The sequence below is a fragment of the Tetrao urogallus genome (genome assembly GCF_951394365.1).
Source record: "Tetrao urogallus genome assembly, chromosome: 4".
NCBI classification, from domain to species: domain Eukaryota; kingdom Metazoa; phylum Chordata; class Aves; order Galliformes; family Phasianidae; genus Tetrao; species Tetrao urogallus.
In genome coordinates, this window is record NC_136817.1 from 103 (window position 1) to 72,191 (window position 72,089).

At 45.0% G+C, this 72,089-nt stretch overlaps 2 pseudogenes across 2 annotated transcripts; both read right to left on the bottom strand.

The window, feature by feature from the left end:
- Nucleotides 1–8,917: 8,917 nt before the first annotated feature.
- Nucleotides 8,918–9,758, bottom strand: LOC306945797 (osteoclast-associated immunoglobulin-like receptor; annotated as a pseudogene). Its single transcript has 4 exons — nt 9,737–9,758; nt 9,628–9,663; nt 9,231–9,509; nt 8,918–9,149 (listed from the first exon to the last, which is right to left on the bottom strand). The product of its transcript is annotated as an osteoclast-associated immunoglobulin-like receptor (transcript).
- Nucleotides 9,759–10,737: 979 nt separating this feature from the next.
- Nucleotides 10,738–45,738, bottom strand: LOC306945798 (osteoclast-associated immunoglobulin-like receptor; annotated as a pseudogene). Its single transcript has 5 exons — nt 45,717–45,738; nt 45,608–45,643; nt 45,211–45,489; nt 44,898–45,129; nt 10,738–10,954 (listed from the first exon to the last, which is right to left on the bottom strand). The product of its transcript is annotated as an osteoclast-associated immunoglobulin-like receptor (transcript).
- Nucleotides 45,739–72,089: the final 26,351 nt, after the last annotated feature.

Consider the following 72,089-nt stretch of genomic DNA (forward strand, 5'->3'; position numbering starts at 1 on the left):
GTCACTTTCAAAAAATAAAGGAAGCAACCCAGATCTCTGCTGGGTTGAAGGATGATGTTTTGTTGCAGCGTGGAAAGTTGCAAGTTCTGAGAAAACAATGACCGTTGAAAGGGGTCCGTTCATGGTGCAGGAAATCTGATTTCTGGAGCTGTGTGTGCATGTGTGTGCTCACTTCACAACTGCTTCCAGATAATGGGGCTACCAACTCAGGCAGGAACGGTAGGGCTGTCATCCTTAGTCTAAAGTTCAGATCTTCTTTCTGCCTTGTTACAGTTCATTTGAGGTGTTTGTAGCAATGCTCGTGGCGTTCTCTGTTTGGCTGCAACTCTGACTAAATGGAATAGAATGGTGAAGGAAAAGACAGAAGCTGGTATTCTCTGGGCAAATTTGCGTGCCAAATCCACCTTTAGCAGAAGAAAGATGTGGTTTTTCAGAACTCAGGAGAGCTGTACCCGCAAACACTACAGGCATATTTGATGAGCTTGCATTCCCCTTCTGTTGAATCAAAAACCTGGGCTAAGAAGGAATGTTCCATGTAGGGAGAAGAAGATGATAGAACGCGTTCCTTTCAAGGCTGGCGTGGGAAATGTCAGGTCTTTCTGAAGGCACCATTCAGCCACGGGCCTTTTTTGCCAAAAAAGTCACAAGACAGGCAGCGCTGCAGAACTGAGTATTCTCCATGGATTTACTCATCGCCTGAAACAGACTGTGGCAATTGTCTTTATGATCATCAGCATATAGTTAAAAGGGAGCAGCTGACAAAGGTTAGGGCATACCAGTGAGTCTTTCCATTTTGAAAGATTTTCATGTAGTCCTTGCTCATCTCTAAGTACTGAAGATTCATCAGAGTCACAGATTCCATCTGTCTTTCATCATCACCATGGAATATTATTCCAAAAGCTGTTGAGCTATTGCAAATGACCTTATCTGAGCCATGCTCTTTTTTCTGTTTTAACTTGAAATGCTTGTTATGTATTCATTTCATGTATCTCTTATTTGTGCCTTGCCTCAAGCTGGAAGTCACTCTAAGAAAGCCATCTAAAAAATTCCCTATTTAGTATGTGTGTACATCTCAGTGTGAATTGTAGTGTATGCTATCTTTGGTTCATGCTGTACTCCGTAATGTGGCAGTATGGCTGTACTCTTTCCAAAGCAGCATGCCTTTTCAGGAAGCAGTTCACCTCCAGCTGAAGTTGTTCCTGTGTTATTGAACTGTAAGGGGGATAAGAAATGCCACGTGGAAGAAGCAGCTGTGCTGGCTGCTTCTCCTCTGTTGTCTGGGGGAACATCTGATAAGGTGCCCATCTTGTACCTATCTGTGGCTCCAGTGGAATGTGTGGCAAGGCAGAAGCAAAAGACTTGAACGTGGCAGCTGGGAAAAAAAGCCTACAAAATAAGGCAGTTACACACAGATTGAGATAAAAGTGACAGATGTGAATGATGAAGAAGTCCGTGTAATATCTGACCTTCTTCCTCAGAGCAGAGATTCACTGTCAGACAGGCCGCTTCAGACATTGATCTCATCACACGGCTGAAGCAATGACAGCGTTTGCTTACTGCTTAAAGGGAGACCTCCAGGGTAAATGCACAAACACGTGTACAAGAAGAGTTAGCAGTTGTCACTCTTCCCAAACGCACTGTGATATGGGATGTGTTCAAGGTAGCAGACTTGCTGGAGGGGCAGATTTACTTGCAGCTTTATAGGAGACCTGAGATATCAGTGCAGAACTTTACGATAAAACACCGTTAGTAAAATCTATTGAAGAGGTGAATCCTCCTAGTTTCTGATTTCCTTGAAGTTTGTGACTCCCTAATCATGAAACTAAAATTGGTATTATTGAAAATCATATGTTTGGTTATTTTGATCCAGCTGGACTTTAGTTTTAATATTTGCCTTCCTGCCTATCGGGGAACTTGAGTAATTTTAAGCTGCTATGATATTGTGCAGCTCCTCCCTGTGACAGAGTGGTGTAGGCTGTTATCAGCTTGGCTGAGGGAGCCGGGATTGTTCGATCTGCTGAAGAGGAGGCTCAGGGGAGACCTTACAGCTCTCTCTAACTACCTGAAGGGAAGTTGCAGTGAGCTGGACTCGGCCTCTTCTCCCATGTAAGCAGTGAGACGACCAGAGGAAATGGCCTCAAGCTGCACCAGGGGAGATTCACGTTGGACGTTAGGAAATACTGCTGCTCGGAAAGAGTGGTCAGGCACTGGAATGGGCTTCCCAGGAGGTGCTGGAGTCACCGACCCTGGAGGCATCCAAGGAATGTTTCAAGGATTTTGTGTTGAGGGACGTGGTTTAGGGAGAACTGTTGGTGATGATCTTGCAGGTCTTTTCCAACCTCGGTGATTCTCTGAGAGCAGGAGAAACAGTTATTGCCTATACTTTTTTCTATTCTACGTCACTTTGTATTTGGGCTGCTGCTTGGGATCTGCTCAGGAACACCGATTATCTTAGATACTTTTGATCTGTAAAGATGAAAATGAGAATGAAGATGGGGTGGATTTTAATATCAGCTGTTGGGTGAATACCAAGGATGTAAAAGGGGATTTGAAATATTTGATGGATTGAGATAAAAAAGACCTAGTGGAGATTGTAGTGATTGAATTGTCTTTCCTTCTTCATGTATCAAATTGGAAAGTGCTCTTCAAGATCAGGCGAAGGTGACAAATTTCAATTCAATCATATCTCTACAGATTTTTTTCTGTTCTCATAAAAACGTGATTGATTGGAAAAGGTGCTTTTATTTAAGTGTTAGCAGCAGAGGGAGCAGTATCTCTCTGAGTTTGCTCTTCTTTTGAGTTGTTACTAGTTTCTGGAAGGGGTGAGCTAATTTTTCTTCGTTACCTGCTGCTATGGTTCTTGTAGGTTATGTATGGTTACCTGTTAGGTGTGGCCGTATGGTCTTGTATGGTTACCTGCTATGGCGCTTATATCCCATTAGAGAGTACTGTCATTACATTCTTTTGCCATGTGACTTTGTTTAAAATATTTTCTTCAGGTGGCAGCCTTTTCTCAGTTCTGTTGCTTTATTTGTCAGTGCTGCTCTGCCAACCTTGCTGTGACTCTGGGCTGGGCCTGGCCACTCATCAGGGTCGAGCTGCTGCCATGATAGATACAGCTGTAGGGGGTGCAAGTTGAGTTGGGATACACGTAGCACGTGGGTTACAGGTTGTGTATGCCTGAGTATCTAATTCACACTAAAATGTCTTGGCTGTATGCATGTGGTGGCTGGAATCCCTTTGCATTGTAGAAGCAAAGTTCAGAGCCAGAAAGTAAGGGAACGCAACATTATGAAAAAAAGAAGAAATGATCTATGGAAAATTAATTGTTATAGATGTTCTTTGATCCTGGAAAACCATAAAAATAGTCTTGGGGGGGGGGGGGGGGGGGGTAGAAAAAAAAGCAGGTAACTGTCAAAATGTTAGCTAAATACACTAAACACTAATACGCCTGTATATACGCATGCATATATACAGGTATGTAATATACGTGTAGTGGAATACTGTTGAGAAGGTACATCCCCTGTTGTCACACCACCAGCATCGGCCTCTGATCTTGTGGACGAATATAATCAAATAGGAGACGTTACTGTTGAAGCAGACCTCATACATACACATGGAATCAGCTGTACGATTTTCACTTCAAAGGCATAATTTGCTTAGGCAGTCAACACCATCAATAAGAACATCTGTTGTATAATGCCCCAAGATCTACCTGACTTCCTAATAATCGAGGTGCTGAGACTGTACCTTGTCAACTTAATCAATGTATATTGATTTTCTATTGCTTTTGCCACAGTGTATTTGGTGTGTTGATTTTATGGCCACCAGACACTCACTCAGCCTCTCTCTCACTCCCCCTGCACAGAAAGCCAGAGAGAGAGGGGAAAGCCCATGGGAATATTACCTCAGAAGTCAAACAAATTTAACTTCGGGAAAATAAATTTCATTTATTCATCCCATGCCCTGCTCAGCAGGTCTTCCTCACCCCTCCGTTTCTGACTCCTTCATCTGTCGCAGAGTAGCTCCTCTCCGCTCTCCCTTCCTCCTCACACCTCTCCCTGATCCAGCATACGCTCTTCAGGAGCTGCAGGGTGAGCGTTGCTGGGGGCACATAGCACCTTCTCCATGACCTTCTTCCAAGGTGTTCCCACTCTTTTCTGGGATCTTTCTTCTGAGCTCCACTCCCTCTGAGCTGCCTGCCCTTTGGCTAATGGGTCCTGTGGGGCAGTAGGAGGGAGTAGCAGTGGGCTGGAACTAGTTGTGTCTAGCACCCCAGTTTCACACCACACATCAGCATTATGGCAGGCCTTTCCACAACTGGACACCTGCACTCAGTGCAATACTCTTGTGATCAGAAAAGTCCAAAGAATGTTTCAGAAAGGTGAGTTGGGATTGTGTAAGTGTCTTTCAATCCATGCTTAAAGCAAAAACCCACATGTGCCGACCAACTGAATGTAACTGAGAAACTGATCCAAACGCTGGCCACGAGCAATGGCTACTTTAAACAAAACGCTCTCAGGCTACTGTCTGCAAACACCCTAGAAGCAGGAATCTGTTGACTGACAGGCAAAAAGTAATTGCAATCACCAAAACCCCTGGAGCTCTCATTCTCCTCTCCCTTGTCCTAGTTTGCTTCATGACTGTATCTGCTTTGGCTCAGTCTACTCTCTGAGTGCAGAACAATCATCTGTGCTGAAGTCTGAACCCTGAGCTCTGCCTAAATGGGAATCCTAAGAAAACCTTCACTCGATATTTAAGAGAAAAGCAACGTCAGGAACAGAAGTACTTGATCTTTCCTTAACACTTACCATCGATGCTGTTCTCCAGGCATTTAAAGCCTTCAGCTCCTGCAGCCTGTTTCTCCATTGTTGCACATACTCATGGACAGCCTTCATCTCAACGTGGGAAAACACAAACGTGCTTTTGTTAAGCATGGCTTTTGTTTTTTTCTTATTTGCGTCCCTTCCCCTCCCTTCTCCCCCCTTTGCCTTCTTTAAAAGGGGGAACAAGAGTGATCTGAGCTACTGCAAGGAAATTTCAGACTGGACAATTCAGGTTTTGCCCCACTTTATGAGCAGAAACTCCTGCTTTGGGTAATACGTTTTGTACCTGCATCATTGGTGAGGCCTGTGCCACGCAGTTACCAGAAAGGGGCAGGGAGAATCATAGACCTGTTTGAATCAGAAGGGACCTTTAAAGCCATCTGACCCAACTCCCCTGCAGTGAACAGGGTCACCTATGGCCACATCAGATTGCTCAGTTATGGCAAAGCCTTCAGGCCAGCAGCTCCTGCTGTTTTCTACTCCCTGCACAGAAAAGTGAACGTATGAGGGCATTGGTATTCACTGAGTCAAGAGCGGCCGCCTGAAGAACAGGAACCACTGCTACCCTGAGCGTGTCCACAGAAAGCTCACTTGTTCTGAATACTTACATAGTATCCTGTGCTCTCCATTGCATTGCAGTCATAATACGCCAGGTGCAGCTCCTCAGGGGAGATCTCTGGAAAGCTTGCAGGGAGGCAAACAATCAGCATGCTCCAAAGGGAATACAACAAAAATACAAAATTGCCCTCTGGACTTACTGCCAATGCGACCGCTTTCCTGAAAAAATGAAAATGTAAACAAATGGCAAAGCCGACTGCGTTCCAAATGCCTGCAGGAGCCGAGTGCTGGGCATTTGCATTTCTGCTTCCTTAATTTTCCTGAGAGGAGCTTGCTCCACAAACAGCACTCAGCTGATCTCCAAATGTCATCTCCTCAGGAGGCTTTGGGTAACAGAACTGCACCCACTGCGCTGCTGCTGCTGCTGCTGCTGCTGCTGCTGCCGTGGGCTGTAACTGTCCTTTGCTGGGTTTTTCCTTGTCACCTGGACTTGAAGCACTGAAGATGACTCATTAGTCCTTAATAAAATACAGCCATTACCAAAATCAACATGTAGAAGAACATTAACAGATAATTATCACCCAGCTACTCCTCTGGAACTTGGTTTAGTTTCTCACTTCAGAGAAATCACAAGTACAGATTCATCAGTTTTACAAGTACTTAAAATATCAAAGTGATAATGAGCACTGGAAGTGAATTGCAGAGAGTCAATTAGCTTCTAATTCAGCTTCTAATTACTGGAGGTGGGCTTGGCAGCCAAAGAGCCAATCCAGTTCCTAGCCATACTAGAAAACTTGCACTTAGCCAGCTGGGCCTTGCCTGGAACTTGCCTCTCATTTACTCCTAAGACACAGAAACATCGTGTTGAATGCTGAACTTGAGTAGAGTTTATTCCAGCTATCCCCAGAAATCTCTTCTTTTTATGCTTTTGTTTGCTTTTTATGTTTAGAAAAGAAAAAGAAAAAAAAAAGAAAAAAAAGCCTGAGGAAAAGGGAGAGGCTTTTTTTTTTTTTTTTTCAGAATCTTTCCTGCAGTAAAGACTTGGGAGAAGTTGCAGCTGTGCTGCACAGTTCTCTGATCAATGGAAAGAAGATGCCTGCATGTTTTATGTTCCTGATTTCCTAGAACTTCTCAAAAATGTAATTAACATACGGTAATGAAACACTGCTTGGTAACTGGGTGTCTGTGCTCTACATTCGCGTTCCTGTGGCTCCTGACAAGTGTCTGTCAAAATGAGGAAGGAAGAAGAGCATCTTGTACAGATGCTGTTTATGATTTAATATTTACTACTGCCACAGGCACATTGAAATCTGCTGGAGAATGCAAAAGCAGCTGCATTCCACTATTTCAGAAGCAGATTGTTTATCAGACACCTGGTTTGAAGCCCAGTAACTCTGCAAATCATCTGCGTGTGTCTTGGAAAACAGGGAATGAGATAGATGACACCAAGCTTTTCTCTGCAGGTTAGAGCAACTGTGAGGTTTAACAAAACTGCTCCCTTTGTATTCACAGAGTAAATGAGAATCAATTCACCAAGAGCAAAAATGAGCTCAGGGAGTAAGGACAGCAATATTAATATTTATTCAGTGCATCCTGTGGAGCTGTGTTGACTTTTCTGGACTGGGAGCAAATCAGAAAATCCATTGCATCGTTGCATTAGATGCCTGGAGCAGAAGCAATCATTTTCCATCCCAGTGCTGCCCAGAAGACTGATTCAGTAAGTGGAAAGCTGCAGGAGACTTCCTTAGAGTAACTCCCCCAGGCTGAGACATGAGTCAGGACAAGGCATGCAGTGATGTCACTGCCTGCATTGCCTCATGGCAGCACGTGGCAGCCACCTTTGGTACCCATTGCCATCCCTGGCCATTTAATGCCGCCTTGTGAAAACCAAAATTCTCCTTGGAACTCGTACATCCAAGGTGAGACATAGTGCCCTAGATCGTAATAAATCACTCGGGCACTGATGTGATACAATTCCAGTCCATGGAATTTAATCTCACCTCCAGGGACGGGGCGTGCACAGCCTCTCTGGAAGAAAGTGGCTTATTATTCCACATTTATGCACACTTAGTAGATAAGATGAAATACTTCAGAAGTACCAAAATTGTAACTTTTGTATTATAGGCTATTCTGTTTTGCCAAGAGGCCCTCAGCAAAAGAACAACTTAAGGGGCCTCTGACAGGAGGTCAAACTGCCCCTCCTTTATATTAGGAGGAATGCAAGTGATGCTCCCCTACATTTTTCCTCCCAACTTACCTCTATCCCAGGACAGCAGGTGTCCAGGAATTGTGGCCTAGTGCAGAATGAGCAAATGTGAGAATTAGCAATATACGCTTAGCTAGCAACCGTTCATCTTTAGCCAGTAGCTGTATGTTTAGTGGAATGTTGGGAAATTGGTGAGCCTGCAGTACTCAGCCAGTGGGGAACCAGGGCAGGGAGAGAGAAGCGTTGCCTGATAGGGCATAAAAGACACGAAGGCTGTTCTGATAGTTCTGATGGCTGTAACCCCTTTCCCACAATGTAATCTGCCAGTTAGTGGTGGTTTTTAGAGGTAGTAGCTCAGATACGATCAGTAAGGAACTTCATTTTCACATTGGCAGACTTTTTAGGAGCTCCTATCTCCTTAGTTCACTTGACAACTGGTGTCTTTAAAGAACTGGAAACGGCACTTATGTACTATCCTGTTGCAGGGACTTCAGAAGCTTGCTTCCAGTGACAAACCTAACTGCAGCTTTTCCACATTTGATTATGCATTGGGCATCTTTGCCAAGCCTTGTAGGGGTATGAAAGAACAACAAAGGAATTCCATGAATTGTTATGGGCTGTGGATATATCCACTTCTGCTTACTAATTGAAATATTAAAAATAAAAAAATAAAAAAATGCGATGCTTTGTGGAAAGCAGCATCTTCTCTTGCAATCTTATCTGTCTTAGGAAAAAACACCCTTGTTTCTCAGCTTTGGTGCTGTCTCGTTCTTGATATGCTTTGTGAATTCACATGACAGTTTTCTAACGACAGCTCTCTCCCACGATCACTGCAGCGACCATCTCCTGCATGCAACACAGGAATCTTCCTGAATTTCATTTCTGTCTGTGCAGATTTCCAGAAGAGTGCAATGGAACCAGCAACAGGTTTTGCAAGAATGGGACTCATTTATTTCGTTGATCCATAGTCCAATAGTATTATTGTGTAAATAAATACGAAGCTTGCATTTTGCCAAGGTTTGAACTTTGAATGGACTTTGGCCTGTTTCAAGAAAGAATGTTGCTGAGCCTTCTCAGCATCACCAATCATCCGGCTTGCCTGGGTGGCATTAGCTGAAGAGTCATTGTCTTGGGCTGAAGATAACGTGTCCTCAGTATATATGAGTAAGAAAGCTTCTTTGTAACGTATGACTAAAACATAAAATGAGAAAGCGTAACACTAGCGGGAATGTGGACCTTGCTTTTGAGAAACAATGCATCAGTGTCTGATTCCAGAGAAGCAGTTGCAATTTTGAAGGAGTTCTCCAGGTGTCTGTGAGAGGTGTACATGTGGTAGGAGCACCTATAGGTGCCGGTGTCAGCTGGAGTCAGCCCAAAGAGGGTGAAGGTGGCCGTGCCCCCACCATCAGGGTCCTGCTGCTGGACAGGGGCCGAGTGCCCATCCTTGTGCAGGAAGGTGGCCCCTTGGTACATGTTCCTGCATCGGATGGTGATGTTGGTCCCCATCCCCACACGTCTCTTGTGGCTCATGGAAATGCCAGGTGGGGGGAAGCAGTGATCTGCATGATGGGAGAGAAAATGGATGGGACTTGGGCCTGTGAGGACAGCTCAGGGCCTCCCTCTGACCCCAGTGCACTCACCTGTAACTACCAGCTCCACAGGGTCACTCATCTCTGATGTCTCTGCTGGCTCAGACAGCCGGTACTGGCAACGATACGTCCCTGTGTGCACCCACGTTGTGATAGCAAAGCAGAACACGGCCATGTCCTGAACATTGCACTTCTTCATGCAGGGGGTGAAACCTCCTTCCTGGCAGAGCCGGACCCAGGCAGATGGCCGGGGCAGGTGACACCGCAGGGTGACATTGTCCCCCACTTCTAACCCCTGGCTAGGGTGCAGCAACAGGGAGGGTCAGGGCACTGGGACAGGGGACAGCAGTCAGCCTTGTTCCCTGCACACCCTCCTGTGCCCCTCTGATGGCCCACTGACCACGCTCCCCTCCCTCTGGCCCCATTCTTCCCCCGTCCTCATATTCACTTTGCTTTGCCCTGCTCACTGCCACCAGCCACCAACCTGCAAGGGACATGGTCCTGGTCCCACACAGGGCCACCAACCCCCGTGGCACCACGTCCCCATTGTCACTCACCCAGGAGGAGGGCCAGCGCCATTGGTGCCTTGGGACAGGAGCAGCTTGGGACAGCGAGACTGCAGTGGGGACAGGGAGTGTCTGCAGATCCCTCTTCTAGATCCACAGATACAGGAGCTGGCAATAGAACATAGATGTAGAGCTCGTAAAGAAGAGCGTATTGTTTGCGGGCTTTTTGATGCTGCTCTGATAGCAAGGCAGAAAGATAAAAGGAGGGAGGAACTGTGTCACTAGGGGAGGTGATTAAGAGTTTGCAATCTGAGCTATAATTCAAGGGAAAGCGGTGGTGGCAGGCAGAGAGAGCTCAGCACACTTTGCAGAGCCATCTGCATGATGCTTCTGTGAGAGGGCGTCAGATTCAGACAGCAGCTGCTGACTTGGAGGGGTGGATGTGGTGAAGGAGTGCGGCAGCCCAGGGAGGGAATGAGAGGGAGTTGTGAGGAATCAGCATCAAGAGATGAGGGTAAATCTGCCCCTCGCCTTCTCCATCTCGTTACATCTGAACATCAACACGAGGCTGAAGAACCCTTCCCCTTCCCCATCCTCTTCCCTCTCCCTTTTCCCTTACGCTTCCTCTTTGCTTTTTCCAGCACTGTGGGGATGCTTTGCATCAGTGCATTTCTCAAATGCCCTCGTGCCCTGCTGCACTGCCTCACGACCTCCGGAGATTGCACCTGCATCAAACATAGGAGGGAATAACTGTGAGTGCGATGGGGACATCAATCACAGCTCCCCACCACTGCCACCACCGCCACCACCAGGTTCCTGTCCAACTCCTCCCTGCCACCTGCGGGTTCTGGCTGTTTATGTGTCCCCATTCTCCACCACTACATCCACAGGGATGGGATGTGGAGACACTGACACGAAGGATTGACGGACGGCAGGACAAACAAATGGGTGCTGACACCTACCTGAGTGCAGGTGTGGGCATCACCTCCAGCATCATGCTGACCCCAAGGGGGGAGGACTGTAGGCAGCAACCCCTGATGTGGTAGGAGCACCTATAGGTGCCAGCACCTGCTGGGGTCACCAAAGAGGATGCAGGTGGCTGTGCCCCCACCACTGGGTTCTTGGTGCTGCACGGGGGTTGAAGACCCATCCTTGTGCAGGAGGAAGGCGGCCCCATAGTTCTTGTTCCAGCAGTGGATGGCAGCATTGGTCGCCATTTCCACATGTTCCTCAGGGCTGAGGGAAATGCCTGGTGGGGGTACCCGTGATCTGAGTGCAGAGAGGAGACAGCAGTGTGACATGGCCTTGGGGAGAACAGCACAAGGACACTCATTTTCCCAGTGCCCTCACTTGTTACCACCAGCTCCTCGGGTCACTGTCTCCGATGTCGCTGGTGGCTCCAACACCCAGCACTGGCACTGATACTTCTCTGCATCTTCCTTCTCTACACAAACCAAGGGGAAATCAACCGTGTACTGCACCCTGCCTGAGACTTCTTTGGATCTCAAATGCCCGTTCTGGCACACAGATCTCTGGAGGTCCCTTCCAACCCCTACAATTCTGTGATTCTGTGATTCTGTGATTTGAGGTGTTTGTAGCAATGGTCGTGGCGTTCTCTGTTTGGCTGCAACTCTGACTAAATGGAATAGAATGGTGAAGGAAAAGACAGAAGCTGGTATTCTCTGGGCAAATTTGCGTGCCAAATCCACCTTTAGCAGAAGAAAGATGTGGTTTTTCAGAACTCAGGAGAGCTGTACCCGCACATACTACAGGCATATATTTGATGAGCTTGCATTCCCCTTCTGTTGAATCAAAAACCTGGGCTAAGAAGGAATGTTCCATGTAGGGAGAAGAAGATGATAGAACGTGTTCCTTTCAAGGCTCGCGTGGGAAATGTCAGGTATAGTGCTGAAGGCACCATTCAGCCACGGGCCTTTTTTGCCAAAAAAGTAACAAGACAGGCAGCGCTGCAGAACTGAGTATTCTCCATGGATTTACTCATCGCCTGAACTAGACTGTGGCAATTGTCTTTGTGATCATCAGCATATAGTTAAAAGGGAGCAGCTGACAAAGGTTAGGGCATACCAGTGAGTCTTTCCATTTTGAAAGATTTTCATGTAGTCCTTGCTCATCTCTAAGTACTGAAGATTCATCAGAGTCACGGATTCCATCTGTCTTTCATCATCACCATGGAATATTATTCCAAAAGCTGTTAAGCTATTGCAGCTGACCTTATCTGAGCCATGCTCTTTTTTCTGTTTTAACTTGAAATGCTTGTTATGTATTCATTTCATGTATCTCTTATTTTTGCCTTGCCTCAAGCTGGAAGTCACTCTAAGAAAGCCATCTAAAAAATTCCCTATTTAGTATGTGTGTACATCTCAGTGTGAATTGTAGTGTATGCTATCTTTGGTTCATGCTGTACTCCGTAATGTGGCAGTATGGCTGTACTCTTTCCAAAGCAGCATGCCTTTTCAGAAAGCAGTTCACCTCCAGCTGAAATTGTTCCTGTGTTATTGAACTGTAAGGGGGATAAGAAATGCCACGTGGAAGAAGCAGCTGTGCTGGCGGCTTCTCCTCTGTTGTCTGGGGGAACATCTGATAAGGTGCCCATCTTGTACCTGTCTGTGGCTCCAGTGTGTGGCAATGTGTGGCAATGTGGCAATGTGTGGCAAGGCAGAAGCGAAAGACTTGAACGTGGCAGCTGGGAAAAAGCCTACAAAATAAGGCAGTTACGCACAGATTGAGATAAAAGTGACAGATGTGAATGATGAAGAAGTCCGTGTAATATCTGACCTTCTTCCTCAGAGCAGAGATTCACTGTCAGACAGGCCGCTTCAGACATTGATCTCATCACACAACTGAAGCAATGACAGCGTTTGCTTACTGCTTAAAGGGAGACCTCCAGGGTAAATGCACAAACAGGTGTACAAGAAGAGTTAGCAGTTGTCACTCTTCCCAAACGCACTGTGATATGGGATGTGTTCAAGGTAGCAGACCTTCTGGAGGGGCAGATTTACTTGCAGCTTTATAGGAGACCTGAGATATCAGTGCAGAACTTCATGATAAAACACCGTTAGTAAAATCTATTGAAGAGGTGAATCCTCCTAGTTTCTGATTTCCATGAAGTTTGTGACTCCCTAATCATGAAACTAAAATTGGTATTATTGAAAATCATATGTTTGGTTATTTTGATCCAGCTGGACTTTAGTTTTAATATTTGCCTTCCTGCCTATCGGGGAACTTGAGTAATTTTAACCTGCTATGATACTGTGCAGCTCCTCCCTTTGACAGAGTGGTGTAGGCTGTTATCAGCTTGGCTGAGGGAGCTGGGATTGTTCGATCTGCTGAAGAGGAGGCTCAGGGGAGACCTTACAGCTCTCTCTAACTACCTGGAGGGAAGTTGCAGTGAGCTGGACTCGGCCTCTTCTCCCATGTAACCAGTGAGACGACCAGAGGAAATGGCCTCAAGCTGCACCAGGGGAGATTCACGTTGGACGTTAGGAAATACTGCTGCTCGGAAAGAGTGGTCAGGCACTGGAATGGGCTTCCCAGGAGGTGCTGGAGTCACCGACCCTGGAGGCATTCAAGGAATGTTTCAAGGATTTGGTGTTGAGGGACGTGGTTTAGGGAGAACTGTTGGTGATGATCTTGCAGGTCTTTTCCAACCTCGGTGATTCTCTGAGAGCAGGAGAAACAGTTATTGCCTATACTTTTTTCTATTCTACGTCACTTTGTATTTGGGCTGCTGCTTGGGATCTGCTCAGGAACACCGATTATCTTAGATACTTTTGATCTGTAAAGATGAAAATGAGAATGAAGATGGGGTGGATTTTAATATCAGCTATTGGGTGAATACCAAGGATGTAAAAAGGGATTTAAAATATTTGATGGATTGAGATAAAAAAGACCTAGTGGAGATTGTAGTGATTGAACTGTCTTTCCTTCTTCATGTATCAAATTGGAAAGTGCTCTTCAATATCAGGCAAAGGTGACAAATTTCAATTCAATCATATCTCTACAGATTTTTTTTCTGTTCTCATAAAAACGTTGTACAGAAGACTGCAATATTGAAGAGGAAGAGTGAGATTCAATTTCCAGCCACCTACTTTCCTGAACATAGGTGTCCTTACGTTGGTGTCCACATGGGAGCTAGGAACTTGACTCAGGTCCCCACATAAAGGCACCTGATGAAAGTTGAGGTGCTGCAGGGTGCTCCTTGCTTCCTGCTGCTGGTACCGACAAGTCCGGGTGTCTCTGGAGCTGCCTGTCCCATTCAGCAGTCCTGTATGTCCTGAACTGCTGCACAGTTCTGTGCCCTTTTAAGGCCGTGCTGTTGGATAAGGTGATGAGAGCACTTGACCAGTATAGGACAATACAGGAACACAGGATTCAGCCTTGTCTTGAGACTTTGGAGAGAAGAAATAAAAGTCAGCTTCAAATAGGCCCAGAACTGGGAAAGGGTCTTCCACCCCAGGCAGATCCTGCTGATGAACTACACAGCGCAGAGTTGTCCCACGCTCATAGTGAGGAAACATCAAGAGGAGCAAAGCTGAAAGCTTATTAAAATTCCACATGTACAAAGCTAAGTATGACTGAATTGTTGTATCTAGTATTTTCTGTTCTCACCTCAGGACCAACTGCAAGTAGAGTTCAGTATTTCACTGCTAACTGTAAGGTCAGAACCTTGAGAAACAGATGAGGACTCAACAAATCAATCAACAGAATTATGCTCTCCTTTTAATATAGCTGTCCCTCCTTGATGATAGCAGAGAAGGGACAGTTTGCATTAGTGTTTAATCAGTCGGTTCCCTGACTTGGTCTGGAAATGTCAGTTCTTAGTCCCCCTTGCCTTGAAAAATGAAGATACTGGAATTTGGTGTAACTCCTTTGTGTGAGAGGTACAGTCCTCCTCCCAGTATTTGCCTCATGGAAGGGCTTGCTCATAACCCATAGTGTAGTGCTCATAACCTCACGTAGCGCAGTGAGTCTTGACAGAAGACTCAGTGGTAAACTCGGAAGTTTTCTCTGTTTATTTTCTTCAACCTTAAACACATTAATTTTTAGTCATTTTATTTAAACCTTGGTTTCGAGAAAATGTTACCAGTAAAACCTGGTCAGGAAAAAAGCATGATGAAATTATTCACTCTGCTGAAAGTTTTCAAATTATCAAAGTGAATGAAATCCCATCTATTTGAAGTTTCATTAGAAATACCCAAGCATTTCCCTTCCTACCCCGATATACCTTAACCCAGAGGTGGCAATTAAGTATTTGTTGTCCTACAAAAGGAGGTTGAGTATGAACTGAGAAATCGGTCAATTTCTAATGGCATTTCTGTACGCCTTGTGGTGAAAGTGGTGAAGACAGATGAAAGGCAAGTAGGTTGGTATACTAAATGATCATTCTTCATACTGAATAGCAATTTCATGCACTTTGAATCCAAGAATTAGAGCCTCTTGTTTTGTAACTTGATCACAGCACAGTAACTCCTAAGCTAATTTCTTCAAGGCTCATCTGTAGTCTTAGCTGATTAGCCTCCCGCAGTGAAATGTTTGGGATGGAAGACAGCAGCAAGTAGAGATCGCTGATTTATTTGATTGCAGCCATTATGGCTACCCTAGGAGGACTTGGGAGCAAATCCTGTTTTCCATGTACTCAAGCTAGAGTGAACCTTTGCTCCAACTGTACCAAATGTAACTATGTGAAATGCTTGTTAGTGTCTCAGTAGTAAGGGTGAGCGCTCTATTCAGAGTCACTGCAGTCAAAGACTTGCAGGTAGTTTTCAGAGTTCAAGACAAGTGGCTCTGTGGGCATGCTGCCCAGCCACGGTCCCTCATGCATCCCTACTGGTGGACTGCCAGAGTGCCCTGTGCTTCCCTTTCAGCCTCTGCACCTTTGTTTCCTTCTCAGGGAATCGGGGTAAGAGATGAAAGGCAGAGATAACACGCAGAGTGCTTTGCCCACCTGTATTTTCTGGAGAAGTGCCTTCAGATGTCTTGGCACAAGTTTTCCCTAATGACTTCGGGCTTACAAAATAGGGCTTCATAGTCCTGGATATTGCAAGCATTAGATCCATATGGGTTGAACTCCCTAAGAAAGTCACATAAGCAGAAGCACACACGAAAATAGAACTTATTTTAGTTCAAACTCTGGTACATAAATACAGGAAGGTTTTATGGTTGTTAGGATCTTATGCTTTCATGACACTACAAAACGTCATAGGAAATCAGCAAAATCGTAGCAGTTTTCATTAACAGATTCTTACTAAAAAAAAAAAAAAAAAAAAAAAAAGGGAGGGGGGTGGGGACTTTAAAGTAGGATAGAACAGAACACTACAAAAGGAAACTTGTGAAGGTACATCAGCTTTGTGAGAACCTGTAATAAACAATGTGGATTGCTCATATCTGAGTCCATACAAGGACCCAGTCGGACCGAGAGTGCTGGAAGGAAGCTCGTGCTGCACAGAAGCTGCAAGGAAGTTCAGGCTGCAAAAAGTGCTGCGCTGAAAGAAGCAACCCCGTGCGGAGTCCTGCTTTTCTCTGGATAAGGAACAGCTCCAAGGTGGATGGAATGTACTCAGGGGTCTCCTGAGGGGTTTTTGCAGGGTAGATACAGAATTTGTTAAAATTAGGACTAGTTTGGCTCATTGCCTTTTTGTGGGTTTCGATTTGTGTTTCACACTTGTTGCAGTGTATAGAAAAATGATACAGGATGCTATGAACCGTGCCTTCTTTGTTAATAAGGAAGGGGGAGATGTGGGGGAAGATGTAACTGTGAGCAAGTCAGCCAAGAGTCTATCAGACTCCTTGATAGAGCCTATCACCGTGAAACCTTGGGAGTCTGGAGTGTAAGACTGAGAGCAAATGGGCTCTGTTTGTGTCTAAGGGCAAACAGGAGGTTGTGTCTGTATGCACTGTTAACCTTATCACACTTAAGAAACCTTTCATCCTTTATCACTATTGTTTGGGAGAAGCTGGGCCAATTAACTGAGGAGGGGGACAGCACTTTCCTGCTTATAAGTGAATGGTACATGAGATGTGTGTTGAACACCATAAAGCAGAACTATTCGGAGAACGATTCTGATGCGACAAGAAACCGTGCGAGCTCTCTAACTCGGCTGAGCGCCGACAATTGGCGCCCGAACAGGGACCCCAAGCCGGGCCCGACTTGAAGACTGACCGCTCCGGAGCACGCTGAGAAAAGCGTGGCAGGTGCCGAGAAAAACACGGAGCACGCTGAGAGAAGCGTGGCACACGCTGAGAGAAGCGTGGCACACGCTGAGAGAAGCGTGGCACACGCTGAGAAAGGGCGCAGAACACGCTGAGAAGCACGGCAGACGCGGAGAGAAGTGCCACAACCTGAGGATTCATCGCCCCGACAGCTCGGAGTGCCTTTCTCCGGACCGTTGCCGTGGGGATTCATGTGAGCTCCGAACAAAAGAACGTCCGAGTTACTTTGCAGATTGTTCTGAAAAAATGGGAAAAGACGGTGCCCGCTGCCGTTTTACAGCAGGTGCTGCTCTGGGCTGCCAAGAGTGACCCCTCGATCGCAAATCAGACCATTTACGACCCCGAAGGAGGGGACCGGGTCGGGGTGAAGCTATGGGACGCTGCTGCTGCGGGTGGTAAGACAGCGTTCGGGGAGCTGCAGACTCGGAGAAAGCTCTTTGAAGCGCTAAAGAGTCACTGAAGATCCGACTGCAGTCCGACAGCGCCAGTCTGCCTGAGGGCGAGGGAGAGGCTGGTTGCTCTGCAGATCAGCCCACGATACCATCGGCTGCCCGGCCGCCGCCGTCGGGTGGGATTTTCACTGCCGGAATCAGGTGAACGGGAATGCTCATTTCCCACTGATGACATGGGGGAGAGGAAGAATCTTGGGGATATCCTGTGACTGGTTATTGTCACTGTCTTTGTGATTGGTAAATGCTTATGGCAATGAAAGTGTAAATGTAAATGGCAGATGGAAATGTAATGGTTAATGGTATACGGAGGTGGAATTGTTAACAGTGCACAGAAGTGTGAATGTTAGTGCTGTATGGAAGTGCAAACATCAGTGCTGCATGGAAGTGGAATTAGGAACGGTACATGGAAGCGTAACTGAGGGTACAAATAGTGGAACTGTGAAAAACAAAACAACGAAGACAAAAATCAGCACAAAGTTTAAAGAAGAGCAGCGGGTTAAAATATTCAAGTCTGTGATCTGCTCCAGCCAAAGCAGATCAGTGCCGGCAAGAGAACGCATCCCCACACTGCTCCTCCCCCCGCTGGTAACCAGAACGCAAACGAGGCGTTAATGGCGAGTGGGGACGAAAACAAAAGACTGGAAGCGAGAAGAGCCTTGATCTGCAGAGATGTAGGAAACTCGGTATCCCAGTGTCAGCACGGGAAGCCTGAGGAGGGAGGAGCTGAGAGAAGGGCTCTAGGACCCAGAGATCTCCGCAGGAAGAGCTGGGAGGGGGGGCTGGCAGGGCCCAGGAGGGTTCTGCCCTCACTGAACAGAAGAGCAGCTTGTGCCAAAAGCGGCGCTGCGTCTGGTAACAGATGCGATAGCAGTGAAGGGTGGAGAAAATGAAGCTGAGGAAGGAATGACAGCAAGGTGTGGAATTCGTAGCAAACGCTGAAGCAAAATGTGGTGTTCTTACTGCAGTAAGTGATGAGTTTGTAACCAGACGGGAAACCACTGGCAAAAGTGAGGAGGTTTGCTTTGCTAAACGTTTGCAATCTAGTATAGGAAAACAGGTAGGCATACACAGATTGTTGTACGTGCCAAATTAATCCAAACCTTGACTAGGCATGATTTACTAAAACAACAGTGCCACAGCCCATATACAAAGGTCTGGGCTCTCAGCTGCAGAGGGCAGCAGTAACCTTCCCACTGAAATGTGGCAGGTCTCCCAGTAAAGAAATACTCATGGCTGGACTGTGCATGCGTATTATAAGTGCAGTGCAACGGAGAGCACAGGATACTATGTAAGTATTCAGAACAAGTGAGCTTTCTGTGGACACGCTCAGGGTAGCAGTGGTTCCTGTTCTTCAGGCGGCCGCTCTTGACTCAGTGAATACCAATGCCCTCGTACGTTCACTTTTCTGTGCAGGGAGTAGAAAACAGCAGGAGCTGCTGGCCTGAAGGCTTTGCCATAACTGAGCAACCTGATGTGGCCATAGGTGACCCTGTTCACTGCAGGGGAGTTGGGTCAGATGGCTTTAAAGGTCCCTTCTGACTCAAGCAGGTCTATGATTCTCCCTGCCCCTTTCTCGTAACTGCGTGGCACAGGCCTCACCAATGATGCAGGTACAAAACGTATTACCCAAAGCAGGAGTTTCTGCTCATAAAGTGGGGCAAAACCTGAATTGTCCAGTCTGAAATTTCCTTGCAGTAGCTCAGATCACTCTTGTTCGAGTGTCTCGTACTGATTCAAGGTATTCCTAAAGAACAAAGTTCATTAGAGAATGAGAAACCACCATCCTTACATGAAGGCAAGAGGTTCTCCAGAACACCTTGCTACATAATCCAGTTCCCCAGGTGAGACATGAGCTATTATGAAGTAGCTATTGCTTCTGCAGAAGTTATTAGTGTAATGTGAACAGGTGCAGAAATCACTTGAAGAAAGCGACATCTTACTTGAAAATTCTTAGTTCCAGCTTGTTAGACAGAGGCGAGCAGGTGGGAGGAGGTTGGTGGGGAAGTGCTTTGATGGGAGAAATATTCAGAGCTCGCTCCTCTTGCAGTGAAACCCAGCTCTGATCAGATGCAGGTCTTCTGAACTTGGCCACAGACTCTAGCTTCTTACAACCCTTGTTATTGCACAGGTGCTGTTTGGATGCACAGCTGTAGTCTCCAGCACCTTGCTGGAGCCTGTTTTTCTCTGTGCTTTACAGGCAAGGCCATTTGTGGGCTAAAGACTATTAAGCAGGAAAAGTTTTGTTTATGGAAAGGCTTAAATTCTTTATAAAGGAATCCCAGCCTATACTGAAAATGTGGTGTGGCTCCACTAAGTTTCCCTCTCCAAAGGAGCTGAAAACTTCCAAATACATCCGTGAAAACTACATTCCAACAAAGGCAAGTGTCTTTCAATCCACGCTTAAAGCAAAAACCCACGTGTGCCGACCAACTGAATGTAACTGAGAAACTGATCCAAACGCTGGCCACGAGCAATGGCTACTTTAAACAAAACACTCTCAGGCTACTGTCTGCAAACACCCTAGAAGCAGGAATCTGTTGACTGACAGGCAAAAAGTAATTGCAATCACCAAAACCCCTGGAGCTCTCATTCTCCTCTCCCTTGTCCTAGTTTGCTTCATGACTCTATCTGTATCTGCTTTGGCTCAGTCTACTCTCTGAGTGCAGAACAATCATCTGTGCTGAAGTCTGAACCCTGAGCTCTGCCTAAATGGGAATCCTAAGAAAACCTTCACTCGATATTTAAGAGAAAAGCAACGTCAGGAACAGAAGTACTTGATCTTTCCTTAACACTTACCATCGATGCTGTTCTCCAGGCATTTAAGGCCTTCAGCTCCTGCAGCCTGTTTCTCCATTGTTGCACATACTGATGGGAGCGTTTATCTAAACGTGGGAAAACACAAACGTGCTTTTGTTAAGCATGGCTTTTGTTTTTTTCTTATTTGCGTCCCTTTCCCCCCCTTCCCCCCCCTTTGCCTTCTTTAAAAGGGGGAACAAGAGTGATCTGAGCTACTGCAAGGAAATTTCAGACTGGACAATTCCGGTTTTGCCCCACTTTATGAGCAGAAACTCCTGCTTTGGGTAATACGTTTTGTACCTGCATCATTGGTGAGGCCTGTGCCACGCAGTTACGAGAAAGGGGCAGGGAGAATCATAGACCTGCTTGAGTCAGAAGGGACCTTTAAAGCCATCTGACCCAACTCCCCTGCAGTGAACAGGGTCACCTATGGCCACATCAGGTTGCTCAGTTATGGCAAAGCCTTCAGGCCAGCAGCTCCTGCTGTTTTCTACTCCCTGCACAGAAAAGTGAACGTACGAGGGCATTGGTATTCACTGAGTCAAGAGCGGCCGCCTGAAGAACAGGAACCACTGCTACCCCGAGCGTGTCCACAGAAAGCTCACTTGTTCTGAATACTTACATAGTATCCTGTGCTCTCCATTGCACTGCAGTTATAATACGCCAGGTGCAGCTCCTCAGGGGAGATCTCTGGAAAGCTTGCAGGGAGGCAAACAATCAGCATGCTCCAAAGGGAATACAACAAAAATACAAAATTGCCCTCTGGACTTACACAAGAAACTGCCAATGCGACCGCTTTCCTGAAAAAATGAAAATGTAAACAAATGGCAAAGCCGACTGCGTTCCAAATGCCTGCAGGAGCCGAGTGCTGGGCATTTGCATTTCTGCTTCCTTAATTTTCCTGAGAGGAGCTTGCTCCACAAACAGCACTCAGCTGATCTCCAAATGTCATCTCCTCAGGAGGCTTTGGGTAACAGAACTGCACCCACTGCGCTGCTGCTGCTGCTGCTGCTGCTGCTGCTGCCGTGGGCTGTAACTGTCCTTTGCTGGGTTTTTCCTTGTCACCTGGACTTGAAGCACTGAAGATGACTCATTAGTCCTTAATAAAATACAGCCATTACCAAAATCAACATGTAGAAGAACATTAACAGATAATTATCACCCAGCTACTCCTCTGGAACTTGGTTTAGTTTCTCACTTCAGAGAAATCACAAGTACAGATTCATCAGTTTTACAAGTACTTTAAATATCAAAGTGATAATGAGCACTGGAAGTGAATTGCAGAGAGTCAATTAGCTTCTAATTCAGCTTCTAATTACTGGAGGTGGGCTTGGCAGCCAAAGAGCCAATCCAGTTCCTAGCTATACTAGAAAACTTGCACTTAGCCAGCTGGGCCTTGCCTGGAACTTGCCTCTCATTTACTCCTAAGACACAGAAACATCGTGTTGAATGCTGAACTTGAGTAGAGTTTATTCCAGCTATCCCCAGAAATCTCTTCTTTTTATGCTTTTATTTGCTTTTTATGTTTAGAAAAGAAAAAGAAAAAAAAAGAAAAAAAATCCTGAGGAAAAGGGAGAGGCTTTTTTTTTTTTTTCAGAATCTTTCCTGCAGTAAAGACTTGGGAGAAGTTGCAGCTGTGCTGCACAGTTCTCTGATCAATGGAAAGAAGATGCCTGCATGTTTTATGTTCCTGATTTCCTAGAACTTCTCAAAAATGTAATTAACATACGGTAATGAAACACTGCTTGGTAACTGGGTGTCTGTGCTCTACATTCGCGTTCCTGTGGCTCCTGACAAGTGTCTGTCAAAATGAGGAAGGAAGAAGAGCATCTTGTACAGATGCTGTTTATGATTTAATATTTACTACTGCCACAGGCACATTGAAATCTGCTGGAGAATGCAAAAGCAGCTGCATTCCACTATTTCAGAAGCAGATTGTTTATCAGACACCTGGTTTGAAGCCCAGTAACTCTGCAAATCATCTGCGTGTGTCTTGGAAAACAGGGAATGAGATAGATGACACCAAGCTTTTCTCTGCAGGTTAGAGCAACTGTGAGGTTTAACAAAACTGCTCCCTTTGTATTCACAGAGTAAATGAGAATCAATTCACCAAGAGCAAAAATGAGCTCAGGGAGTAAGGACAGCAATATTAATATTTATTCAGTGCATCCTGTGGAGCTGTGTTGACTTTTCTGGACTGGGAGCAAATCAGAAAATCCATTGCATCGTTGCATTAGATGCCTGGAGCAGAAGCAATCATTTTCCATCCCAGTGCTGCCCAGAAGACTGATTCAGTAAGTGGAAAGCTGCAGGAGACTTCCTTAGAGTAACTCCCCCAGGCTGAGACATGAGTCAGGACAAGGCATGCAGTGATGTCACTGCCTGCATTGCCTCATGGCAGCACGTGGCAGCCACCTTTGGTACCCATTGCCATCCCTGGCCATTTAATGCCGCCTTGTGAAAACCAAAATTCTCCTTGGAACTCGTACATCCAAGGTGAGACATAGTGCCCTAGATCGTAATAAATCACTCGGGCACTGATGTGATACAATTCCAGTTTTACTGTGCTATCAGTTCTTGCCTAGGATAAAGCATGGCAAGGTGGCTTTTTTCCTATCACACAGGACAAGCTGCAACCCTGAGAATTTGGCAATGAAGAGGAGCTGTCTGTGTCTCATCGGTGTATCAGTCACTGCAACACTCTCAAGTCAGAGAAAGCATTTTCAATTTCTGCTTAGTGGAGCCACACCACATTTTCAGTATAGGCTGGGATTCCTTTATAAAGAATTTAAGCCTTTCCATAAACAAAACTTTTCCTGCTTAATAGTCTTTCGCCCACAAATGGCCTTGCCTGTAAAGCACAGAGAAAAACAGGCTCCAGCAAGGTGCTGGAGACTACAGCTGTGCATCCAAACAGCACCTGTGCAATAACAAGGGTTGTAAGAAGCTAGAGTCTGTGGCCAAGTTCAGAAGACCTGCATCTGATCAGAGCTGGGTTTCACTGCAAGAGGAGCGAGCTCTGAATATTTCTCCCATCAAAGCACTTCCCCACCAACCTCCTCCCACCTGCTCGCCTCTGTCTAACAAGCTGGAACTAAGAATTTTCAAGTAAGATGTCGCTTTCTTCAAGTGATTTCTGCACCTGTTCACATTACACTAATAACTTCTGCAGAAGCAATAGCTACTTCATAATAGCTCATGTCTCACCTGGGGAACTGGATTATGTAGCAAGGTGTTCTGGAGAACCTCTTGCCTTCATGTAAGGATGGTGGTTTCTCATTCTCTAATGAACTTTGTTCTTTAGGAATACCTTGAATCAGTACGAGACACTCGAACAAGAGTGATCTGAGCTACTGCAAGGAAATTTCAGACTGGACAATTCCGGTTTTGCCCCACTTTATGAGCAGAAACTCCTGCTTTGGGTAATACGTTTTGTACCTGCATCATTGGTGAGGCTTGTGCCACGCAGTTACCAGAAAGGGGCAGGGAGAATCATAGACCTGCTTGAGTCAGAAGGGACCTTTAAAGCCATCTGACCCAACTCCCCTGCAGTGAACAGGGTCACCTATGGCCACATCAGGTTGCTCAGTTATGACAAAGCCTTCAGGCCAGCAGCTCCTGCTGTTTTCTACTCCCTGCACAGAAAAGTGAACGTACGAGGGCATTGGTATTCACTGAGTCAAGAGCGGCCGCCTGAAGAACAGGAACCACTGCTACCCTGAGCGTGTCCACAGAAAGCTCACTTGTTCTGAATACTTACATAGTATCCTGTGCTCTCCGTTGCACTGCACTTATAATACGCATGCACAGTCCAGCCATGAGTATTTCTTTACTGGGAGACCTGCCACATTTCAGTGGGAAGGTTACTGCTGCCCTCTGCAGCTGAGAGCCCAGACCTTTGTATATGGGCTGTGGCACTGTTGTTTTAGTAAATCATGCCTAGTCAAGGTTTGGATTAATTTGGCACGTACAACAATCTGTGTATGCCTACCTGTTTTCCTATACTAGATTGCAAACGTTTAACAAAGCAAACCTCCTCACTTTTGCCAGTGGTTTCCCGTCTGGTTACAAACTCATCACTTACTGCAGTAAGAACACCACATTTTGCTTCAGCGTTTGCTACGAATTCCACACCTTGCTGTCATTCCTTCCTCAGCTTCATTTTCTCCACCCTTCACTGCTATCGCATCTGTTACCAGACGCAGCACCGCTTTTGGCACAAGCTGCTCTTCTGTTCAGTGAGGGCAGAACCCTCCTGGGCCCTGCCAGCCCCCCCTCCCAGCTCTTCCTGCGGAGATCTCTGGGTCCTAGAGCCCTTCTCTCAGCTCCTCCCTCCTCAGGCTTCCCGTGCTGACACTGGGATACCGAGTTTCCTACATCTCTGCAGATCAAGGCTCTTCTCGCTTCCAGTCTTTTGTTTTCGTCCCCACTCGCCATTAACGCCTCGTTTGCGTTCTGGTTACCAGCGGGGGGAGGAGCAGTGTGGGGATGCGTTCTCTTGCCGGCACTGATCTGCTTTGGCTGGAGCAGATCACAGACTTGAATATTTTAACCCGCTGCTCTTCTTTAAACTTTGTGCTGATTTTTGTCTTCGTTGTTTTGTTTTTCACAGTTCCACTATTTGTACCCTCAGTTACGCTTCCATGTACCGTTCCTAATTCCACTTCCATGCAGCACTGATGTTTGCACTTCCATACAGCACTAACATTCACACTTCTGTGCACTGTTAACAATTCCACCTCCGTATACCATTAACCATTACATTTCCATCTGCCATTTACATTTACACTTTCATTGCCATAAGCATTTACCAATCACAAAGACAGTGACAATAACCAGGACAGGATATCCCCAAGATTCTTCCTCTCCCCCATGTCATCAGTGGGAAATGAGCATTCCCGTTCACCTGATTCCGGCAGTGAAAATCCCACCCGACGGCGGCGGCCGGGCAGCCGATGGTATCGTGGGCTGATCTGCAGAGCAACCAGCCTCTCCCTCGCCCTCAGGCAGACTGGCGCTGTCGGACTGCAGTCGGATCTTCAGTGACTCTTTAGCGCTTCAAAGAGCTTTCTCCGAGTCTGCAGCTCCCCGAACGCTGTCTTACCACCCGCAGCAGCAGCGTCCCATAGCTTCACCCCGACCCGGTCCCCTCCTTCGGGGTCGTAAATGGTCTGATTTGCGATCGAGGGGTCACTCTTGGCAGCCCAGAGCAGCACCTGCTGTAAAACGGCAGCGGGCACCGTCTTTTCCCATTTTTTCAGAACAATCTGCAAAGTAACTCGGACGTTCTTTTGTTCGGAGCTCACATGAATCCCCACGGCAACGGTCCGGAGAAAGGCACTCCGAGCTGTCGGGGCGATGAATCCTCAGGTTGTGGCACTTCTCTCCGCGTCTGCCGTGCTTCTCAGCGTGTTCTGCGCCCTTTCTCAGCGTGTGCCACGCTTCTCTCAGCGTGTGCCACGCTTCTCTCAGCGTGCTCCGTGTTTTTCTCGGCACCTGCCACGCTTTTCTCAGCGTGCTCCGGAGCGGTCAGTCTTCAAGTCGGGCCCGGCTTGGGGTCCCTGTTCGGGCGCCAATTGTCGGCGCTCAGCCGAGTTAGAGAGCTCGCACGGTTTCTTGTCGCATCAGAATCGTTCTCCGAATAGTTCTGCTTTATGGTGTTCAACACACATCTCATGTACCATTCACTTATAAGCAGGAAAGTGCTGTCCCCCTCCTCAGTTAATTGGCCCAGCTTCTCCCAAACAATAGTGATAAAGGATGAAAGGTTTCTTAAGTGTGATAAGGTTAACAGTGCATACAGACACAACCTCCTGTTTGCCCTTAGACACAAACAGAGCCCATTTGCTCTCAGTCTTACACTCCAGACTCCCAAGGTTTCACGGTGATAGGCTCTATCAAGGAGTCTGATAGACTCTTGGCTGACTTGCTCACAGTTACATCTTCCCCCACATCTCCCCCTTCCTTATTAACAAAGAAGGCACGGTTCATAGCATCCTGTATCATTTTTCTATACACTGCAACAAGTGTGAAACACAAATCGAAACCCACAAAAAGGCAATGAGCCAAACTAGTCCTAATTTTAACAAATTCTGTATCTACCCTGCAAAAACCCCTCAGGAGACCCCTGAGTACATTCCATCCACCTTGGAGCTGTTCCTTATCCAGAGAAAAGCAGGACTCCGCACGGGGTTGCTTCTTTCAGCGCAGCACTTTTTGCAGCCTGAACTTCCTTGCAGCTTCTGTGCAGCACAAGCTTCCTTCCAGCACTCTCGGTCCGACTGGGTCCTTGTATGGACTCAGATATGAGCAATCCACATTGTTTATTACAGGTTCTCACAAAGCTGATGTACCTTCACAAGTTTCCTTTTGTAGTGTTCTGTTCTATCCTACTTTAAAGTCCCCACCCCCCTCCCTTTTTTTTTTTTTTTTTTTTTTTTTTTAGTAAGAATCTGTTAATGAAAACTGCTACGATTTTGCTGATTTCCTATGACGTTTTGTAGTGTCATGAAAGCATAAGATCCTAACAACCATAAAACCTTCCTGTATTTATGTACCAGAGTTTGAACTAAAATAAGTTCTATTTTCGTGTGTGCTTCTGCTTATGTGACTTTCTTAGGGAGTTCAACCCATATGGATCTAATGCTTGCAATATCCAGGACTATGAAGCCCTATTTTGTAAGCCCGAAGTCATTAGGGAAAACTTGTGCCAAGACATCTGAAGGCACTTCTCCAGAAAATACAGGTGGGCAAAGCACTCTGCGTGTTATCTCTGCCTTTCATCTCTTACCCCGATTCCCTGAGAAGGAAACAAAGGTGCAGAGGCTGAAAGGGAAGCACAGGGCACTCTGGCAGTCCACCAGTAGGGATGCATGAGGGACCGTGGCTGGGCAGCATGCCCACAGAGCCACTTGTCTTGAACTCTGAAAACTACCTGCAAGTCTTTGACTGCAGTGACTCTGAATAGAGCGCTCACCCTTACTACTGAGACACTAACAAGCATTTCACATAGTTACATTTGGTACAGTTGGAGCAAAGGTTCACTCTAGCTTGAGTACATGGAAAACAGGATTTGCTCCCAAGTCCTCCTAGGGTAGCCATAATGGCTGCAATCAAATAAATCAGCGATCTCTACTTGCTGCTGTCTTCCATCCCAAACATTTCACTGTGGGAGGCTAATCAGCTAAGACTACAGATGAGCCTTGAAGAAATTAGCTTAGGAGTTACTGTGCTGTGATCAAGTTACAAAACAAGAGGCTCTAATTCTTGGATTCAAAGTGCATGAAATTGCTATTCAGTATGAAGAATGATCATTTAGTATACCAACCTACTTGCCTTTCATCTGTCTTCACCACTTTCACCACAAGGCGTACAGAAATGCCATTAGAAATTGACCGATTTCTCAGTTCATACTCAACCTCCTTTTGTAGGACAACAAATACTTAATTGCCACCTCTGGGTTAAGGTATATCGGGGTAGGAAGGGAAATGCTTGGGTATTTCTAATGAAACTTCAAATAGATGGGATTTCATTCACTTTGATAATTTGAAAACTTTCAGCAGAGTGAATAATTTCATCATGCTTTTTTCCTGACCAGGTTTTACTGGTAACATTTTCTCGAAACCAAGGTTTAAATAAAATGACTAAAAATTAATGTGTTTAAGGTTGAAGAAAATAAACAGAGAAAACTTCCGAGTTTACCACTGAGTCTTCTGTCAAGACTCACTGCGCTACGTGAGGTTATGAGCACTACACTCTGGGTTATGAGCAAGCCCTTCCATGAGGCAAATACCGGGAGGAGGACTGTACCTCTCACACAAAGGAGTTACACCAAATTCCAGTATCTTCATTTTTCAAGGCAAGGGGGACTAAGAACTGACATTTCCAGACCAAGTCAGGGAACCGACTGATTAAACACTAATGCAAACTGTCCCTTCTCTGCTATCATCAAGGAGGGACAGCTATATTAAAAGGAGAGCATAATTCTGTTGATTGATTTGTTGAGTCCTCATCTGTTTCTCAAGGTTCTGACCTTACAGTTAGCAGTGAAATACTGAACTCAACTTGCAGTTGGTCCTGAGGTGAGAACAGAAAATACTAGATACAACAATTCAGTCATACTTAGCTTTGTACATGTGGAATTTTAATAAGCTTTCAGCTTTGCTCCTCTTGATGTTTCCTCACTATGAGCGTGAGACAACTCTGCGCTGTGCAGTTCATCAGCAGGATCTGCCTGGGGTGGAAGACCCTTTCCCAGTTCTGGGCCTATTTGAAGCTGACTTTTATTTCTTCTCTCCAAAGTCTCAAGACAAGGCTGAATCCTGTGTTCCTGTATTGTCCTATACTGGTCAAGTGCTCTCATCACCTTATCCAACAGCACGGCCTTAAAAGGGCACAGAACTGTGCAGCAGTTCAGGACATACAGGACTGCTGAATGGGACAGGCAGCTCCAGAGACACCCGGACTTGTCGGTACCAGCAGCAGGAAGCAAGGAGCACCCTGCAGCACCTCAACTTTCATCAGGTGCCTTTATGTGGGGACCTGAGTCAAGTTCCTAGCTCCCATGTGGACACCAACGTAAGGACACCTATGTTCAGGAAAGTAGGTGGCTGGAAATTGAATCTCACTCTTCCTCTTCAATATTGCAGTCTTCTGTACAACGTTTTTATGAGAACAGAAAAAAAATCTGTAGAGATATGATTGAATTGAAATTTGTCACCTTTGCCTGATATTGAAGAGCACTTTCCAATTTGATACATGAAGAAGGAAAGACAGTTCAATCCCTACAATCTCCACTAGGTCTTTTTTATCTCAATCCATCAAATATTTCAAATCCCCTTTTACATCCTTGGTATTCACCCAATAGCTGATATTAAAATCCACCCCATCTTCATTCTCATTTTCATCTTTACAGATCAAAAGTATCTAAGATAATCGGTGTTCCTGAGCAGATCCCAAGCAGCAGCCCAAATACAAAGTGACGTAGAATAGAAAAAAGTATAGGCAATAACTGTTTCTCCTGCTATCAGAGAATCACCGAGGTTGGAAAAGACCTGCAAGATCATCACCAACAGTTCTCCCTAAACCACGTCCCTCAACACCAAATCCTTGAAACATTCCTTGAATGCCTCCAGGGTCGGTGACTCCAGCACCTCCTGGGAAGCCCATTCCAGTGCCTGACCACTCTTTCCGAGCAGCAGTATTTCCTAACGTCCAACGTGAATCTCCCCTGGTGCAGCTTGAGGCCATTTCCTCTGGTCGTCTCACTGCTTACATGGGAGAAGAGGCCGAGTCCAGCTCACTGCAACTTCCCTCCAGGTAGTTAGAGAGAGCTGTAAGGTCTCCCCTGAGCCTCCTCTTCAGCAGATCGAACAATCCCAGCTCCCTCAGCCAAGCTGATAACAGCCTACACCACTCTGTCAAAGGGAGGAGCTGCACAGTATCATAGCAGGTTAAAATTACTCAAGTTCCCCGATAGGCAGGAAGGCAAATATTAAAACTAAAGTCCAGCTGGATCAAAATAACCAAACATATGATTTTCAATAATACCAATTTTAGTTTCATGATTAGGGAGTCACAAACTTCAAGGAAATCAGAAACTAGGAGGATTCACCTCTTCAATAGATTTTACTAACGGTGTTTTATCGTAAAGTTCTGCACTGATATCTCAGGTCTCCTATAAAGCTGCAAGTAAATCTGCCCCTCCAGCAAGTCTGCTACCTTGAACACATCCCATATCACAGTGCGTTTGGGAAGAGTGACAACTGCTAACTCTTCTTGTACACCTGTTTGTGCATTTACCCTGGAGGCCTCTCTTTAAGCAGTAAGCAAACGCTGTCATTGCTTCAGTTGTGTGATGAGATCAATGTCTGAAGCGGCCTGTCTGACAGTGAATCTCTGCTCTGAGGAAGAAGGTCAGATATTACACGGACTTCTTCATCATTCACATCTGTCACTTTTATCTCAATCTGTGCGTAACTGCCTTATTTTGTAGGCTTTTTTTCCCAGCTGCCAAGTTCAAGTCTTTCGCTTCTGCCTTGCCACACATTCCACTGGAGCCACAGATAGGTACAAGATGGGCACCTTATCAGATGTTCCCCCAGACAACAGAGGAGAAGCAGCCAGCACAGCTGCTTCTTCCACGTGGCATTTCTTATCCCCCTTACAGTTCAATAACACAGGAACAACTTCAGCTGGAGGTGAAGTGCTTTCTGAAAAGGCATGCTGCTTTGGAAAGAGTACAGCCATACTGCCACATTACGGAGTACAGCATGAACCAAAGATAGCATACACTACAATTCACACTGAGATGTACACACATACTAAATAGGGAATTTTTTAGATGGCTTTCTTAGAGTGACTTCCAGCTTGAGGCAAGGCACAAATAAGAGATACATGAAATGAATACATAACAAGCATTTCAAGTTAAAACAGAAAAAAGAGCATGGCTCAGATAAGGTCATTTGCAATAGCTTAACAGCTTTTGGAATAATATTCCATGGTGATGATGAAAGACAGATGGAATCCGTGACTCTGATAAATCTTCAGTACTTAGAGATGAGCAAGGACTACATGAAAATCTTTCAAAATGGAAAGACTCACTGGTATGCCCTAACCTTTGTCAGCTGCTCCCTTTTAACTATATGCTGATGATCACAAAGACAATTGCCACAGTCTGTTTCAGGCGATGAGTAAATCCATGGAGAATACTCAGTTCTGCAGCGCTGCCTGTCTTGTGACTTTTTTGGCAAAAAAGGCCCGTGGCTGAATGGTGCCTTCAGCACTATACCTGACATTTCCCATGCGAGCCTTGAAAGGAACACGTTCTATCATCTTCTTCTCCCTACATGGAACATTCCTTCTTAGCCCAGGTTTTTGATTCAACAGAAGGGGAATGCAAGCTCATCAAATATGCCTGTAGTGTTTGCGGGTACAGCTCTCCTGAGTTCTGAAAAACCACATCTTTCTTCTGCTAAAGGTGGATTTGGCACGCAAATTTGCCCAGAGAATACCAGCTTCTGTCTTTTCCTTCACCATTCTATTCCATTTAGTCAGAGTTGCAGCCAAACAGAGAACGCCACGAGCATTGCTACAAACACCTCAAATGAACTGTAACAAGGCAGAAAGAAGATCTGAACTTTAGACTAAGGATGACAGCCCTACCGTTCCTGCCTGAGTTGGTAGCCCCATTATCTGGAAGCAGTTGTGAAGTGAGAACACACATGCACACACAGCTCCAGAAATCAGATTTCCTGCACCATGAACGGACCCCTTTCAACGGTCATTGTTTTCTCAGAACTTGCAACTTTCCACGCTGCAACAAAACATCATCCTTCAACCCAGCAGAGATCTGGGTTGCTTCCTTTATTTTTTGAAAGTGACAGTTGTTATGAGATAAGCAGAGGCCAAGGGGAGAAATTGGATATAGTGCTCATTTTCTGCTGAGCCATACCTGTAACACACTCTGGGATCCTGTTACCTTCTGCAGCAGGTCATTTTTAATTGCCTTATCATAAAATACTTTTTAAAGCACTGAACATTAAGGGATTTAAACCTCTTTAATGCTCCTGGATGGCAATCTCTCAAGGCTCATACTGAGGCCAGCTCCATCTAATCAATAGAATGTGGGCAAAAAAGCAATACCATCAATTAATGACAAGTATTGTAGAGAATATTTGAAACACTTGAAAGAAGACCTCTAGGAGATCTGCATTTCAGTAATAAGCCAAAGCAGTAAGTGAGGGAGGAAGGAAGGAAGGAGGGAAGGAAGGAAGGAAGGAAGGAAGGAAGGAAGGAATATTTCTGTTCTTTCCGGGGTAAAGTCATTTATTACTCTCCAAGCAAAAGGTTTTGTACAATGTAATACAGGTAGATACAGGTGTGTGAAATCAAACCTGTACAGGGAAAGGCCCACAACAGCAATCAGATGTGCATAGACTGGGGTAAAGCAATATGAAAACCATGGTATCACTGCACTCAAAAGAAGGTTCATCTTGAATATAGCAAAGTGCTCTCAGCAGCGGTACACACCATGTTGCAAAAACACTGAGGTCTACAATGCAATAGGAGCCAGTCTGGGGAGTGTAATAGCTGTCCTATCCTGAATAACTGCAATTCACAGAAATCTGTCGTTCTCTAAGAAACGTGGATAGCAACACCTATGCTCACAGGGGTGAATGGGATCCTTTTAGCTGACTCCAAGATTTTCCTATCAAATTATCTCTAAAGAATGAAGAGCAATCAAGTTCATGTAATTGAGTTTGTTCAGTATGCAGGTATTTGAAAGCAATGCGAGTTAGTTAGACCCTTGGTATCATTAAGGAGTGGTTTCAGATAAGGAAAAGCTGTCCCAAAGCACCACTAAGGAGCTCAGCAACACTTCTGAAATGAGCTGCAGCTTGGACATCAGTGCAGCGGGTCACCCGGGAGGAAATCCCTTCTCATAGCACATTTTGACTGTTCTCACAAATCAGTCAGATAGCCTCCCATCTGTCTTTTCCAAAGGTATTTTCTGCATCCAAGAGAAAGACTTGTTATAAAAGCCTGTCAGAATCCTAACAGTTGATCACTGTGGAGTTAATCTATTTTATTCAGGTTTATTTTAAGGTTAGCATTTTGCTAGGTTTCAGTGCCTGAACTAAGTGATCTTCATTAGTTTGCAGATACTATGCCTTGTACCTAAGTGCATGTATCTGGAAGTACCCCAGTAGATATCTAAGGTACACGAGCACCAAGAATTTTCCACTATGAATGACAGTGCTTGGAATACCAAATTCATTCTTGCTTACATAAAGCATTTTTTCTAATTCTATTTCATCTGTGTCATCTCTGAAGCTTTGGAAACTTCAGATTCAGAAAAAAAAAAATTCATCTGATTTCACATTACTTACATACCAACTGTAATTGCTAAGTTGTTCTGAGTGGCCCACAGCCAAAGAAAATCTTACGTATTTTTCCGTTTCATACATCTGCCTCAGTTTTGAATGGCCTTTTCCATAGAATAACAAAGACTTCTGTGTTTCAGCAAGTCCATCTGTTACAAATTAGACAATTCAGCCGATCTATCTTCTCAGGCTAAGTTTATACTCAGCAGCTTTCCAGGAGTAGTGCCTAAGTGATCGTGACGGCCAAGCTCAGGGCTGGGCAAGCTGTAGTCACGGTCTCTATCTACTGCAGTTTAACAGTCACATTAAGGTTGAATCAGTCTTCACACAATGAAGCAATGTATTAAAGCTAGACTCAAACTGCAGTAAATCTCAAACGTACAGATGCAGACTTGTGCTCTGACCTGTACAGCATCTGAATGAACGACACAGGGTGAGAGGGTTAGACGCAAGTCCTACAAAACTCAGAAAATACAAGACCAAAGTCACAAACCACAGCCAATGAAGGGGATTTTACAGGCTTAGCCTTCTTGCCGTTTGCTGTAGTATGTTTACTTAGCAATCTGAGCATGTATGCAGTTTACAGATGAAAATACTCTTTTTATTCATAATGAAGAGGCATAAAAGAATTCTGAGAACCTTGATCTTGCAGAAGTAACCTCACGAGACTGAAACACTTAAAAAGCATAGTTGGGGAAGTTTTAAAAATTACATAAGCAACAAGGAAGTTCTTGACTACGTGATCAGATTGAATCAGGGTGGCAATAGATCTCATCAGCTCAGTGTGAAGACGAGGTAGTAGTACTGTCTGGACACCAGAGGAAGGAAAGGACTGCGTGGAAAAGTTTGCACTTTCATAAATGCATGGGAAAAGAAACCAAAAAAAGGAGGAGGAAATGACCAAATCTGAGAATAAGGCAGAGAGAGGAGTGAATACAGCTGAGATTCATCCCAGCAAGAAATAAAATCAGCAAACACTCCAGGCGCAGCAATTATAGCCTGATTATTCTATGGAAACATGGCAATATGCATGAAACATATATATACATGAAACCGTTCTATTAAGCATGTTAAAATAACTGAAAGTAGATTTGTCCCAAGAAAACATATGTAACTAAGCTTCTGCTTGGCTTTCAGATGCACACACATTATTTCTTTGACTTGGAAAGACAAGCATGTGTGATACACTACTGAGTACTGAGTTATTTCAGCTTTCTGGGAGCTGTATACTAATGCTGTGTTGTCAGAAGTCTTGTGAAATGAGGGTTTGATACTCCGACATCAGTAAACAGCATAGTGCTACTGATCTGTAACCTCTCAGCAGCAAAATGGAGAAATCCATGTGATCGATTCAGCGTCTGTGAGGAGAAGCAACACCTTTTAATACGCCACCTCAGAGAGCTGGCAGCAAAAATAGACAAATTTTATTTTACCTGCTTCATCAAAGTAGATACAATGGAATTTGTTTGAGAGAAGAATGAACTCCTTTATATTGCAGATGGAAGGACAGACCCTGCCAGTACAAATCTACATGAATACATGGCAGAATACCTTACCCATGAGCAGATAACTCTTTTCTTACAAGCGCAACTTTTGTCACTCTTGACAGCAATACCTGAAATGCAGTTTGTGAGTCTTGGAAAAGGAAGGCAGACGGAAAAAAGACACCGTTTAGTCTGGATTTGATTAACATTACTCTGTTGCTCTCAGTTGGTTGCAGAACTTAACTTCTACAATGACAGGGGGCGTCACTGACACTTGGCATCATATCTCTTTGAAATTCTAGGCCCCTTTCAGTCAAATTTGGCAGAGAGGAAAAGAGTTTTCAAAATGTTGTTTTTTTTTGTTTTGTTTTTTTTTTTAATTTCTTGAAGAGGATAATGATCCAGTTGTAGCAATGACATATTTCTATTTGAAAAGTGAGTCATAGTGGTATTCCCCACGATCTATTTTTCAGCGTTTTTCAGACTTCACATATAGGAACTTCCTACCAGGTCAGTGACAGGCGAACACAGCTCCAACACATAGCTGATCTCTGTGAAGGATAAAATGCACACAAGGCATGCGATTCTGAAATTCAAAGGAGATTTCAAATGGTTGTATTTCAGTATGCTTAAATAATGTTCTACCTATTCTGCACTTCCTTAGAAAAATCTGAAATCTATTTTTCAGTAATTATCTCTTTTTCATTTAAGAAGACCTTCCAATAATTCATAAGCTTTACCTTCATTATCCCGTGCTCATTTTTATAGTTCCTCATTGCAGAAAACTGATGTGGCCCAATTGGATTACCAAGGTAAAATCAAGCATCTGTAAACAAGGGTAGGAATATCAGATGAAAAGCCAGAAATGTAGTTGAAAGGCAGGCAGTGCCCAGGGATTTGAGATACAGGACACAGACTTCACCCAACTGCACACGCTACTGCAACTGAAGGGCATGGGAAGCCTCTTCAGCCCTCTGATTACTATTAAACTTTGGGAGAGGAGATCCTCATGGAAAAGAAATTAGCTTCAAGCCAATTACAAATGAAAATCCTTTCATTCAGCTGCCTTTGCCATGCTGTCCAGATATTCTCTCCCAGATAACAATAATTTTTCTGAAAGTATGATTTTAAGCCTTATTTTCTTTTCCACTAAAAGCTTCTACTGGGAGAAGGGAAATTCTGATCTTTCTGTTGGCATTACGTTTGTCTGCAGGGCCCATAATATGACTTAATTGCATATCAGGGCACAGATTCCCATTGCTCTGGCCCCATACCATCCCTTTGAGCAGTGCGTTAAATGCAGCACATTTCAGATCAAAAGCCAGATGCCTTCCCCATGCAACCCCTACTGTGAGTGCCTCACAGAACATGAATTCCTGTATGACTGCAATGCACCCTGAGCCTTCGGAGTCCATAGGATGGCACTGTGTAGGCCTCTCATGCTGCTGCTGAGACCTTCAGCTCCAATTCTATCTGATCCAGACTGAATCTTCCTCGTTCATTTGTCAGTCCATCACCAAGAAAAAGCCCAGTCCCTCTCCTCTGCAAGCAGATGCAACAAGGGAACCCCAGGTTATGAAGGCAATATTTACATCCAGATGAAGTTTCTCACTTTTACTTAGGGCCAGCCTGACTTCCTTGCTGGCATCCCAGTCGTCCCACTGCCAAGGCCCGTCACCTCTTCTGCAAAACGCAAGTGCAGCAGTGCTTCTTCCTTGACAGGGGACAGGTAACAGGAGGAGGCCCCTGGCCTCACCCCATCATCAGTCACATAAGACCCCTTCACAGGAGTTGGGGTAGCTGTCCTCTTGGCTCTGTGGTGGTCAGAAACAGACCTAAACAGCGCTGTCTACAGTTAGAAATGCCTCCAGCTCCCAGGATGATGTCCTTCAAATTGCTCTCCCAAAAAGCACTTCCAGACAGTAAGCCCCAGTAACAACAGAGGTCTGTCTCTTCAATGGTTTGTATCATATCTGATCATAAATTGATAATCATAAATTAAATAAAATATCTCCATGGCTTTACCTTCTCCAATCAAAACGGAAAGGACTCATAGCCCCTTACAGTGAGGATTATCTAGTTAGGTTTTATACACCAAGTGCTCGGGAAAACTGTCGCAATTACTAACAGTACAAAAAGAAATTTGAGATAATCATAGCTGGCTAATACATTGTAGCTATGTAAAGAATGGAGGAGAGGCAGAATTCAGAAAGTTTTCAGAAATAGTTCAAAGACGTTAAAAAAGGTTTCTTGCTAGGCTTCAACCCTTGACAGAGCTACAGACAATTTCTATGTATGTTTTGTGATTCCTGGCAGGTCGTTTTCTCACTTACACTCATCGAATCACTCAGGTTGGAAAAGACCTTAAAAATCATCGAAGCCAACCATAACCTAACCACACTACTTTTGCTCTAACAACCCTCTGCTAAATCATGTTCCTGAGCACCGCATCCAAACGGATTTTAAAACATCCAGGGATGGTGACTCAACCACCTCCCTGGGGAGCCCAGTCCAGTGCTTTTCTAACTTCAGCTCTGAGAAAAGGACAAAAATTCATTTGGGATTCTTACTACCTTGTACTGTAAAACCGTAGAGGTGAAATCAGAAAGGCAAAAGCCCAGCTTGAATTTAACCTAGCTGCTGGTGTGAAAAGGAATAAGAAACTCTTTTATAAATACATTAACAGTAAGAGGAGGACAAAGGAGAATATCCACTCTTTGCTGGATGAGGCTGGGAATGTGACCACTGAGGATAAGGAAAAGGCGGAGGTTCTGAATGCCTTCTTTACGTCTGTCTTTAAAAGTCAGACCAGTTATCCTCAGGATACCCCTCTCTCTGACCTGGTTATCTCGGCCGGGGAGCACACTAACCCCCCTGCGATTCTGAAAGAAACAGTCAGAGACCTACTGCTCCAGCTGGACTGTCACAAGTCGATGGGGCCAGATGAGATCCACCCGAGAGTGCTGAGGGAACTGGCGGAGGTGATAGCCGAGCCGCTTTCCATCATCTGTCAGCGCTCCTTGTTGACTGGTGAGGTCCCAGATGACTGGAGGCTTGCCAATGTGACTCCCATTTATAAGAAAGGTCGTAAGGAGGATCCGGGGAACTACAGGCCTGTCAGCCTGACCTCGGTGCCAGGGAAGGTTATGGAGCAGATCGTCTTGAGGGAGATCATGCGGCATGTGCAGGGAGACCGGGGGATCAGGCCTAGCCAGCATGGGTTCATGAAGGGCAGGTCCTGTTTGACCAACCTGATCTCCTTCTATGATCTAGTGACCCATCTGGTGGATGAAGGAAAGGCTGTTGATGTGGTCTACCTAGACTTCAGCAAAGCCTTTGACACTGTCTCCCACAGCATTCTCCTGCAGAAGCTGGCAGTCAGAGGCTTGGATGGGTACACTCTTGGCTGGGTAAGGAGCTGGCTGGAGGGCCGGGCGCAGAGAGTGGTGGTGAATGGAGTCAAATCCAGCTGGCGACCGGTCGTGAGTGGTGTTCCGCAGGGGTCGGTGCTGGGGCCTGTCCTCTTCAATATCTTTATAGATGACCTCGATGAGGGCATCGAGTGCACCCTCAGTAAATTCGCAGATGACACCAAATTGGCTGGAAGCGTGGATCTGCCTGGGGGTAGCGACGCCCTACAGAGGGATCTGGACAGGCTGGAGAGCTGGGCTGGAGCCAATGGGATGAGTTTCAACAAGGCCAAATGCCGGGTCCTGCACTTCGGCCACAACAACCCCAGGCGACGCTACAGGCTTGGGGCGGTGTGGCTGGAGGACTGCGTAGAGGAAATGGACCTGGGGGTATTGATTGATGCTCGGCTGAACATGAGCCGACAGTGTGCCCAGGTGGCCAAGAAGGCCAATGGCATCCTGGCTTGCATCAGAAACAGTGTTGCAAGCAGGAGCAGAGAGGTGATTGTTCCCCTATATTCAGCACTCGTCAGGCCGCACCTCGAGTACTGTGTCCAGTTTTGGGCCCCTCACTGCAAGAAAGATATTGAGGCCCTGGAACGTGTTCAAAGAAGGGCAACGAAGCTGGTGAGGGGTCTGGAACACAGGCCATATGAGGAGAGGCTGAAGGAGCTGGGAATGTTCAGCCTGGAGAAGAGGAGGCTCAGGGGAGACCTTATTGCTCTCTATAACTTCCTGAAGGGAGGTTGTAGTGAGCTGGGGGTCGGCCTCTTCTCTCGTGTCATTAGTGATAGGACCAGGGGGAATGGTTTCAAGCTACGCCAGGGGAAATTCAGGCTGGACATGAGGAAGTATTACTTTTCAGAAAGGGTGGTCAGGCACTGGAATGGACTGCCCAGGGAGGTGGTGGAATCACCGACCCTGGGGGTGTTCAAGGAAAGACTGGATGTTGCGTTGAGGGACATGGTTTAGTAGGAGCTATTGGGAATAGGTGAAAGGTTGGACTGGGTGATCTTTTAGGTCTTTTCCAACCTTAGTGATTCTATGATTCTATGATTCTATGATCTCTGAATTCTGTATGGATGGGGCCTTATAAATATTTCTATAATTAGTCAAAGCACAGTAAAGCATATAGTTTTTTTTTCCTTCAGGTTAAATACTGCTGATTAGCTGCTTACTTTTTAGAAAGTTCTCTGTCCTTAGTATTTACACAAGTCTTTTTCTGACCTGCTGTAAGCCCGTTAGTCCAAACCAGATAAGGAGTCTCATTTTAGAGCTGGAGATAGTGTAACACTGTTACTAGTTGATACTTGCTATTTCCTTGCATTCCAGGATTACGTAATAGACAAAAGAACTGCCTCCTAGAAGAGAATGACTTCTGAATTATAATGCAGTAGTGATCTTGTTTTTGGTGTTATTATTGCATAGGTATATCTGCCTTTGCACTGTTAGTTCTAGAAGATACTGTCTACAGGTATTGCTGACAATTCCCTTCCCCATCACTCTGTATGTCTCATTGTCTTTTTCGTAGTTTCCACTGTGTGTTTTTTTTTCTTGTTCTTCGTTTCTTTTTTCTTTCTTTTTTTGTTTTTGTTTTTATTTTTGTTTGTCTGTCTATCTGTATGGCTGTTGCTTTCGTTTTTCTTTGTTTGTTTGTTTGTTTGTTTGTTTGTTTGTGTGTGTGTGGGGGGGGGGAGACAGGGGGTTTTGGGAGGGCTGAGTTGGTTGTTTTAGCTTGGTTGTTCTGTTTGTCTGCTTCCAAGTGACTCCAGTATATGTCCATCTCAGAAATCTGTTTGTATTATGATCTTTAATGCAAATATGAAAAGCATTGACTACAGACACCCTTTCACTGATATTCTGATACTTCACTCAACTAAGGAAACCTCATTATTCTTCAACAGGTCATCTACAAACTGATTAGTAGAGAAGAAGCCACTAGGAGTAACAAACAATTAAGAGGCCACGGCCACCTGAGGGAAACCTCATGGTGCTTTGTTTTGGCCAAGGAAAACCAGTTGATTATTTTCAGAACTTGCATAAATTAAAAACATCAATTAATAAAAATGATACAAATAAATAGTAATAATAATTACATAAAAGTAAGAAAAGACCATTCAAGCTGCATGAAAATAAAATCATGGATTCTCACTACCACTGTTGCTGTATTTGTTTATAAAGCCAAGATCATGGCCTCAATCTACTGTGTAAAACTGCATAACTTGACATGCTGTCTTCCTCTAAAGAGGGATTAAAAACACAAATGAAATCTTAGAATCCATTTGAAAATCAATTTTACTTTATTCCCCTGAACTTCAATAATATAATGACACCCAACCTTCACTTAAAAGGATGAGTAACGTGAGCAAACGTGGATTAATAACTGGTATAACTAAGTGTTATTATTCTATAGACCTCAAAGGTGTCTGCCTTCTGAATATCACCAGATTTTACAAAAGATCATTCAGATCCACGCTTTAAACGTATGCTATCAAAATAAGCTCAACTAGCTTACAGAAATGACTAGGCAGTTTCACTTTCAATAGATACGATTTAAAATGATACCTTTGAAGTAGTGACCAAGCTCGGTGTGGCTCCCATCATTTCTAGCCTCGCTATATTAAGTACATCTCAAGAATAAGGATTGCGCTCTTATGGAAAAAATAGGTAGTGAATGTCAGTCTTACTGAGAAGACTAACGGTCATCACTTGATCTAAAAATAATAAAACACGGATCACACAAATGTACGTTTTCTTGTCTGGAAAAAAGCAAGAATTTTCAGAAGGAGCATGAAATCACAAGCAGCATGGATGTTCGGATTTTGTATATTCGAAGGCAAAAAAAGAATTCTCAAAGAAAATATCCATAGAAAATATGTAATCCTTTATCACCTTTGGAGAAATAATGCTGATGTGTGGTATGAAACTGAAAAAAAAAAAAAAAGAAAAAAAAAAGAAAAAAGCAGGTAACTGTCAAAATGTTAGCTAAATACACTAAACACTAATACGCCTGTATATACGTATGTATATATACAGGTATGTAATATACGTGTAGTGGAATACTGTTGAGAAGGTTCATCCTCTATTGTCACACCACCAGCATCGGCCTCTGATCATGTGGACGAATATAATCACATAGGAGACGTTACTGTTGAAGCAGACCTCATACATACACATGGAATCTGCTGTACGATTTTCACTTCAAAGGCATAATTTGCTTAGGCAATCGACACCATCAATAAGAACATCTATTGTATAATGCATCAAGATCTACCTGACTTCCTAATAATCAAGGTGCTGAGACTGTAACTTGTCAATCTATGTATATTGATTTTATATTGCTTTTGCCACAGTGTATTTGGTGTGTTGATTTTATGGCCACCAGACACTCACTCAGCCTCTCTCTCACTCCCCCTGCACAGAAAGGCAGAGAGAGAGGGGAAAGCCCATGGGAATATTACCTCAGAAGTCAAACAAATTTAACTTCGGGAAAATAAATTTCATTTATTCATCCCATGCCCTGCTCAGCAGGTCTTCCTCACCCCTCCGTTTCTGACTCCTTCATCTGTCGCAGAGTAGCTCCTCTCCGCTCTCCCTTCCTCCTCACACCTCTCCCTGATCCAGCATACGCTCTTCAGGAGCTGCAGGGTGAGCGTTGCTGGGGGCACATAGCACCTTCTCCATGACCTTCTTCCAAGGTGTTCCCACTCTTTTCTGGGATCTTTCTTCTGAGCTCCACTCCCTCTGAGCTGCCTGCCCTTTGGCTAATGGGTCCTGTGGGGCAGTAGGAGGGAGTAGCAGTGGGCTGGAACTAGTTGTGTCTAGCACCCCAGTTTCACACCACACATCAGCATTATGGCAGGCCTTTCCACAACTGGACACCTGCACTCAGTGCAATACTCTTGTGATCAGAAAAGTCCAAAGAATGTTTCAGAAAGGTGAGTTGGGATTGTGTAAACATACAACACGTGTATTGATTAAAATTACATTTATGTTTATTAGGAATACAATGTGAGTTCAATTGTTCAGGAAGTGCAGACTCTGTAAGAATTGATTCTTACAAAATCAGAATCATTGTAAACAGCCTGAATTTTCAAAGCACTCATTGAACTGTACATAAGCTTTATTTGAGAAGCCCCTTATGCAAACAGCCTCCTTTTCTAGTGGATGAGCACACACACTTTCTCTCAAAACAGTTTAATCATGGGGTGAGGCCAGGGGCCTCCTCCTGTTACCTGTCCCCTGCCAAGGAAGAAGCACTGCTGCACTTGCGTTTTGCAGAAGAGGTGACGGGCCTTGGCAGTGGGACGACTGGGATGCCAGCAAGGAAGTCAGGCTGGCCCTAAGTAAAAGTGAGAAACTTCATCTGGATGTAAATATTGCCTTCATAACCTGGGGTTCCCTTGTTGCATCTGCTTGCAGAGGAGAGGGACTGGGCTTTTTCTTGGTGATGGACTGACAAATGAACGAGGAAGATTCAGTCTGGATCAGATAGAATTGGAGCTGAAGGTCTCAGCAGCAGCATGAGAGGCCTACACAGTGCCATCCTATGGACTCAGAAGGCTCAGGGTGCATTGCAGTCATACAGGAATTCACCTTTTTTAACGTCTTTGAACTATTTCTGAAAACTTTCTGAATTCTGCCTCTCCTCCACTCTTTACATAGCTACAATGTATTAGCCAGCTATGATTATCTCAAATTTCTTTTTGTACTGTTAGTAATTGCGACAGTTTTCCCGAGCACTTGGTGTATAAAACCTAACTAGATAATCCTCACTGTAAGGGGCTATGAGTCCTTTCCGTTTTGATTGGAGAAGGTAAAGCCATGGAGATATTTTATTTAATTTATGATTATCAATTTATGATCAGATATGATACAAACTATGGAACTCTTACAAAGCTTTGCTTTCTGTGCTTTGATTGCTTCTGCATTTGCCAAAACTCTCTGTCCTTATTATAACTCTAGTTGTTCAACTGTAAAATATCAAAAGGATATGATACCATAGGAGTAGAAATTATCCCACAAACTAAAACAAGTGCACCAACTTGAAGTGCAATTTCTTGCTCAAACCAGAAAGGCCAATAGATTGGTAAAGAGCTTGACACTGTCACCATGTCAACACTTATAGAGAATGCAAGTAACAAAAGTTTGGGCCCAAAATAGAACAGAACAGAACCTTGCGCTCTATATAATGCATGCCTCTGGGGCCAGGAACACAGCCAACAGCTCAGGAAACAGAGCTGCTCTCCTCACCAGTAATAGCAGCCGGAGGAGTCACAGAATCACAGAATCACAGAATGGCCAGGGTTGGAAGGGACCTCAAGCTTCATGAATCTCCAAACCCCTGCCACATGCAGGGCCACTAACCACCACATTTAATACCAGCGCAGGCTGCGCAGGGCCCCATCCAACCTGGCCTTGAACACCTCCAGGGACGGGGCGTGCACAGCCTCTCTGGAAGAAAGTGGCTTATTATTCCACATTTATGCACACTTAGTAGATAAGATGAAATACTTCAGAAGTACCAAAATTGTAACTTTTGTATTATAGGCTATTCTGTTTTGCCAAGAGGCCCTCAGCAAAAGAACAACTTAAGGGGCCTCTGACAGGAGGTCAAACTGCCCCTCCTTTATATTAGGAGGAATGCAAGTGATGCTCCCCTACATTTTTCCTCCCAACTTACCTCTATCCCAGGACAGCAGGTGTCCAGGAATTGTGGCCTAGTGCAGAATGAGCAAATGTGAGAATTAGCAATATACGCTTAGCTAGCAACCGTTCATCTTTAGCCAGTACCTGTATGTTTAGTGGAATGTTGGGAAATTGGTGAGCCTGCAGTACTCAGCCAGTGGGGAACCAGGGCAGGGAGAGAGAAGCGTTGCCTGATAGGGCATAAAAGACACGAAGGCTGTTCTGATAGTTCTGATGGCTGTAACCCCTTTCCCACAATGTAATCTGCCAGGTAGTGGTGGTTTTTAGAGGTAGTAGCTCAGATACGATCAGTAAGGAACTTCATTTTCACATTGGCAGACTTTTTAGGAGCTCCTATCTCCTTAGTTCACTTGACAACTGGTGTCTTTAAAGAACTGGAAACGGCACTTAGGTACTATCCTGTTGCAGGGACTTCAGAAGCTTGCTTCCTGTGACAAACCTAACTGCAGCTTTTCCACATTTGATAATGTACTGGGCATCTTTGCCAAGCCTTGTAGGGGTATGAAAGAACAACAAAGGAATTCCATGAATTGTTACGGGCTGTGGATATATCCACTTCTGCTTACTAGTTAAATAAATAAATAAAAAATAAAAAAATGCGATGCTTTGTGGAAAGCAGCATCTTCTCTTGCAATCTTATCTGTCTTAGGAAAAAACACCCTTGTTTCTCAGCTTTGGTGCTGTCTCGTTCTTGATATGCTTTGTGAATTCACATGACAGTTTTCTAACGACAGCTCTCTCCCACGATCACTGCAGCGACCATCTCCTGCATGCAACACCGGAATCTTCCTGAATTTCATTTCTGTCTGTGCAGATTTCCAGAAGAGTGCAATGGAACCAGCAACAGGTTTTGCAAGAATGGGACTCATTTATTTCGTTGATCCATAGTCCAATAGTATTATTGTGTAAATAAATACGAAGCTTGCATTTTGCCAAGGTTTGAACTTTGAATGGACTTTGGCCTGTTTCAAGAAAGAATGTTCCTGAGCCTTCTCAGCATCACCAATCATCCGGTTTGCCTGGGTGGCATTAGCTGAAGAGTCATTGTCTTGGGCTGAAGATAACGTGTCCTCAGTATATATGAGTAAGAAAGCTTCTTTGTAACGTATGACTAAAACATAAAATGAGAAAGCGTAACACTAGCGGGAATGTGGACCTTGCTTTTGAGAAACAATGCATCAGTGTCTGATTCCAGAGAAGCAGTTGCAATTTTGAAGGAGTTCTCCAGGTGTCTGTGAGAGGTGTACATGTGGTAGAAGCACCTATAGGTGCCGGTGTCAGCTGGAGTCAGCCCAAAGAGGGTGAAGGTGGCCGTGCCCCCACCATCAGGGTCCTGCTGCTGGACAGGGGCCGAGTGCCCATCCTTGTGCAGGAAGGTGGCCCCTTGGTACATGTTCCTGCATCGGATGGTGATGTTGGTCCCCATCCCCACACGTCTCTTGTGGCTCATGGAAATGCCAGGTGGGGGGAAGCAGTGATCTGCATGATGGGAGAGAAAATGGATGGGACTTGGGCCTGTGAGGACAGCTCAGGGCCTCCCTCTGACCCCAGTGCACTCACCTGTAACTACCAGCTCCACAGGGTCACTCATCTCTGATGTCTCTGCTGGCTCAGACAGCCGGTACTGGCAACGATACGTCCCTGTGTGCACCCACGTTGTGATAGCAAAGCAGAACACGGCCATGTCCTGAACATTGCACTTCTTCATGCAGGGGGTGAAACCTCCTTCCTGGCAGAGCCGGACCCAGGCAGATGGCCGGGGCAGGTGACACCGCAGGGTGACATTGTCCCCCACTTCTAACCCCTGGCTAGGGTGCAGCAACAGGGAGGGTCAGGGCACTGGGACAGGGGACAGCAGTCAGCCTTGTTCCCTGCACACCCTCCTGTGCCCCTCTGATGGCCCACTGACCACGCTCCCCTCCCTCTGGCCCCATTCTTCCCCCGTCCTCATATTCACTTTGCTTTGCCCTGCTCACTGCCACCAGCCACCAACCTGCAAGGGACATGGTCCTGGTCCCACACAGGGCCACCAACCCCCGTGGCACCACGTCCCCATTGTCACTCACCCAGGAGGAGGGCCAGCGCCATTGGTGCCTTGGGACAGGAGCAGCTTGGGACAGCGAGACTGCAGTGGGGACAGGGAGTGTCTGCAGATCCCTTTTCTAGATCCACAGATACAGGAGCTGGCAATAGAACATAGATGTAGAGCTCGTAAAGAAGAGCGTATTGTTTGCGGGCTTTTTGATGCTGCTCTGATAGCAAGGCAGAAAGATAAAAGGAGGGAGGAACTGTGTCACTAGGGGAGGTGATTAAGAGTTTGCAATCTGAGCTATAATTCAAGGGAAAGCGGTGGTGGCAGGCAGAGAGAGCTCAGCACACTTTGCAGAGCCATCTGCATGATGCTTCTGTGAGAGGGCGTCAGATTCAGACAGCAGCTGCTGACTTGGAGGGGTGGATGTGGTGAAGGAGTGCGGCAGCCCAGGGAGGGAATGAGAGGGAGTTGTGAGGAATCAGCATCAAGAGATGAGGGTAAATCTGCCCCTCGCCTTCTCCATCTCGTTACATCTGAACATCAACACGAGGCTGAAGAACCCTTCCCCTTCCCCATCCTCTTCCCTCTCCCTTTTCCCTTACGCTTCCTCTTTGCTTTTTCCAGCACTGTGGGGATGCTTTGCATCAGTGCATTTCTCAAATGCCCTCGTGCCCTGCTGCACTGCCTCACAACCTCCGGAGATTGCACCTGCATCAAACATAGGAGGGAATAACTGTGAGTGCGATGGGGACATCAATCACAGCTCCCCACCACTGCCACCACCGCCACCACCAGGTTCCTGTCCAACTCCTCCCTGCCACCTGCGGGTTCTGGCTGCTTATGTGTCCCCATTCTCCACCACTACATCCACAGGGATGGGATGTGGAGACACTGACACGAAGGATTGACGGACGGCAGGACAAACAAATGGGTGCTGACACCTACCTGAGTGCAGGCAGGTGTGGGCATCACCTCCAGCATCATGCTGACCCCAAGGGGGGAGGACTGTAGGCAGCAACCCCTGATGTGGTAGGAGCACCTATAGGTGCCAGCACCTGCTGGGGTCACCAAAGAGGATGCAGGTGGCTGTGCCCCCACCACTGGGTTCTTGGTGCTGCACGGGGGTTGAAGACCCATCCTTGTGCAGGAGGAAGGCGGCCCCATAGTTCTTGTTCCAGCAGTGGATGGCAGCATTGGTCGCCATTTCCACATGTTCCTCAGGGCTGAGGGAAATGCCTGGTGGGGGTACCCGTGATCTGAGTGCAGAGAGGAGACAGCAGTGTGACATGGCCTTGGGGAGAACAGCACAAGGACACTCATTTTCCCAGTGCCCTCACTTGTTACCACCAGCTCCTCGGGTCACTGTCTCCGATGTCGCTGGTGGCTCCAACACCCAGCACTGGCACTGATACTTCTCTGCATCTTCCTTCTCTACACAAACCAAGGGGAAATCAACCGTGTACTGCACCCTGCCTGAGACTTCTTTGGATCTCAAATGCCCGTTCTGGCACACAGATCTCTGGAGGTCCCTTCCAACCCCTACAATTCTGTGATTCTGTGATTCTGTGATTTGAGGTGTTTGTAGCAATGGTCATGGCGTTCTCTGTTTGGCTGCAACTCTGACTAAATGGAATAGAATGGTGAAGGAAAAGACAGAAGCTGGTATTCTCTGGGCAAATTTGCGTGCCAAATCCACCTTTAGCAGAAGAAAGATGTGGTTTTTCAGAACTCGGGAGAGCTGTACCCGCAAACACTACAGGCATATTTGATGAGCTTGCATTCCCCTTCTGTTGAATCAAAAACCTGGGCTAAGAAGGAATGTTCCATGTAGGGAGAAGAAGATGATAGAACGTGTTCCTTTCAAGGCTCGCATGGGAAATGTCAGGTATAGTGCTGAAGGCACCATTCAGCCACGGGCCTTTTTTGCCAAAAAAGTAACAAGACAGGCAGCGCTGCAGAACTGAGTATTCTCCATGGATTTACTCATCGCCTGAACTAGACTGTGGCAATTGTCTTTGTGATCATCAGCATATAGTTAAAAGGGAGCAGCTGACAAAGGTTAGGGCATACCAGTGAGTCTTTCCATTTTGAAAGATTTTCATGTACTCCTTGCTCATCTCTAAGTACTGAAGATTTATCAGAGTCACGGATTCCATCTGTCTTTCATCATCACCATGGAATATTATTCCAAAAGCTGTTAAGCTATTGCAGCTGACCTTATCTGAGCCATGCTCTTTTTTCTGTTTTAACTTGAAATGCTTGTTATGTATTCATTTCATGTATCTCTTATTTTTGCCTTGCCTCAAGCTGGAAGTCACTCTAAGAAAGCCATCTAAAAAATTCCCTATTTAGTATGTGTGTACATCTCAGTGTGAATTGTAGTGTATGCTATCTTTGGTTCATGCTGTACTCCGTAATGTGGCAGTATGGCTGTACTCTTTCCAAAGCAGCATGCCTTTTCAGAAAGCACTTCACCTCCAGCTGAAATTGTTCCTGTGTTATTGAACTGTAAGGGGGATAAGAAATGCCACGTGGAAGAAGCAGCTGTGCTGGCGGCTTCTCCTCTGTTGTCTGGGGGAACATCTGATAAGGTGCCCATCTTGTACCTGTCTGTGGCTCCAGTGTGTGGCAATGTGTGGCAATGTGGCAATGTGTGGCAAGGCAGAAGCGAAAGACTTGAACTTGGCAGCTGGGAAAAAAAGCCTACAAAATAAGGCAGTTACGCACAGATTGAGATAAAAGTGACAGATGTGAATGATGAAGAAGTCCGTGTAATATCTGACCTTCTTCCTCAAAGCAGAGATTCACTGTCAGACAGGCCGCTTCAGACATTGATCTCATCACACAACTGAAGCAATGACAGCGTTTGCTTACTGCTTAAAGGGAGACCTCCAGGGTAAATGCACAAACAGGTGTACAAGAAGAGTTAGCAGTTGTCACTCTTCCCAAACGCACTGTGATATGGGATGTGTTCAAGGTAGCAGACTTGCTGGAGGGGCAGATTTACTTGCAGCTTTATAGGAGACCTGAGATATCAGTGCAGAACTTCATGATAAAACACCGTTAGTAAAATCTATTGAAGAGGTGAATCCTCCTAGTTTCTGATTTCCATGAAGTTTGTGACTCCCTAATCATGAAATTAAAATTTGTATTATTGAAAATCATATGTTTGGTTATTTTGATCCAGCTGGACTTTCGTTTTAATATTTGCCTTCCTGCCTATCGGGGAACTTGAGTAATTTTAACCTGCTATGATATTGTGCAGCTCCTCCCTTTGACAGAGTGGTGTAGGCTGTTATCAGCTTGGCTGAGGGAGCTGGGATTGCTCGATCTGCTGAAGAGGAGGCTCAGGGGAGACCTTACAGCTCTCTCTAACTACCTGAAGGGAAGTTGCAGTGAGCTGGACTCGGCCTCTTCTCCCATGTAAGCAGTGAGACGACCAGAGGAAATGGCCTCAAGCTGCACCAGGGGAGATTCACGTTGGACGTTAGGAAATACTGCTGCTCGGAAAGAGTGGTCAGGCACTGGAATGGGCTTCCCAGGAGGTGCTGGAGTCACCGACCCTGGAGGCATTCAAGGAATGTTTCAAGGATTTGGTGTTGAGGGACGTGGTTTAGGGAGAACTGTTGGTGATGATCTTGCAGGTCTTTTCCAACCTCGGTGATTCTCTGAGAGCAGGAGAAACAGTTATTGCCTATACTTTTTTCTATTCTACGTCACTTTGTATTTGGGCTGCTGCTTGGGATCTGCTCAGCAACACCAGTTCCTCAGTTCAGTTCAGTTCATCAGCTGGAAGCTACTCTTCTGTCAGCGGTGGGTTGTATGCTGCCTATAAGAAAAGAATGTATGTGAAGCTGTCTAGTTTACCCAGAATATCAGTGATTAAACAGATGCTCTTCAAGGTTTCTTTGAGTAGATGTGTGTGTGGGAGATACACATGAACACAGAAATCTTTTAAGGATACGAAGAATATATTAAAATTCCACATGTACAAAGCTAAGTATGACTGAATTGTTGTATCTAGTATTTTCTGTTCTCACCTCAGGACCAACTGCAAGTAGAGTTCAGTATTTCACTGCTAACTGTAAGGTCAGAACCTTGAGAAACAGATGAGGACTCAACAAATCAATCAACAGAATTATGCTCTCCTTTTAATATAGCTGTCCCTCCTTGATGATAGCAGAGAAGGGACAGTTTGCATTAGTGTTTAATCAGTCGGTTCCCTGACTTGGTCTGGAAATGTCAGTTCTTAGTGTCCCCCTTGCCTTGAAAAATGAAGATACTGGAATTTGGTGTAACTCCTTTGTGTGAGAGGTACAGTCCTCCTCCCAGTATTTGCCTCATGGAAGGGCTTGCTCATAACCCAGAGTGTAGTGCTCATAACCTCACGTAGCGCAGTGAGTCTTGACAGAAGACTCAGTGGTAAACTCAGAAGTTTTCTCTGTTTATTTTCTTCAACCTTAAACACATGAATTTTTAGTCATTTTATTTAAACCTTGGTTTCGAGAAAATGTTACCAGTAAAACCTGGTCAGGAAAAAAGCATGATGAAATTATTCACTCTGCTGAAAGTTTTCAAATTATGAAGGTGAATGAAATCCCATCTATTTGAAGTTTCATTAGAAATACCCAAGCATTTCCCTTCCTACCCCGATATACCTTAACCCAGAGGTGGCAATTAAGTATTTGTTGTCCTACAAAAGGAGGTTGAGTATGAACTGAGAAATCGGTCAATTTCTAATGGCATTTCTGTACGCCTTGTGGTGAAAGTGGTGAAGACAGATGAAAGGCAAGTAGGTTGGTATAAGAAATGATCATTCTTCACCCTGAATAGCAATTTCATGCACTTTGAATCCAAGAATTAGAGCCTCTTGTTTTGTAACTTGATCACAGCACAGTAACTCCTAAGCTAATTTCTTCAAGGCTCATCTGTAGTCTTAGCTGATTAGCCTCCCACAGTGAAATGTTTGGGATGGAAGACAGCAGCAAGTAGAGATCGCTGATTTATTTGATTGCAGCCATTATGGCTACCCTAGGAGGACTTGGGAGCAAATCCTGTTTTCCATGTACTCAAGCTAGAGTGAACCTTTGCTCCAACTGTACCAAATGTAACTATGTGAAATGCTTGTTAGTGTCTCAGTAGTAAGGGTGAGCACTCTATTCAGAGTCACTGCAGTCAAAGACTTGCAGGTAGTTTTCAGAGTTCAAGACAAGTGGCTCTGTGGGCATGCTGCCCAGCCACGGTCCCTCATGCATCCCTACTGGTGGACTGCCAGAGTGCCCTGTGCTTCCCTTTCAGCCTCTGCACCTTTGTTTCCTTCTCAGGGAATCGGGGTAAGAGATGAAAGGCAGAGATAACACGCAGAGTGCTTTGCCCACCTGTATTTTCTGGAGAAGTGCCTTCAGATGTCTTGGCACAAGTTTTCCCTAATGACTTCGGGCTTACAAAATAGGGCTTCGTAGTCCTGGATATTGCAAGCATTAGATCCATATGGGTTGAACTCCCTAAGAAAGTCACATAAGCAGAAGCACACACGAAAATAGAACTTATTTTAGTTCAAACTCTGGTACATAAATACAGGAAGGTTTTATGGTTGTTAGGATCTTATGCTTTCATGACACTACAAAACGTCATAGGAAATCAGCAAAATCGTAGCAGTTTTCATTAACAGATTCTTACAAAAAAAAAAAAAAAAAAAAAAAAGGGAGGGGGGTGGGGACTTTAAAGTAGGATAGAACAGAACACTACAAAAGGAAACTTGTGAAGGTACATCAGCTTTGTGAGAACCTGTAATAAACAATGTGGATTGCTCATATCTGAGTCCATACAAGGACCCAGTCGGACCGAGAGTGCTGGAAGGAAGCTCGTGCTGCACAGAAGCTGCAAGGAAGTTCAGGCTGCAAAAAGTGCTGCGCTGAAAGAAGCAACCCCGTGCGGAGTCCTGCTTTTCTCTGGATAAGGAACAGCTCCAAGGTGGATGGAATGTACTCAGGGGTCTCCTGAGGGGTTTTTGCAGGGTAGATACAGAATTTGTTAAAATTAGGACTAGTTTGGCTCATTGCCTTTTTGTGGGTTTCGATTTGTGTTTCACACTTGTTGCAGTGTATAGAAAAATGATACAGGATGCTATGAACCGTGCCTTCTTTGTTAATAAGGAAGGGGGAGATGTGGGGGAAGATGTAACTGTGAGCAAGTCAGCCAAGAGTCTATCAGACTCCTTGATAGAGCCTATCACCGTGAAACCTTGGGAGTCTGGAGTGTAAGACTGAGAGCAAATGGGCTCTGTTTGTGTCTAAGGGCAAACAGGAGGTTGTGTCTGTATGCACTGTTAACCTTATCACACTTAAGAAACCTTTCATCCTTTATCACTATTGTTTGGGAGAAGCTGGGCCAATTAACTGAGGAGGGGGACAGCACTTTCCTGCTTATAAGTGAATGGTACATGAGATGTGTGTTGAACACCATAAAGCAGAACTATTCGGAGAACGATTCTGATGCGACAAGAAACCGTGCGAGCTCTCTAACTCGGCTGAGCGCCGACAATTGGCGCCCGAACAGGGACCCCAAGCCGGGCCCGACTTGAAGACTGACCGCTCCGGAGCACGCTGAGAAAAGCGTGGCAGGTGCCGAGAAAAACACGGAGCACGCTGAGAGAAGCGTGGCACACGCTGAGAGAAGCGTGGCACACGCTGAGAAAGGGCGCAGAACACGCTGAGAAGCACGGCAGACGCGGAGAGAAGTGCCACAACCTGAGGATTCATCGCCCCGACAGCTCGGAGTGCCTTTCTCCGGACCGTTGCCGTGGGGATTCATGTGAGCTCCGAACAAAAGAACGTCCGAGTTACTTTGCAGATTGTTCTGAAAAAATGGGAAAAGACGGTGCCCGCTGCCGTTTTACAGCAGGTGCTGCTCTGGGCTGCCAAGAGTGACCCCTCGATCGCAAATCAGACCATTTACGACCCCGAAGGAGGGGACCGGGTCGGGGTGAAGCTATGGGACGCTGCTGCTGCGGGTGGTAAGACAGCGTTCGGGGAGCTGCAGACTCGGAGAAAGCTCTTTGAAGCGCTAAAGAGTCACTGAAGATCCGACTGCAGTCCGACAGCGCCAGTCTGCCTGAGGGCGAGGGAGAGGCTGGTTGCTCTGCAGATCAGCCCACGATACCATCGGCTGCCCGGCCGCCGCCGTCGGGTGGGATTTTCACTGCCGGAATCAGGTGAACGGGAATGCTCATTTCCCACTGATGACATGGGGGAGAGGAAGAATCTTGGGGATATCCTGTGACTGGTTATTGTCACTGTCTTTGTGATTGGTAAATGCTTATGGCAATGAAAGTGTAAATGTAAATGGCAGATGGAAATGTAATGGTTAATGGTATACGGAGGTGGAATTGTTAACAGTGCACAGAAGTGTGAATGTTAGTGCTGTATGGAAGTGCAAACATCAGTGCTGCATGGAAGTGGAATTAGGAACGGTACATGGAAGCGTAACTGAGGGTACAAATAGTGGAACTGTGAAAAACAAAACAACGAAGACAAAAATCAGCACAAAGTTTAAAGAAGAGCAGCGGGTTAAAATATTCAAGTCTGTGATCTGCTCCAGCCAAAGCAGATCAGTGCCGGCAAGAGAACGCATCCCCACACTGCTCCTCCCCCCGCTGGTAACCAGAACGCAAACGAGGCGTTAATGGCGAGTGGGGACGAAAACAAAAGACTGGAAGCGAGAAGAGCCTTGATCTGCAGAGATGTAGGAAACTCGGTATCCCAGTGTCAGCACGGGAAGCCTGAGGAGGGAGGAGCTGAGAGAAGGGCTCTAGGACCCAGAGATCTCCGCAGGAAGAGCTGGGAGGGGGGGCTGGCAGGGCCCAGGAGGGTTCTGCCCTCACTGAACAGAAGAGCAGCTTGTGCCAAAAGCGGCGCTGCGTCTGGTAACAGATGCGATAGCAGTGAAGGGTGGAGAAAATGAAGCTGAGGAAGGAATGACAGCAAGGTGTGGAATTCGTAGCAAACGCTGAAGCAAAATGTGGTGTTCTTACTGCAGTAAGTGATGAGTTTGTAACCAGACGGGAAACCACTGGCAAAAGTGAGGAGGTTTGCTTTGTTAAACGTTTGCAATCTAGTATAGGAAAACAGGTAGGCATACACAGATTGTTGTACGTGCCAAATTAATCCAAACCTTGACTAGGCATGATTTACTAAAACAACAGTGCCACAGCCCATATACAAAGGTCTGGGCTCTCAGCTGCAGAGGGCAGCAGTAACCTTCCCACTGAAATGTGGCAGGTCTCCCAGTAAAGAAATACTCATGGCTGGACTGTGCATGCGTATTATAAGTGCAGTGCAACGGAGAGCACAGGATACTATGTAAGTATTCAGAACAAGTGAGCTTTCTGTGGACACGCTCAGGGTAGCAGTGGTTCCTGTTCTTCAGGCGGCCGCTCTTGACTCAGTGAATACCAATGCCCTCGTACGTTCACTTTTCTGTGCAGGGAGTAGAAAACAGCAGGAGCTGCTGGCCTGAAGGCTTTGCCATAACTGAGCAACCTGATGTGGCCATAGGTGACCCTGTTCACTGCAGGGGAGTTGGGTCAGATGGCTTTAAAGGTCCCTTCTGACTCAAGCAGGTCTATGATTCTCCCTGCCCCTTTCTCGTAACTGCGTGGCACAGGCCTCACCAATGATGCAGGTACAAAACGTATTACCCAAAGCAGGAGTTTCTGCTCATAAAGTGGGGCAAAACCGGAATTGTCCAGTCTGAAATTTCCTTGCAGTAGCTCAGATCACTCTTGTTCGAGTGTCTCGTACTGATTCAAGGTATTCCTAAAGAACAAAGTTCATTAGAGAATGAGAAACCACCATCCTTACATGAAGGCAAGAGGTTCTCCAGAACACCTTGCTACATAATCCAGTTCCCCAGGTGAGACATGAGCTACTATGAAGTAGCTATTGCTTCTGCAGAAGTTATTAGTGTAATGTGAACAGGTGCAGAAATCACTTGAAGAAAGCGACATCTTACTTGAAAATTCTTAGTTCCAGCTTGTTAGACAGAGGCGAGCAGGTGGGAGGAGGTTGGTGGGGAAGTGCTTTGATGGGAGAAATATTCAGAGCTCGCTCCTCTTGCAGTGAAACCCAGCTCTGATCAGATGCAGGTCTTCTGAACTTGGCCGCAGACTCTAGCTTCTTACAACCCTTGTTATTGCACAGGTGCTGTTCGGATGCACAGCTGTAGTCTCCAGCACCTTGCTGGAGCCTGTTTTTCTCTGTGCTTTACAGGCAAGGCCATTTGTGGGCTAAAGACTATTAAGCAGGAAAAGTTTTGTTTATGACTATGAAGCCCTATTTTGTAAGCCCGAAGTCATTAGGGAAAACTTGTGCCAAGACATCTGAAGGCACTTCTCCAGAAAATACAGGTGGGCAAAGCACTCTGCGTGTTATCTCTGCCTTTCATCTCTTACCCCGATTCCCTGAGAAGGAAACAAAGGTGCAGAGGCTGAAAGGGAAGCACAGGGCACTCTGGCAGTCCACCAGTAGGGATGCATGAGGGACCGTGGCTGGGCAGCATGCCCACAGAGCCACTTGTCTTGAACTCTGAAAACTACCTGCAAGTCTTTGACTGCAGTGACTCTGAATAGAGCGCTCACCCTTACTACTGAGACACTAACAAGCATTTCACATAGTTACATTTGGTACAGTTGGAGCAAAGGTTCACTCTAGCTTGAGTACATGGAAAACAGGATTTGCTCCCAAGTCCTCCTAGGGTAGCCATAATGGCTGCAATCAAATAAATCAGCGATCTCTACTTGCTGCTGTCTTCCATCCCAAACATTTCACTGTGGGAGGCTAATCAGCTAAGACTACAGATGAGCCTTGAAGAAATTAGCTTAGGAGTTACTGTGCTGTGATCAAGTTACAAAACAAGAGGCTCTAATTCTTGGATTCAAAGTGCATGAAATTGCTATTCAGGGTGAAGAATGATCATTTCTTATACCAACCTACTTGCCTTTCATCTGTCTTCACCACTTTCACCACAAGGCGTACAGAAATGCCATTAGAAATTGACCGATTTCTCAGTTCATACTCAACCTCCTTTTGTAGGACAACAAATACTTAATTGCCACCTCTGGGTTAAGGTATATCGGGGTAGGAAGGGAAATGCTTGGGTATTTCTAATGAAACTTCAAATAGATGGGATTTCATTCACCTTCATAATTTGAAAACTTTCAGCAGAGTGAATAATTTCATCATGCTTTTTTCCTGACCAGGTTTTACTGGTAACATTTTCTCGAAACCAAGGTTTAAATAAAATGACTAAAAATTAATGTGTTTAAGGTTGAAGAAAATAAACAGAGAAAACTTCTGAGTTTACCACTGAGTCTTCTGTCAAGACTCACTGCGCTACGTGAGGTTATGAGCACTACACTCTGGGTTATGAGCAAGCCCTTCCATGAGGCAAATACTGGGAGGAGGACTGTACCTCTCATACAAAGGAGTTACACCAAATTCCAGTATCTTCATTTTTCAAGGCAAGGGGGACTAAGAACTGACATTTCCAGACCAAGTCAGGGAACCGACTGATTAAACACTAATGCAAACTGTCCCTTCTCTGCTATCATCAAGGAGGGACAGCTATATTAAAAGGAGAGCATAATTCTGTTGATTGATTTGTTGAGTCCTCATCTGTTTCTCAAGGTTCTGACCTTACAGTTAGCAGTGAAATACTGAACTCTACTTGCAGTTGGTCCTGAGGTGAGAACAGAAAACACTGGATGCAACAATTCAGTTATACTTAGCTTTGTACATGTGGAATTTTAATATATTCTTCGTATCCTTAAAAGATTTCTGTGTTCATGTGTATCTCCCACACACACATCTACTCAAAGAAACCTTGAAGAGCATCTGTTTAATCACTGATATTCTGGGTAAACTAGCCAGCTTCATATACATTCTTTTCTTATAGGCAGCATACAACCCACCGCTGACAGAAGAGTAGCTTCCCGCTGATGAACTGAATCACCTGGTTGCCTCATTGGTCCTAGTACAGATCTGTAATTATTATCGTTGGCAATCTAGTAACATTAGTCTAGAGACTAATTACGCAAATGTTAAACTTGGAGAATTGGATGTCATGGGGCTCTCTGACTTCACATCCACGATATACACCTTTTAAACATTTCTGAAGTGCTTTCTTTTATGAGCATTTGTCTGTTTCATCTTACAGGTGAGAAGTCCAGATTTACCGTCAAATAGGTTCTCCTGCAGTGCACAGCTGTTCCTTGCACTGCCTTTTGGCCAGGATCTTGCATTCTCGGGGGACTCGGAGCAAAGTAATTTGTGTAAAACTAAGCAGATTAACATTTAACTCTCTTTCAGGCAATGCCCCTGACCATGAGGCTTTCAGCTTTGCTCCTCTTGATGTTTCCTCACTATGAGCGTGAGACAACTCTGCGCTGTGCAGTTCATCAGCAGGATCTGCCTGGGGTGGAAGACCCTTTCCCAGTTCTGGGCCTATTTGAAGCTGACTTTTATTTCTTCTCTCCAAAGTCTCAAGACAAGGCTGAATCCTGTGTTCCTGTATTGTCCTATACTGGTCAAGTGCTCTCATCACCTTATCCAACAGCACGGCCTTAAAAGGGCACAGAACTGTGCAGCAGTTCAGGACATACAGGACTGCTGAATGGGACAGGCAGCTCCAGAGACACCCGGACTTGTCGGTACCAGCAGCAGGAAGCAAGGAGCACCCTGCAGCACCTCAACTTTCATCAGGTGCCTTTATGTGGGGACCTGAGTCAAGTTCCTAGCTCCCATGTGGACACCGACAGAAGGACACCTATGTTCAGGAAAGTAGGTGGCTGGAAATTGAATCTCACTCTTCCTCTTCAATATTGCAGTCTTCTGTACAACGTTTTTATGAGAACAGAAAAAAAATCTGTAAAGATATGATTGAATTGAAATGTGTCACCTTCGCCTGATATTGAAGAGCACTTTCCAATTTGATACATGAAGAAGGAAAGACAGTTCAATCCCTACAATCTCCACTAGGTCTTTTTTATCTCAATCCATCAAATATTTCAAATCCCTTTTTACATCCTTGGTATTCATCCAATAGCTGAAATTAAAATCCACCCCATCTTCATTCTCATTTTCATCTTTACAGATCAAAAGTATCTAAGATAATCGGTGTTCCTGAGCAGATCCCAAGCAGCAGCCCAAATACAAAGTGACGTAGAATAGAAAAAAGTATAGGCAATAACTGTTTCTCCTGCTCTCAGAGAATCACCGAGGTTGGAAAAGACCTGCAAGATCATCACCAACAGTTCTCCCTAAACCACGTCCCTCAACACCAAATCCTTGAAACATTCCTTGAATGCCTCCAGGGTCGGTGACTCCAGCACCTCCTGGGAAGCCCATTCCAGTGCCTGACCACTCTTTCCGAGCAGCAGTATTTCCTAACGTCCAACGTGAATCTCCCCTGGTGCAGCTTGAGGCCATTTCCTCTGGTCGTCTCACTGCTTACATGGGAGAAGAGGCCGAGTCCAGCTCACTGCAACTTCCCTCCAGGTAGTTAGAGAGAGCTGTAAGGTCTCCCCTGAGCCTCCTCTTCAGCAGATCGAACAATCCCGGCTCCCTCAGCCAAGCTGATAACAGCCTACACCACTCTGTCAAAGGGAGGAGCTGCACAATATCATAGCAGGTTAAAATTACTCAAGTTCCCCAATAGGCAGGAAGGTAAATATTAAAACGAAAGTCCAGCTGGATCAAAATAACCAAACATATGATTTTCAATAATACAAATTTTAATTTCATGATTAGGGAGTCACAAACTTCAAGGAAATCAGAAACTAGGAGGATTCACCTCTTCAATAGATTTTACTAACGGTGTTTTATCATGAAGTTCTGCACTGATATCTCAGGTCTCCTATAAAGCTGCAAGTAAATCTGCCCCTCCAGCAAGTCTGCTACCTTGAACACATCCCATATCACAGTGCGTTTGGGAAGAGTGACAACTGCTAACTCTTCTTGTACACCTGTAAGCAAACGCTGTCATTGCTTCAGCCGTGTGATGAGATCAATGTCTGAAGCGGCCTGTCTGACAGTGAATCTCTGCTCTGAGGAAGAAGGTCAGATATTACATAGACTTCTTCATCATTCACATCTGTCGCTTTTATCTCAATCTGTGCGTAACTGCCTTATTTTGTAGGCTTTTTTCCCAGCTGCCAAGTTGAAGTCTTTTGCTTCTGCCTTGCCTCACATTCCACTGGAGCCACAGATAGGTACAAGATGGACACCTTATCAGATGTTCCCCCAGACAACCCCAGTGATAGGAAAGGAGTTGATGGCTCTTAGGTGTTTCTAGGTGAAATATCTTCAGGCTGACTCTGATTTCATTGGTTTTCTTTTTCTTTTGTACATCATCTGCCCACGTGGCCTGCATTTTATTTCATCTTGCCACCTATCCGTTTGATGTAGAGTGTGGTCTCTCTTTTTCTACCACCGATAGGTACACCTCTCTGCCATTTATCTTGGATGAGAAGCAAACTCATACCTACCCGTTTCGATAATGTTCCCTAGTCCTTGGCTGTCTTTTATGCTCACAATGGCCTATTCCTTTGAAAACCTCAAAGCCATTGCCTTCACCAAATCTCTTTCAGAAACTAGCAATCTGATTTTGGTGCCGTGAACCTTGGTTGACGGAACTCCTAGAGCATTTGGCGGTGGAACATACATCACGATCGTGTTTCTGTTTCAACGTGGTTTATCTGTAGTTAGGAGTGTTTACGCTTGCACCTGAAGTGCCTAGGAAAAAAAAGCACGTGTTGGGAAAGGTAAAGGTAAGCAAGAGTAGGGAACTTGTTTTCCTTTCTATCCTCCGGATCACACGCATTTCTCAGCTCTATTGTCTCTATAATCTGGAGATCGCTACTCTTCATGGCTTTGGGGAGTTTTTAAAAAACAGTTTCGAATCATCACTTCGTAATGCAAATGGAGATCTAAAAAAACTCCTTTAATAGTCTTAGTGAAACTTCAGCCAGAAGGGGTATCCTCAAGGCTAAATTGAAGATTCTGAAGTGGAAGATGAGTACCTGATGAGTATGTTTCACTTCACCGTATCACGCCATGCTCCGCCATGCCAAGCAGCAGCAGATGAAATAGGAAGCCTTTTGTCTGGCTTTGTCCTCTGAAACCAGAGTTACTGTCCACTCAGTAGACTCAGTAGACTCTGAACTACTGTTGTTAGGAAGAAAGGAGTATGTTGAAAGAGTTGTTCTGAAAAGTTTTCAAATGAAGCCTAAGAATTGTCTTCAAATTTCTGGATGTTGCCAAGGAGAGGAAAACGTTTTCTTTCCTAGCTCTCTCCCCTTCTCCATTTTGCTTTTCAAACCTGAAAGACTTTGGTTTACCTTCCATTCCAATTTCACTAAAATTCCGTCTACTAAAAACAACTTCTGCAATATCCTGAGCGTGAAAAGAAATCAAGCGATGTAAAATACATGCCTTCAGAACCCTCTTTTCTCTGACAGAGAATGAATCTTTCTTTCCCAAGTGAATTTGAAAGCTACTGTATATCAGGTACACGAAACTGCTCACTGCTTGGATTTCTTGAATAGAAAAAGGAATCTTTAAAAGACACCCATTCATCCGTGGTAAGGACAGTAGAGGTTGGAAAAGAATGAAAAGCAAGTTAGAGCAAAATAAATCTAAAACAATGAAAGAAATGGAAAAGATAATAGCCATGCAAGTGAACAGGGCACGCGAAGAAATAATCAATCCAAATAATTCTCCCTGAGCAAAGCTGACGGTGGGATATGACCTTCTAGAATGAAAAGATGTGCTCCATTGTTTTAATGAAAGGTAAAGAAGAATATGCAGCAAAAATAATCATAGTAATTAGACATGTCAGAAACATAGCCTACAAGCAAAGTCTGGAAGTTACAGGCATGGGAATGCGAAAGGGTTGTATGTGAGCAGTCATCACATAAGTAGTAGGATGTAAAAAGCAAGAAAAAACATCTCGCCATGAGTTAAACTTAGAATATCCGGAGTGCCTGACAATGCTAAAAGGTTAAAAAAAAGCTGCAATAGAGCACTCCGTGTTTCTTAGTGGTTGCTGGGTTTATCTTTTTACATATCTATTCATTTCACACAATAAGCAGCACAACTAGAGTGGTTTTAAAGCAGGAAATTGAAGCAAAACTGTCTGATCTCAGGTTTTAGCATACTGTGTATTCTATTTAGAAAAGTCTGATGAGCAGATTAACATCTGTTTAATGCATGTAAAATGCAGTTTTACTCAACACATAGTAAAAGAAAAGCTCAACATTCCTACCTCTGATGAAGATAGGGTATCTTGGAATCGCTAGGTATGAACAGTATGCGTATGGTGAAATTTCTCTAGTATAGACTTAGGTTTTACTTCTGCGTCCCATTACTCTGCTTACCATAAAGAAACACTGTTCAGATAAGTAGCAGCCCTAATATTCTGACCACTTTAGAATAGTCAGAATTTTTTAATCACCGGACAGTAACTCACTTCATCTTTGACAAGATACACCGGCAGTAGGCTCACAGAAGCATGAGACTCGGTGAGCGTATTGATTGGAAGACATTTGTTTATTCTGAAAACCACATTGGCTTTTGCTGAGAAAGTGCAAACTAAGGATCAAATGCTTTCTACAAGAAATGAGGATCAGGAAAGTTTATAAGAGGACTTAGGAAATCGTACCCTTTCTTTTACCATCAGTATCGAAGTAGGAACGGCATTAACAGTCAATGGCAGTGTTGTTTTTTCCCTCTCATTCATTAGTGTTCTTGGTGACTTTCTCCTCTACGTAATTTGCAGCCTTAATTAAAAGAAAACAAAACAGAAAGAAAACCCTCTAGTTTGCAGAATAAAAGAAGATCTGTTCACTTACTTAGCACACTAAAATCAAGAATTTCAAGACTTCCATTATCGCAGGCGGAAGCTTATTAGAATGTGTTTTTGTTTCTTGGAGTTCCTTCACTGAAATAGAATTCAAAACCCATGCTGCGGCACTGCACTATTGTTCACTGCAAGAAAGCAGTTTGCTCTGCCTCAGAGGCGGTGCGTTTCTCTGTTGCATTTGCTCTGGGTATATACAACGCTTGTTTATGTCCTTGAAATGTCTCCGAAAGAGATGGATTTCCATGCATCTCCAGTAAATCTGGCTAGAACGATGTAATTCTCTCCCTTACGCAGCAAGCCAACGTTTCCATTAGAACTTTCGTAGGCTCATTTGACTAGCAGGTAATGATGGACATAGTATCTAATCACAAGCATGGAGATAGACGCAGATATTTGTTTCAGATCCTCAGATTAGCATCATTTTGCTTCAAGTTTTATTTCGAGCTTGAGATCACTCTTTTCGCCTGAAGCGCTTTTACCAGATGTACCTCTGCCAGAAATACAGGGCAGGTGATGCCTCACGTTGCGGGTTAAAGAACGGCACGACTTGGCTCTCACGGCTGGAAACCGGCATTCGCGCTGAATCGCTCCGGAGCGTTTGCACTCGCTTGCCCGAGAAATCGCGCTTGTGCCCGGTTGCCGCTTCCAGCGCTCAGCCGCGGTCTCGTTTTGTTCGCTCGCCGCGAAAGAGCGACTGCCGGCGGTTGCTTTTCGCCGAGTCGCCGGCTCTTCTCCGCGCATCGGAAAGGAGCGCTTTGGACTTCGCCCGGTGTACGTCTATGCACGATGCACTGCGCCTGGCTCGGAATGCGGTGTCCGTGCCTCTCCTTCGAGCGACACTTCGTGGCAGTATGCTTCTCCGTGGCTCCACTTCTGCGCTCCGTGACGAAGAGTGGAAGGGAGCACTTTCCCTAAAGAGGCAGCTGGGCGTTCGTGGAGCGACAGAAGTAGTGCTCCCAGGGAGCACATTCGAAAAAGGCGAGAGGGATCCTTCCAGCACTGCGCAGAGAAAAGCCCCCTCGGAGGGACCGCGCCACGCTGAATTGGCCCCTTCTCGGCATCGGAACGACACGACTTGGCTCTCACGTCTCGAACCGGCATTCGCTCGGAATCGCTCCGGAGCGTTTGCACTCGCTGCCCGAGAAATCGCGCTTCTCCCCGGATGCCGCTTCCAGCGCTCAGCCGCGGTCTGCTCAGAAATATCACTTTCCTTAGAAATAATTCACGTTTTCTCCATCAAATACATTACAATACAGAATGTGTCATTTTCAATATTAATTAGGACATTTTACTCTGTACGCCGTTCCGATGCCGAGAAGGGCGAATTCAGCGTGCCGCGGTCCCTCCGAAGGGGGCTTTTATCTGCGCAGTGCTGGAAGGATCCCTCTCGCCTTTTTCGAATGTGCTCCCTGGGAGCACTACTTCTGTCGCTCCACGAACGCCCAGCTGCCTCTTTAGGGAAAGTGCTCCCTTCCACTCTTCGTCACGGAGCGCAGAAGTGGAGCCACGGAGAAGCACACTGCCACGAAGTGTCGCTCGAAGGAGAGGCACGGACACCGCATTCCGAGCCAGGCGCAGTGCATCGTGCATAGACGTACGCCGGGCGAAGTCCAAAGCGCTCCTTTCCGATGCGCGGAGAAGAGCCGGCGACTCGGCGAAAAGCAACCGCCGGCAGTCGCTCTTTCGCGGCGAGCGAACAAAACGAGACCGCGGCTGAGCGCTGGAAGCGGCAACCGGGCACAAGCGCGATTTCTCGGGCAAGCGAGTGCAAACGCTCCGGAGCGATTCAGCGCGAATGCCGGTTTCCAGCCGTGAGAGCCAAGTCGTGCCGTTCTTTAACCCGCAACGTGAGGCATCACCTGCCCTGTATTTCTGGCAGAGGTACATCTGGTAAAAGCGCTTCAGGCGAAAAGAGTGATCTCAAGCTCGAAATAAAACTTGAAGCAAAATGATGCTAATCTGAGGATCTGAAACAAATATCTGCGTCTATCTCCATGCTTGTGATTAGATACTATGTCCATCATTACCTGCTAGTCAAATGAGCCTACGAAAGTTCTAATGGAAACGTTGGCTTGCTGCGTAAGGGAGAGAATTACATCGTTCTAGCCAGATTTACTGGAGATGCATGGAAATCCATCTCTTTCGGAGACATTTCAAGGACATAAACAAGCGTTGTATATACCCAGAGCAAATGCAACAGAGAAACGCACCGCCTCTGAGGCAGAGCAAACTGCTTTCTTGCAGTGAACAATAGTGCAGTGCCGCAGCATGGGTTTTGAATTCTATTTCAGTGAAGGAACTCCAAGAAACAAAAACACATTCTAATAAGCTTCCGCCTGCGATAATGGAAGTCTTGAAATTCTTGATTTTAGTGTGCTAAGTAAGTGAACAGATCTTCTTTTATTCTGCAAACTAGAGGGTTTTCTTTCTGTTTTGTTTTCTTTTAATTAAGGCTGCAAATTACGTAGAGGAGAAAGTCACCAAGAACACTAATGAATGAGAGGGAAAAAACAACACTGCCATTGACTGTTAATGCCGTTCCTACTTCGATACTGATGGTAAAAGAAAGGGTACGATTTCCTAAGTCCTCTTATAAACTTTCCTGATCCTCATTTCTTGTAGAAAGCATTTGATCCTTAGTTTGCACTTTCTCAGCAAAAGCCAATGTGGTTTTCAGAATAAACAAATGTCTTCCAATCAATACGCTCACCGAGTCTCATGCTTCTGTGAGCCTACTGCCGGTGTATCTTGTCAAAATGAAGTGAGTTACTGTCCGGTGATTAAAAAATTCTGACTATTCTAAAGTGGTCAGAATATTAGGGCTGCTACTTATCTGAACAGTGTTTCTTTATGGTAAGCAGAGTAATGGGACGCAGAAGTAAAACCTAAGTCTATACTAGAGAAATTTCACCATACGCATACTGTTCATACCTAGCGATTCCAAGATACCCTATCTTCATCAGAGGTAGGAATGTTGAGCTTTTCTTTTACTATGTGTTGAGTAAAACTGCATTTTACATGCATTAAACAGATGTTAATCTGCTCATCAGACTTTTCTAAATAGAATACACAGTATGCTAAAACCTGAGATCAGACAGTTTTGCTTCAATTTCCTGCTTTAAAACCACTCTAGTTGTACTGCTTATTATGTGAAATGAATAGATATGTAAAAAGATAAACCCAGCAACCACTAAGAAACACTGAGTGCTCTATTGCAGCTTTTTTTAACCTTTTAGCATTGTCAGGCACTCCGGATATTCTAAGTTTAACTCATGGCGAGATGTTTTTTCTTGCTTTTTACATCCTACTACTTATGTGATGACTGCTCACATACAACCCTTTCGCATTCCCATGCCTGTAACTTCCAGACTTTGCTTGTAGGCTATGTTTCTGACATGTCTAATTACTATGATTATTTTTGCTGCATATTCTTCTTTACCTTTCATTAAAACAATGGAGCACATCTTTTCATTCTAGAAGGTCATATCCCACCGTCAGCTTTGCTCAGGGAGAATTATTTGGATTGATTATTTCTTCGCGTGCCCTGTTCACTTGCATGGCTATTATCTTTTCCATTTCTTTCATTGTTTTAGATTTATTTTGCTCTAACTTGCTTTTCATTCTTTTCCAACCTCTACTGTCCTTACCACGGATGAATGGGTGTCTTTTAAAGATTCCTTTTTCTATTCAAGAAATCCAAGCAGTGAGCAGTTTCGTGTACCTGATATACAGTAGCTTTCAAATTCACTTGGGAAAGAAAGATTCATTCTCTGTCAGAGAAAAGAGGGTTCTGAAGGCATGTATTTTACATCGCTTGATTTCTTTTCACGCTCAGGATATTGCAGAAGTTGTTTTTAGTAGACGGAATTTTAGTGAAATTGGAATGGAAGGTAAACCAAAGTCTTTCAGGTTTGAAAAGCAAAATGGAGAAGGGGAGAGAGCTAGGAAAGAAAACGTTTTCCTCTCCTTGGCAACATCCAGAAATTTGAAGACAATTCTTAGGCTTCATTTGAAAACTTTTCAGAACAACTCTTTCAACATACTCCTTTCTTCCTAACAACAGTAGTTCAGAGTCTACTGAGTCGACAGTAACTCTGGTTTCAGAGGACAAAGCCAGACAAAAGGCTTCCTATTTCATCTGCTGCTGCTTGGCATGGCGGAGCATGGCGTGATACGGTGAAGTGAAACATACTCATCAGGTACTCATCTTCCACTTCAGAATCTTCAATTTAGCCTTGAGGATACCCCTTCTGGCTGAAGTTTCACTAAGACTATTAAAGGAGTTTTTTTAGATCTCCATTTGCATTACGAAGTGATGATTCGAAACTGTTTTTTAAAAACTCCCCAAAGCCATGAAGAGTAGCGATCTCCAGATTATAGAGACAATAGAGCTGAGAAATGCGTGTGATCCGGAGGATAGAAAGGAAAACAAGTTCCCTACTCTTGCTTACCTTTACCTTTCCCAACACGTGCTTTTTTTTCCTAGGCACTTCAGGTGCAAGCGTAAACACTCCTAACTACAGATAAACCACGTTGAAACAGAAACACGATCGTGATGTATGTTCCACCGCCAAATGCTCTAGGAGTTCCGTCAACCAAGGTTCACGGCACCAAAATCAGATTGCTAGTTTCTGAAAGAGATTTGGTGAAGGCAATGGCTTTGAGGTTTTCAAAGGAATAGGCCATTGTGAGCATAAAAGACAGCCAAGGACTAGGGAACATTATCGAAACGGGTAGGTATGAGTTTGCTTCTCATCCAAGATAAATGGCAGAGAGGTGTACCTATCGGTGGTAGAAAAAGAGAGACCACACTCTACATCACACGGATAGGAGGCAAGATGAAATAAAATGCAGGCCACGTGGGCAGATGATGTACAAAAGAAAAAGAAAACCAATGAAATCAGAGTCAGCCTGAAGATATTTCACCTAGAAACACCTAAGAGCCATCACCTCCTTTCCTATCACTGGTCCCTGGGAGAAGAAGCTGACCTTCACCACACCTCAAACGTGTTTCAGGGAGTTGCAGAGAGTGATAAGGTCTCCCTTGGAGCCTTATCTTCTCCAGACTCAACAATCCTAGCTCCCTCAGCCGCTCCCCAAAAGACTTGCATTCCAGACCATTCTCCACTTTCGTTGCCCCTCTCCGGACACATTCCATGGCCTCAAGGTCTTTCTTGGAGTGAGTGGCCCAAAACTGAACACACAGCTCATGCTGTGGCCTCACCAGGCAGACAATCACCTCCTTAGTCCCTCTTGAATGATCTTGGGACTCTCTAATGTCTACTATCTTTGTGTCTTTATATACTTGCCTGGGAATTACTCAAGCCCCTCTAGGAATTCTGTGAAAAGCATCATCATAAACTGCAGAGCAAAGAAATCAACACGGCATAAAACCGCACTGTGATTAAACTAGAAACCTGGAATCAGACACATGGATCATCTCAAAGCAACATACATCACTCAATTAAGATTACAATTAGCTCAGCAGTGCAGGAGAGAAGAGAAGGTGAGTTCTGGCTCATCATAAATATGCATGAAGAGTGCCCATATCTATGGGAGTGCAGATAGGGCTAGGCTCGGGGGGTTATATTCTCATATTCTGAATCCAACAGGCCGACCGTCTCTTTAAGTAGTTCTCTAAAAGTATCGGACTTACCGTGCGAATGAAATGCTGTTTCTGCAGTGAGAAGCAGCAAGATGAGTATTTCATGGTCTCAGCTGCCATCTATTGTCATTTATTGGTCCTAACAATTCTTGCTGGGATTCTCTTTGTAACTGGAAACGGCACTTACGTACTATCCTGTTGCAGGGACTTCAGAAGCTTGCTTCCTGTGACAAACCTAACTGCAGCTTTTCCACATTTGATTATGCATTGGGCATCTTTGCCAAGCCTTGTAGGGGTATGAAAGAACAACAAAGGAATTCCATGAATTGTTATGGGCTGTGGATATATCCACTTCTGCTTACTAATTGAAATATTAAAAATAAAAAAATAAAAAAATGCGATGCTTTGTGGAAAGCAGCATCTTCTCTTGCAATCTTATCTGTCTTAGGAAAAAACACCCTTGTTTCTCAGCTTTGGTGCTGTCTCGTTCTTGATATGCTTTGTGAATTCACATGACAGTTTTCTAACGACAGCTCTCTCCCACGATCACTGCAGCGACCATCTCCTGCATGCAACACAGGAATCTTCCTGAATTTCATTTCTGTCTGTGCAGATTTCCAGAAGAGTGCAATGGAACCAGCAACAGGTTTTGCAAGAATGGGACTCATTTATTTCGTTGATCCATAGTCCAATAGTATTATTGTGTAAATAAATACGAAGCTTGCATTTTGCCAAGGTTTGAACTTTGAATGGACTTTGGCCTGTTTCAAGAAAGAATGTTCCTGAGCCTTCTCAGCATCACCAATCATCCGGCTTGCCTGGGTGGCATTAGCTGAAGAGTCATTGTCTTGGGCTGAAGATAACGTGTCCTCAGTATATATGAGTAACAAAGCTTCTTTGTAACGTGTGACTAAAACATAAAATGAGAAAGCGTAACACTAGCGGGAATGTGGACCTTGCTTTTGAGAAACAATGCATCAGTGTCTGATTCCAGGGAAGCAGTTGCAATTTTGAAGGAGTTCTCCAGGTGTTTGCCAGAGGTTTTTGATGGAATATTGCTCTTTTGTCTCTGGGGTTGTAACCTTGGTTTTCCCTGTTTGTGTTAAAGGCAGATTTACAATTCTCATTCAGTTAATATTCTTCGATCCTTCATTTCAGTTGTATTTAATTTCTTGCCAGAGTAACCTGGCCTGTACAAGAATATATTTATTCCTTCTTGTTTTCTCAGGCCATATTCAATTAATCCCAAAAAGTAAGCTATTCATTTATTTGTTTGCTTGCTTGTGTATTTGTTAGTTTGTTTGTTTTTTTTATTGGCATTAGCTGCTTCTGTTGTTACAAAATCATCTACGGGCAGGAAGAGGCACCCGTATCCACGAAAGGTAAACTTCTTTCTCCTGCTCCCCTAGCTGTAATTTAACCAAAGGAACTGCTAGGGTAGACTTCCCAAATTCCCATCCTTCGTCTAAGCAACCAGAAATTGCTCCCTCTTTCTCAGTAATGTAAGATTACTTTCATTCCAATGGGGCGGAGCCCTCTCTGGGCTCTTCCAGCCCAGAGACTGCGGCGAAAATGACCCCCCCCGGAGGAACGGCAGCAGGCTGAATTCGGACGTTCTCGGCTTCAGACCGGCACGACTTCGCTCTCACGGCTCGGAAGTGGCACTCGCGGTGAAGCGCTCCGGAGCGATTGCCGTTGCTGCCCGAGAAGTCGCGCTTATCGCCGAATGCCGCTCTCAGCCTCCAGCCGCGGTGTCGTGTTCCTCCGTCGCCGAGAAAGGGCGACTGTCCCCGGCAGCTTTTCTCCGAGTTGCGGGCTCTTCTCCGCACATCGGAAAGGAGCGGTTTGGACGTCGCCGAGTGTACATATATGCAGAAGGCACTACGCCTGGCTCTGAATGTTGTGTCCGTGCCTTCGTTTCGAGCCACAAAGTGTGGTCTCTGTGGCTCCACTTCTGTGTTCTGTGACCACAAGGGTAGAAGAGAAAAGCCTCTCTGAAAGAGGCAGCTGGAGATTCGAGGAGCGACAGATGCTGTGCTCCCAGGGAGCACATTCGAAGAAGTCGGGAGAGATCCTTTCTGGACTGCCGAGAAAATAACCCCCTCTCGGAGGAGCCGCACTGAACATCATTATGTCCAATGGACTGAATAGTTGCTAATTACAGGAATTCATGAGAAGTACAGATGCTGATTATGGGGGCATCATTTACTTTTCCGAAGGAAGGTGGCTGAGTTGGGATAAAATGCTAAGAGGATGTGATGATTTGCGAAATGAAATCAAGTCGTTTATGGAATCCAAAAGAAGCATTGGTTTTAAAGGTGAAGATGAGAAATGGCTTTCATAGCTAGTTTTTTTGTGGGATTTGACTGCTCATTTAAATGAGCTGAACATGCATCTTCAAGATGAGAAATCACCTGATCTGTGCTGTTTCAAACCAAAACAAAACGAAAAAAAAAGGAATGAATCTTGAATTATGGCAAGTTGAACTTATGGAAAATGCTTTCATGTGTTTTGATATGCTGGCTAAACAGAGTCCAGTGAGCAGTGCAAAATACACACCCTTGCTTTCATTTCTGATAAAGAAATTTGAGACTAGGCTTCAAAACTAAATAGGCTGAAAATAGAAGTGAATAAGCTGGTATTTGGGGAAGAAAGGCCGTATTTTTATAACTAAGCAGGTAATTCCGGGGGAATATATCACATCATTGGGAGAAACTGCTATACATCTGAGAGAAAACGTCAAGTCCTTGGGAGACTTCCCGATGTGCGGAGAGGAGCCCGCAACTCGGAGAAAAGCTGCCGGGGACAGTCGCCCTTTCTCGGCGACGGAGGAACACGACACCGCGGCTGGAGGCTGAGAGCGGCATTCGGCGATAAGCGCGACTTCTCGGGCAGCAACGGCAATCGCTCCGGAGCGCTTCACCGCGAGTGCCACTTCCGAGCCGTGAGAGCGAAGTCGTGCCGTTCTGAAGCCGAGAACGTCCGAATTCAGCCTGCTGCCGTTCCTCCGGAGGGGCTTATTTTCGCCGCAGTCTCTGGGCTGGAAGAGCCCAGAGAGGGCTCCGCCCCATTGGAATGAAAGTAATCTTACATTACTGAGAAAGAGGGAGCAATTTCTGGTTGCATAGACGAAGGATGGGAATTTGGGAAGTCTACCCTAGCAGTTCCTTTGGTTAAATTACAGCTAGGGGAGCAGGATAAAGAAGTTTACCTTTCGTGGATACGGGTGCCTCTTCCTGCCCGTAGATGATTTTGTAACAACAGAAGCAGCTAATGCCAATAAAAAAAACAAACTAACTAACAAATACACAAACAAGCAAACAAATAAATGAATAGCTTACTTTTTGGGATTAATTGAATATGGCCTGAGAAAACAAGAAGGAATAAATATATTCTTGTACATGCCAGGTTACTCTGGCAAGAAATTAAATACAACTGAAATGAAGGATCAAAGAATATTAACTGAATGAGAATTGTAAATCTGCCTTTAACACAAACAGGGAAAACCAAGGTTACAACCCCAGAGACAAAAGAGCAATATTCCATCAAAAACCTCTGGCAAACACCTGGAGAACTCCTTCAAAATTGCAACTGCTTCCCTGGAATCAGACACTGATGCATTGTTTCTCAAAAGCAAGGTCCACATTCCCACTAGTGTTACGCTTTCTCATTTTATGTTTTAGTCACACGTTACAAAGAAGCTTTGTTACTCATATATACTGAGGACACGTTATCTTCAGCCCAAGACAATGACTCTTCAGCTAATGCCACCCAGGCAAGCCGGATGATTGGTGATGCTGAGAAGGCTCAGCAACATTCTTTCTTGAAACAGGCCAAAGTCCATTCAAAGTTCAGACCTTGGCAAAATGCAAGCTTCGTATTTATTTACACAATAATACTATTGGTCTATGGATCAACGAAATAAATGAGTCCCATTCTTGCAAAACCTGTTGCTGGTTCCATTGCACTCTTCTGGAAATCTGCACAGACAGAAATGAAATTCAGGAAGATTCCTGTGTTGCATGCAGGAGATGGTCGCTGCAGTGATCGTGGGAGAGAGCTGTCGTTAGAAAACTGTCATGTGAATTCACAAAGCATATCAAGAACGAGACAGCACCAAAGCTGAGAAACAAGGGTGTTTTTTCCTAAGACAGATAAGATTGCAAGAGAAGATGCTGCTTTCCACAAAGCATCGCATTTTTTTATTTTTTTATTTTTAATATTTCAATTAGTAAGCAGAAGTGGATATATCCACAGCCCATAACAATTCATGGAATTCCTTTGTTGTTCTTTCATGCCCCTACAAGGCTTGGCAAAGATGCCCAATGCATAATCAAATGTGGAAAAGCTGCAGTTAGGTTTGTCACTGGAAGCAAGCTTCTGAAGTCCCTGCAACAGGATAGTACCTAAGTGCCGTTTCCAGTTCTTTAAAGACACCAGTTGTCAAGTGAACTAAGGAGATAGGAGCTCCTAAAAAGTCTGCCAATGTGAAAATGAAGTTCCTTACTGATCGTATCTGAGCTACTACCTCTAAAAACCACCACTACCTGGCAGATTACATTGTGGGAAAGGGGTTACAGCCATCAGAACTATCAGAACAGCCTTCGTGTCTTTTATGCCCTATCAGCCAACGCTTCTCTCTCCCTGCCCTGGTTCCCCACTGGCTGAGTACTGCAGGCTCACCAATTTCCCAACATTCCACTAAACATACAGGTACTGGCTAAAGATGAACGGTTGCTAGCTAAGGGTATATTGCTAATTCTCACATTTGCTCATTCTGCACTAGGCCACAATTCCTGGACACCTGCTGTCCTGGGATAGAGGTAAGTTGGGAGGAAAAATGTAGGGGAGCATCACTTGCATTCCTCCTAATATAAAGGAGGG